At 40.0% G+C, this 57,218-nt stretch overlaps 1 protein-coding gene across 2 annotated transcripts; it reads right to left on the reverse strand.

Annotated features, from left to right (window-relative positions):
• Nucleotides 1-10,332: 10,332 nt before the first annotated feature.
• Nucleotides 10,333-33,587, reverse strand: LOC145405919 (toll-interacting protein B-like). 2 transcript variants are annotated; one of them, XM_080277156.1, is made up of 8 exons: nt 33,475-33,587; nt 29,184-29,327; nt 26,424-26,572; nt 24,894-25,011; nt 21,584-21,670; nt 17,738-17,893; nt 15,835-15,955; nt 10,333-15,180 (listed from the first exon to the last, which is right to left on the reverse strand). In XM_080277156.1, the coding sequence occupies exons 1-7, from the start codon at nt 33,571-33,573 to the stop codon at nt 15,842-15,844; spliced, it is 867 nt and encodes a 288-aa protein (XP_080133282.1). In that variant the 5' UTR covers nt 33,574-33,587; the 3' UTR covers nt 10,333-15,180; nt 15,835-15,841. The 2 variants fall into 2 exon arrangements, with proteins under 2 accessions (XP_080133282.1, XP_080133281.1); XM_080277155.1 differs by lacking the exon at nt 10,333-15,180 and having other exon boundaries at nt 15,725-15,955.
• Between the last annotated feature and the right edge of the window lie 23,631 nt (nt 33,588-57,218).

The following is a 57,218-nucleotide window of genomic DNA, read 5'->3' on the forward strand; positions in this document are numbered from 1 at the left end:
CACTCTTGTGCCACAACAGTATCTCCTTGGGGTTAGGGGGGAATGCACTTGAAGGAAAAGATTATCATCTGCTAACAGGCCTATATTTTTTACTTCACACCAGAATTTTTTTTTCTTCCACTTCACCAACAGTTTTATCATTCAGAGAACGTCATTATTTCTTCCTGCTTTTCGTAAAAATCAAAATCTGTTTCGTGACTCACACACCGGTAATCTCTACGAATGAGATGATATGAAACAACTATGCACCAATAAGAAAAAAATACGCACATTAAAGGTAAGCACAACATGCTTGTCAGTAAGAAGGCACAAAAACTGGTGAAAATGGATACCTTTGTAGCAATGTATAGGTATTTAGCCGGGATACTGTATTCATATCACTAATGTTTCGTACCTTTCAAGGTATGCTTGTATAAGTTCCAGACGTTTATATTTAGCCCAGGGGAGGCTTCGCGTCGTAACGCGCTACATCTACACGATTTTATCTAGCTGCAGGGAAGGGATAAATAAAGTTTATTTTTAATCTCATCAGATCGGAAGGTCTCTCCGAAGCTGACTACAGCTGCCAGAAAACCGCAAGAACAGAAGGAAATGCGTCCTAGGACTGAAGGGTTAATTCAGATTTGAACTGACGTATGTGCTCAAAGATTAAAGCAACCTCTGTTAAGCTCTTCACTGAGCTTATGTCAGCTTCAAAATTTAAGTGTAATAACAACCTCCTCTTGATGGGGTAAAAATACGAATATGGCTTAAGATAACAGTAGTTCACCAAGGCACCAAGAGAGCACCTAACATTACCGGGGAAAAAAAAAATCATATGCAGAAACTATTCTTTTTACGGCGGAGCGTTAAAGCAAAATATGAAGCAACAGTGCCAAGTTTTAACGAAGTCAAATAAAGAGTTGTAACAGTCGAGTTGTAAACTGTAACCTTTCAGAGTTCCACTTCACATAGGTTATTTCACTACCTCACCTTTCACTCATAATTTACGAAGTGGCACATCCACGCGCTGATTTTTGTCTATGCTCTCAGACACTTCTAATTTTTTTATTATTTAAAAAGTGGATCAATGTATGTTTCTTTTATTATTCGCAAAGACTCCCAGAATATTCGTAAAAACAGAAGGCATGAGCAAACTGTCTTTTCCTTATTCTTTCTGCCAAACCCAAACTTAGTTTCGAACAGGGAATTTATTATGCACGGTAGGTTTATTTTTTCGGGAAGAAAAAAAGATGTGGAAACATTACACACATCCTTTCCTTCTCTTACCTGCAAAACTAAATCTCACTTACAACAGGGGGACTGGTAGTAAGTTTGTTTGTGTATCCGCGTACAAGTATTTACTGTTAAACAGACCGGTTTGGATGCAGTGGTAAGTATCACTATTGGTTATCAAAAAAATAAATAAATAAATAAATACAAGATGCTATGCACGTATAATACCTTTCTCTGGCGTCAAGTACTACCAGTACTATCAGGATCAGTACGTCGTGTGTATTGCAGTTACGAACACAAAATACTGAAACTTCATTACGAAATCACGGTACTGTAATCTCCGGAGCCTAAAAAACCTTTCATAATTTTACGCAGGTTTCATAATTACCCTTAAGTGGCGATCTTTGTCTTTTATCTGTAAATCTATCTCATTCACAAGCAAGAGTGTTTGGCAGGTTATACACAATACCAGTGAGGTATCCATACTATTACATAACGAATCTCATTACATACTATCCATCGATAAAATATTTTCCATGGGTTATGGGAATAATACTTTAAGTTTCATTTTATTTGTAAAATGTGTGCCGAAGATATTACTATCCAGCAATTTTTAAAAGATATCCGGTACTTTCTTGCGGTCGACCTTAAAATTACCTGCAGTTTTGTAAAGTGTATTTTTCACATAACTTCTACAACTGCTAAACAATATAAAAGTTCGCTCTCATAATACATTTACCTTACAACCAAAGTCCCTGTGGTTAGCACGGTGAAACACCTCACATTGTTTATAGTATACCTTGTTTAATAGGCAATTAATATCTGTGATGGTTTAGTACAGTCCCTTATTGAGTATGCAATTTACAATACTTAATGAATTTTGAGAGCATATTCTCCTCAACCTAAAAGACTTTCCAGGACCTTTTCCTCGGCGGTTTAGTTAACATAATCAAAACTAGAAAATGCATAGATAACTTAATATTATACTTTGCGCCAACACGGGCGCAGGTCTTCCAAATTTCCTATTCACATGGGTCTTTCACAAGTTGGTTAGAATAGGTTAGGTTTGAAATTTTGGTCTAATAGGAACTAGGGGCTTCCAAAGTTAGGCTTAGTGGCAATCCTATGTGATTAAAATCACAGGGGGTTAGAAGGCTGTCCCCAGTTAGGTTAAGTTAGATTGGGTTCGCGAAATGTCAGTATGCAAGCAGCAGCGACCGTCCACGTAGCTTCCTTAAAATCCTAAAATAGGTAAAGTTTTATATACGTATTGTAGTATAAAATCAACAAGCATTTATCCGTGTTGCACACTGTATTAAATTACTTTCTTTGAGAATGGAAGAAGAAATATGGAATTGCCGCGCCCGTGTGGTAATGTTTTACCATTTTATATACTGACACCGCATTGATAACATTATAATAAACGTTAAATATTAACATCATTATGCAAAAACTGACTAGTAAGGAGGTACTGGGGAGCCTCCTAAACTGTCGAGGATACGGGTCGAACCGTTTTAATAACATTGCCTCTACAGACCGTATGAAATGCAGCGTGCAGTGAGTGAGGATGAGCTGTGTTGCAGGTGGTGTGACAGTTGAGTGCACCGGGTGCTGGTGGTACGTCTAATCACTAGGCTGTCTTACTACACACTGCCTCTCTCATCTCTCAGCTTCCCTCCTCAACGACCTCCCCACGCCGCCATGATTATAATAACTGCCATGATTCGAGGGAACTCTGAGGTTTTTCTACACTGTCAAATACGACGCTAGTGTCAACAATGAAGCCTGACCATCACTTCAACAGATACCCGACAGTAACTAGAGACTGGACAACATTCGCCAATATGGTGAGGCGGTCACCCAACACACCATTGCAGTTAGTGTATAGTCGTCTACTGTGGCATATACCGTTGTGATTTGAATGGCTGGTTGATCCCAAGTATCTGCCTTTTATAGTCCACCATCCTCCCGGCAAAATATAGGAAAGGAGTTGCTAATTTATAAATACAAGAGCATTAAAGACACGAAGCCACCGAGGTAATGTAAATACTTGTGATCTGCATAGCTGGCTATTACATTCAGCCATAAGGCTTTAAAAACACAAGCTAAGTAGGCTAGGCTATTTACAATGGACTCAGCGACTTAATTGTCAATTCTATCGAATCCCCCCCCCTTTTTTTTTACTTATATTCAAACCAAATTCATTATCTTTTAACCTGCTTCGTAATACGCCAGGTACCCAATATGAGAAAGGCTTGTGGCTATAAACTATTTTGCTTGGAGAAAACAGAAAAACAATCTCCACACCCATACCGGCGAACCAACAATATACAGTACGCCCTTCGCGTTTTGCGGCTTAATCTGCCTTGCCCTGACACTGTTCACCAGCATCCTCGTCTGTCCGGTCTACGCCTCTATACACCAACCCAACTTTTCTGTGAGAAGTGTGTGAACTTCCCACCGCCAACGTCTCTCATGGATGACCTTAGCCACAGCGGCTCGACATGAAACTACGAATTCTTGGCAATGTAATTAGGGAACATGAAAAAAAACAACTTGCTATGGGCTTCCTCGAACGGTTCGTTCCATCCTGCACCATCACCCACCACCATTATTTTTAACCCATCCAATCCACTCAGTGCACACCCATCCGCTTTTTTTGTTCTCCACTCTTGATTTTCTGCTTAACTAGCCTTTTTTATTTAGCAAAGGTCAGACGCCATAATCCCGTAAGAGGTGGCCTTTTGTCTTGAGTTAGTTGTTTTACGGGGAGCGGCACTAACCCTCCGCCAACCCACTTCATACGTATGGGTTGGTTATATGGTTATTGGTTACCATCTAGCGCTGTAAATGGTTTCCTTGCTTACAGAAAACTATTAGCTTGTCACTCAATTTAATGTACGTAAAGCAACCTGAAAAGGAAAAAAGAGTAAACAAAAAGTGACAGAAAGATGGGAGATATAGGAAGAGAGGAGGGTAGACAGAAAAAGAATGATGAAGTTGAATGAATTAGGCAGCACTACATCAAGTGAAGCCTTTTTCTTTGGGTATGATTTACCCAGTATGCCCCATCATCCACCGCTACTCCAGTCTATCCCACCCACTCTCCACTCATCCACTATAAAAATGGTTTACGCACTGATGAGGTGAATACCAATATTGCTTGCCAGAAATGGCAGGTCAGCCTACATTAAATTTATATTCACAGGGGTTTGAAATATTGTACCATATTTTTCCCGCCGTAACACATCACCCACACCACAAAATGAATTTGAAAACCTTTAGCACAAAAAGTGCTGATTTTTGGCACGTGTCAGGAGTATGATCAGAAGCGTACAACTAGAATGGACCTGAAAGGACCTGCTAAAAGACCTTTTATATATATATATATATATATATATATATATATATATATATATAATGCAGTATAGTGCCACGGAGGGCGACCTAACACCCCCAGAAGGAGCCCACCGTGGAGCACCTACAGCGCGCCGGGATTCAGGGCGACAACGATATAAGTCCGCTCAGGCCGTGCGCCCCAATGACCCGGAGCTTGCCCGCCGCCACCATAGCAGGAATAGAAGACTACCTTCCTGGTGAGCCGACCACAACCAACCACAGGGTGGAGCTGTTACTCCAGCTCCAGTCAGCACCCGAGAGACGGCCGGTAGCTGCTCAACCCTCCTACGGGAGACGGCCTGCAGCCGCTCTGGAGGAAAACAGGAGACGGCTTGTAGCCGCTCTGAAGGTGCCCCAACTGAGACAGCCTGTAGCCGCTCGACCCTCCTACAGAAGACGGCCTGCAGCTGCTCTGGAGGAAAACAGGAGACGGCCTGTAGCTGCTCCCGCCTCAGGAGATGGCCTGTAGCCGCTCTGAAGGTGCCCCTAGCGAGATGGTCTGTAGCTGCTTGACCCTCCTACAGGAGACGGCCTCTAGCCGCTCTGAAGGTGCCCATTGAGAGACGGCCTATAGCTGCTCTGAAAGTGCCCCTCGAGAGACGGCCTGTAGCTGCTCAACCCTCCTGCAGGAGACGGCCTGTAGCCGCTCCAGAGGGAATCAGGAGACTGTCTGTAGCCGCTCCTGCCTTTGTCAGGAGACGGCCTTCAGTTGCTCTGAACTGTTCATAAGTTCATTATAAAGCTGCTTAGATCCCTTGGCTTAATCCTTTCAGTTCACTTGATGCCCAAATCTAGCAGGTTCAACTTTACTAACAAAGGTGACTTATGCTTTCCTTATAACCAGCTCATTGAATTTCAAGCAACCTCAGCTTAATACCCATGATGTGAGAATAGCCCAGTTCCTCCATGTGAAAATTAACAAACTATAGTGATTATGAAACATACAGTATCTACGTGTTCATTACGAGGCTTAGTGCTTTGGAATTTGTATAATGCTCTAGGGGAATAGTTAAACAGTAGCATAAACAGTTTGTTTCTTGGTGACCCTCAGGTACTCAACAGGCAAGGCAAGGCTCTGATATTTTAGAGGACATGACCCAAAGGAGTCCACGTGTATGATCTACCCCTCATGCAGTTGGAAGTACAAGGCTGCTTGCAACTGTAATTGTGCAGGAATAAACCTATGATATACATCTCTTTCAGTTTAGGTTTAAATGCTTTTCAGTTGTCCTCCTGTATTATTTCTGTTAGCTGTTTCAGTTTCACATCTGCATACAGGGAAACCTTTCCACATTTTGTATTGGTTTATCCAGTTTAAACCCTTTTCTCCAGTGATGTCCTTTTATACTCTTCTATATATACATAAAAATGATGCCATGCTTCTTCTTACTGCATCCCCATACTGGACTGGCCATGGCACAGCTAATGTTTTCTATGGACTGGAAGCTAAACCAAGTTCCAAAACCAGCTAATTACTTCTTAAAAGTTGCTACAAGCTGTTGAGAAAAATGAGATCAGGGATGTGTAATAAACTCTGTAACTACGTGAGTTTCAGCTAGACTCTATGTACAGTAACTCAGAAAAGGGATCACTATGTAAGTGTACTTGTGGTTGAATGCTCCTGCCAAGCTTGTAGTCACATATCACTTCCACAGTAGTACTAGCCAGGGTCGATGGTGGCCACCCACCTACGACCTAAAATACTCTTACTCTTGATAGCCTACTACTAAACAATTATATACAGATACAAGGGCACTCTGCCAATTAGTAGGTTAATTAAGTTTGAAAAATCTTTTCTGTGCTATGTAAAGTTGTCTGAAGATAGCATCAATTACATGTCGCTGGAATGATTCCATAACTTAAACATAATGACAATCTCAAGTTCATTAAGTATCTGGGAAGTGTTAAGCCATTCACTATGATGTGGTTTAGTTTAGTACAGTATATTCTTGCTACTTCCAGAGGATTGTATTCAGCTTAAAAAGGAGTTAACTAAACTTATATCACCCCCCCCCCACAAAAGAAAAAAAAAATCCTCCATCCATCATCCAATCCAATATTGCTCCATCAGAAGCATGGAGGCCCAGGACTAGGCTGCTCAATTCAAACATTTAATAGTGAAAGTAACTAGTTGCTTGCCTTGTAGCGGTACCACATAAGCAAGAAACACTAACAACCATCTCTAGGAAAGAGGGCCTTATTAACAACATCTGGTTGGAGAACCATTAATTCACTAGACCTCCAGGATATACAGAATAAAATCATCTGGAGGTAACAAGCACATACAGTACTGTACTTGACTAATACATCATTGTTGTGAATGGGCTAATGCTAAAGTATTTCAGTCTGGATGATACTTCTAATAGTTTTAAATATATATTTGCATGCACACTTTCTTAATGCAGTCCTCTTTCTGGAGGGGAGGCGAGGCACATTTTGTTTTGCATTATACTGTTGGAATGTATTTATCATGGCAATGGTACTGGAAAGAGATGCCTTTCTGCAGTGGCACCTACAGTTATATAGTCCCTCAACTCACTCACTATCTCACGGAAGAGGAACGGTGGACTGCCAGAGGACAAGCAGCCTGCAGTCCACCAGGGTTATATTTCTGATGAACCTGGGACAACACACTAGTGCTACAATGAAGCACTGTATCATAAGTTCCTACTTGCAAACAGATCTTCAATATACTGTATTGCTCATGAAGATACTAGTTCCACATATCTGTGATGATTCAACATCATACCAGATGCTTGGTGAGTTAGTGGTTCATGCCAACAGTCTGAGTACTAACACCACCTTACATACAGGGCTCTGAAACTGCAAGAAGTGGCTGAGGGCTTTCACACATGTAATACCACCAGGGTGCATGCCACTAGTACCCATCCACCCTTCAAGTGTTTTTGCTGGAGATATGTGACTGACTGTTACAGTGTTATTTTAACTTCAGTCTTACTATAAATATCCTCCATGAATGTAACTATCAATCATGAAAGATTAATAGTTACATTCACGGAGCAGCTCCAGCAAAGGCACAAGGAAACTTGAACTGCAGATGCCAGAAGCATTATTTATCTGCATTTATATACAAGTTTTACGTATCCTTATTTTCCAATAAATTAACAGTGTATGCATGTGTCAGATCAGTGTAAATACTAATCTGTAAACATCAGGTGTCTTCCACCGACACATGGAATGTATGGAAAGAGGGACTGACAAGTTGTTATGATTGAGAAGTTTGACCATGGCAATGTACATGTTATTGTTTCAAGCCAGCTTCTTTACTAAAGAGGAAAGGAAAGGGGAGGGGGAACTTCATGGGGTTAGATATATGGCTCAGATCTGGTTTAAGGTTAAATGTACATCTACTCTGCTAGGTAATTCTGCCCATATGGCTAATTTGGTAAATGCATACAGAAAACTACCACTTTCAGGTTATCACTAGAAACAGGAATACAAGTACAACAAAATTTCTACAGTGCCAATATTCTCATTCCAAATTTATTGAGGAAGAAGCAAATTGTAGAAGAAAGTGAAAGGAGAAAATGCAGTTTATCTTGTGATCACACAAAGTAGACATCCATTATATGATTATTAAACAACAGTCAGGAACTGTCATCCTCTGTTTGCAATACTGGAAGACGCAGTCATGCTTATTATATTTACCTTGATTTCTGTTACATATTGAGCAGTTGTTACTATAAGAGGTAAGGGCAGATACAGGAACAACGCCGCTCAATAAGACAGACTGGTCAGTCATGACTGAACCTGTATCTGCAGTATGCTGAGTTATCATCAAATATAACCCAATAAACCAATCACATATAAAAAACATCTGATCCATCCATCCATCCATCATCCAAACCTACATTGCCCCATGAGGAGCTTAGGAGCCCAGGGCTATGCTGCTGGTCCCAACACCTAAGATGAGAGTGACCAGCCTCACTCATCCCCCAGTGGCATTACATGAGCAATCAACCCCAACCATCCCTTGGATATAAACCTTCACCGGCTCAATCCAACTGGAGCGCAATAATTACCCACTAAAACACCAGGCACCAAAATTTGGTTATATGGTTACCACCCAGTGTAGTAAATGGTTTCCTGGTGTACAGGAAACCATATGGCTTGTCATTCAGTGCAGAGTCACCCACAGGCATACGGAAAAGGAAAGAAAGAAGGAAAGAAAGGCAGAAGAGGGAGTGTAAAGTTACCCGTAGGCAGAAGGACAAGGAAAGAATGAAGGGAAGAAAGACAGAGGAGGATGGAAGGAAAGAAGGATGGTGGAGAGGAAAGGGCAGTCACACGACAGCAGCACTACATCGAGTGAGTGGATGGTGAGCGCTCCCACCTACCACAGAAATAAAGACAAAATTCAAATACCATCAATATTTCAGCTGCATGCATAAATTTGAACCTAGTTATGTCCAAGACAGCAAATCAAAGAAAACTTCCTGATATAAATTAAAAACATGGATGAGTCTGGCATATTCATGTAGAGTATGTTTGGGAACCGATGAGTTGCAAGCTAATAAGACCCCTTTGTTACCAGGTGCTCTACAGTTAAAACTATGGGCCATATTTGAGCTGGCATATGAGGCTTCACAACACCTCTTTCCCAGTGATTTATTCTGCTTACAACATTTAATATAATTTTGTATGTAATTTATACTGTACCGCTTTTATACTGACACAGTTTGTACTGGTGGCACACAAGAGGAGAGTGCAATAGACAGAATAAATTGCAAAGAAGGAGGTACTACAAAATATTCCTAGTCCTCATGGGCTTAGTGGCTCTCAGCCACCTCCTTACCAATCTGTTTCTACACACAGTAAGTTAAAACTTCTGGGCTCTTGCAATACCTGGGTATCACAAGAAATGTATTAATGAGCAGTGGTCAGCAACTTGATGTCAAATGGCTAATATACTAGGGTAACTAAAGTATTGTAATGTCCTGGTGAGCATCCTCATTTTTTGATATTCTTCCCTAGGATAGCACAGCATCACTGGATGCTTTTTTATTTGTCAGAGCACACAGTTTCTTTTAGTCATGTACTAAGCCCAAGAACTTTAGGTCTATCCCCAAATAATTTTCTTCAGCAGCATCACAAGTACTTGTCTATCATTCTTTTCAATTTTATGGTGATTCCTCACACTTTTTTATTTACTTACTACAAATTCTTATTGCATACTGAAAAGTTCTGATTAACAGCAATGTACAATTTTTGTTCCCATGGAGCATTTTCTCTAAAATCAGTACAGACTACAATTTTGCATACTCTGGCTTGAATTTAACTGCTTTAATTCTGCTAGGGGACTGGCTGCTGTAATTTGTTATGTAATATCTACTGTGTTTTACAAGAAATTTTGCTAAGACCAAACACATGCATAATGAATGTTTTCTCCCTGTCTATTAGTTTCTTTTGATGTCTAATAAATAATCATTCTCACATTATCTCTGATTAACCCACCCTGCCCCAACCGATTTTCCACCACTGACTTCCCCAATCCCGACCAATTTTGGAAAAAAAACTTTTCTGGCTCAAACCTCCGCATTTGGTGAGAAACATCAAAAATTCATAGAGAAATCGCTCACCTGAGGTTTAAAATACTCGATACAGGTAGAAGTACCCCTTATCTTACTGGGTTTGCTATCAGGCTGGCTCCAAAGAAAACGAGTTCTATGGGAGGGTAACTATTCCACACCACTCATAAACGGTATTTATTTATTTGGTACGAATTCATATGTAGTATGAGAGTATATTGGTTTTCACACAGTAATATAGGCAATATGAGCATTGTTTTACTCACTAACACATCAACATACCTGACCTTTTTTGGCGACATTACCTGATCATTTCTGACTGTTTCTTCCTCTAATGCTAGGTAAACTTTGTCCTCCACATTGTCATCGATTGGGGAATCACTCTAGCCCTGAATGTCTTTATTGGCCAGGTCAGTGATAACAGGTGAATTGCCGAGACAATGGCGTGCGGGGGAGGGGGAGGTCATGTGAGGTAAGGCATTGTCCCTGCCTGGCATCTTGTAGAGGAAGGTGTCCCGTGTATACGTACCAAAAATCACGCGTGGAAATTGAAAATTGTGCAAATTATGAACCTTGCAATTGCACGACGTACTGCTACGTCAATGGAATTAGCTGTGACAATACGTTGCGACGTACCCATACGTCGACGGGATGCCTCGGGTTAAACATTTGTATTCCTATGATTTCTTTTATATGGATTAAATATCAAGGCCAACAATAAATTATCCTCATTAAAATAATAATTTACAACATACTTCTCAGAAGTAACTCACAATGTGTGTGCTTTTTTTAAATTATTAAACATGGTTCCTAAGCCCATTTAATGTTAAAAGTTACCCCATGTGTAACTGTGTGATGTTGTTCTGTCTGTGAAATGGTCCATAACCTTAAATTTCTTCATGTAAAGTGTGATGAACTGATCACAGATGGGGCAATAATTAGTGTTTACATGCTGTACATTATTTGAGCAAATTGTGTCAATGTTAGAATCTCAGTTGGTGTAAAATAATTCTTGAAGGACGAAATCCCAGAGTCTCCTGAGCTCATGACACTGGCCCTTAGCAAAACAGGTGGATTAAGGGATCTACTGGGTAAGCAGATAATTACTCAAGCATATATTTCTGTTATTACTGGCTAACACCTTCAACATGGTGATGTTTTTAGTACTGTATATTCTTGCTCACCAGATGATTTTACTCAGCTCTAGAGGGACATCTTGTAATGAAGTGCTTACTGTAGAAGCAATCTCCATAGGCCTCTTTGGTATGGAAGGCCTTCCTAAAGCTGAATAAAATCACTTGGTTATATATATTTTTAAAAAATAATAATAATAACAATAATAATAATAATGTTAAGGTTAACTAATTCACTACAATGATGCAGTTTATATTTTATTGGTACCACAAAACAGTTTTATTCGGCTTTCGGGACAGTTTTTGAACTGCATGAGTTCGATATAGCTTATATTAAGCCATTAACTACTGGAGGTTGTCTCAAGCTGAAGAAAATTCATCTGAATTACAAGAATAAAATACAAAAATACATCACTTGACTAAAACGATTAACTGTGCAGCAACAACTTTTCTACTGATGCTCAGTACTGGAGTTACAATGATGCTTGAGTAATCAATCAAATATATCTGGGGGATCAATGCAATATACCTACATTTAAAAATGCATATAAAATAACAAACAGACAAATATATGTTAAAGAAAACACTTGCCTCAATAACTGCTGACAATTCTTGAGGCACATATTTTGGATTAAGGATGTAAGATAAATCAAGCAGACTTTTAGCCTGCTGCACAAAAGTAAATACTGTACTACACACAAGAATGAAAACAGGTTTTCAACTTAGCTCTGTATTGAATAAACAGTAATAAATATACATAACTATATTTGAAACAATAACTTCATATTAAACACTGCCATCATTATTGGGAAGCAAAAATGCTGGAATGACTAGTGAGATGCCACAGCCAAGTCCTATGACTGATTAACCAGAATGAGCTTTGCTCTACTGTATTTATTACAGAATACCTGTATTATAGAGGCTGTTTCCTTTGAGAATCATATTAACAGATGAAGCTCTATTTAGCTTTCACAAATACTTCTTAACTGTTCCACTCAGCTTAGTTGTGTTCATCTGTTAATACTGCATGATACACTTAATATCACAATACCGAAGCATTAATATACCTCATGATAAACTTGTATACATTAACATAAAGTCAGGGAAAAAAATTATATTACTCCCCTGTTGATGAATCATGATCTTTGCCAACAAAGTAAGTTAAGCTAAACTGAGTGACAACACAAAAGAGCTCTACTGTCACTCCACATGAAAATCTATGAAAATGTAACCAATAACATACAAGTAATGAGTGTACTGTACTCAGACAGGTTACAGTACTTACAGCTTACAAAAACTGCATGCTCATTATCAGTATCAATGACAACAAGAAGTCCACTAAAATATCTGCCTTCCACTACCACAGTACACTCTCTATTATAGTAAAGTTGCAATTCAACAGACACTGAGTTATGAACCAGTACAGAACTGTCAGAAGCCATGTCATGTTGTTGGCTATTACAAAATATATCACCAGTCCATTACATTCAGGGAACTACAGTACAGTATGTAAATTAATTGAGAAATACAAATATCATCAGTACAGTACCATATATATATATATATATATATATATATATATATATATATATATATATATATATATCTTTCAAGCCTCTCAGGCTGAATAACACTTTGGCCCACAATCTAATCTAATCAGCTTATTAGGCTTTCTTGCACCTCTTCCTTAACATTTTATTTCAGAGTATGGCAACTTAATTATTCCTTGAATGTCATTTATGAAGTTTTCCCCAACACACCTGCTACAGCAATAAAGATGTACTATTATGGTAGGGGTGCTATTAAAAAAAATAAAAAATAAAAAAAACTAAACCCTTTCAAACCAGTGACATATATCCTATTTTATGCTTGCTTTTCCTAGATGATAGTCAATTCAAAAGCCTTGAGAGAGAGAGAGAGAGAGAGAGAGAATCCAGGACTGAAGAACTTATGGTATACAAATATGAAAAATAAATCACTAAAGAAGAGGTGCTACTATGCCTCCAAAGCTCATAAGATTAAGGCCCTTTGATATTAGCTACTTCATTTTATTCCACTTAGAGTGACCATTTAGCCTTAAAGGGTTAATCTAAACAATAAAGTCAATACACTGTCATAACTCACACAATATGCACATTACCAATCAATTACCCTGTCTATCACATCATCTGGATTTAAGAAAGGGTAGTGCATGAGGCTGGGAAAAAGATGTATGAAACAGGAGGCACAATGAGGAAAGGGCTACATTCTTGTTAGTTGAGTAAACTCCCTAACATCTTTTTCATACAAGTATATTTCTGTATCTGATAAAAACAACTGCCCAATCCTATCTTACCCCCTTGAGGAGCAGGGGCCCAAGTCTAGGCTACTGTTAGTTCAAAATACTTAAGGGTAGGAGACTGACCTATGCCCCTGGTAGCATTTATATATATATATATATATATATATATATATCAGGCCACCTCTTGGATTCAAACCATGATGTGTAGGCCAAAGCACACTCCAACCCAAGCACTCTACCAATTACACCATCAGACATATCTGGTATGTGATATATATCTGCATGCTATTCGTGCAATGACTTGATATCAATCCCTTGGCACAGGCTGTTCCTGATTGATGACACTGACCTCCCTGGTACCACGCTGCTAAGGAAAAGAAGACATAACGCTCGCCTCCCTGTCTGGGTGTAAGGGAGGGAAACGAAAGGGAAGATGAGAGTAAGGATGTGGTGGTCATGTTTTGGCAGATGTGAGTAGGGATGTGGTGGTTATGTTTTGGCAGATGTGAGTATGGATGTGGTGGTCATGTTTTGGCAGATGTGAGTAGGGATGTGGTGGTCATGTTTTGGCAGATGTGAGTAGGGATGTGGTGGTCATGTTTTGGCAGAGGTGAGTATGGATGTGGTGGTCATGTTTTGGCAGATGTGAGTACGGATGTGGTGGTCACGTTTTGGCAGAGGTTATGGTCTGGGTCTGCTGTCAAACCATACAAAAACTAATTTCATTCTACTCACTCAAGCTTTTCCCTTACAGAACTCAACTCAATGGTATGTTGTAGCAGGTTACTGCTTTCTGCTCGTATCAATCATATAAACTTAGCATGAACAGGTTATGTTAAAAAGGGGAGTCGGTGAGCTCTGTCACCAAACTATGAAAAAAGTGACCTTCATTCTATTCACCATAGCTTCTCCTACAAGCAACACAGTGGTCTCAAATCTAATGGCATCTTGTAGTAAAAATAAAGTGCTTTCTGTTGGTATCAAATGTATTAAAATTGCATGAATACGTTACAAGATTCAGAAGTCAAAGTCAGAGCAAGGGGATGAAAGGAACTACAAATGACTAGCCTATGCTACCCTGCCTATGAAACACCAAAGAGTTACCTTTATTCAACTCATTCTAGCTCCCCTCAAAAATGACACAGTGGTCAACTCAATGGTATCTTGGGGCATAATGTTAGTGCTTTTATTGCTACAATATACAGTATGTTAATTAATGACTGCATGAATAAGTTACAATGTATGATTTTAAATATCAAGCAAAAATGACATAATATGCCAAAGTGTCAGGTTGCCAAGTCATGACCCCAGCCAATGAAGAGGGATTAAAGAGTTCTGTAAGATACAAGAGAAAAATAAGGTTTAACAGACATAAATTCAAAGGAAAAGGTGCCAGAAAGCTTCTTAGCTGATGAGAATATGACCATTGGAAGGGATCAACAGATGAACAAGAGTGATGGCTGAGAGAAGGTTGGGTGTGAACAATGCTAGTATGTAAGACTGACAGCCAAACAGGCCAATGTCATAAAATCCAATTTTTCAGGCAGAGGTAGTGATGAACCTAGCAATCAGCTCCTTTATGAGCTCCAAAGGCCACTGTCATCTAAGAAAAAGAAGGAAAGAAGAAAATCTAAAGAAAGCTAATGTCCAACTTGAGCTTGAATTTGGTAATGGATTTTCACATCTTAATCTTGCAAACTAAAGATGGCACAGGAACACAAGAGGGACTTTGCCAACTAGAAGGGTTCGATACAGGCTTCATTTACTCCTTCAGCACAAGTGATGTCTCCAAAACTGAATAAAAATGTTTACAGCCTGCAAGAATAAGCTGGAAAACCCATCAGCAGACTGAAGGGGTCAAAATGAAAATAAATTAACTCTTGCTAAAAAGATTCCTCTACTCTGACCCCATCAGTTAAAAAATAAATAAATAAATAAATATTAAAAAAAAAAAAAAATGAAGTGTGGTAAATCAGTTTTGACTGCCAGTGCAAAAGTGGGACATGTGGTTCGTCTGCTATGAGTTCTTCCAGATAAAAAAAAAAAAAAAAAAAAAAAAAAAAAAAAAAAAAAAAAGGGGGGGGGGGGGGATGAAGAAAATCATATATTGGCATTTTACTCTATCAAATGAATTATTGATTGCTAACTAAGGATGGATAAGAGTTAAATATACAGAACCTGAAAACATTTGCTCACTGGCTGTTCAAGCTCTCAGCACATGAAACAAAGAAATGGAGGGAGAAGAAGAAATATATACCACATTTTTATGAGTCCTGCATCTGTAGTAAGGAGTTGATGGCCGCTTCCTTGTTACCACGTGAGGCTTCCAGCACAGACCGCACCACCTCACTCTCCACACTCGGGAACATGTCACACAGCTGAACACACCGATGTCAAATTAACATCATATTCCTGTATGCACTACTGATAAATACTATACACATAGGATAAACATGTATACAGGCACTGTAAGTTTTCACTGTAAGCCACCTTTACTGACATTCTTTTTTGCTAATAAGTACAAAGCAAACTGCAGAAAATCTAGGTGAAAAAGTTCCACTGCAAACTATGAAGCTGATTTAGTTTTCCTCAATTTACAGTACTATACCAATTTCATGGAAAGGAACAAGTTGTGATATTTATGAACACATCATCTATGGTGAGAGGACTGACTGTATATGAACAAATTTCAGATCAGACTCTGGCATCCATATCCAACAATTATGCTGAAACAATATTCTGCCTGGTACAGAGTAAGCACAGTGGTCCTCACTGAGTTACAGGCATATACCAAAATATATAAACTTTTTCTAACCAACTAGCACTATATACTGGGCAAACCTGGCAAACTGACTTTACAGGAAGCAATGGAATATGAATATGCAACTTTTTCTTGTATTGTAACTTACTATTCATTCATCCATACATCATCCATCACCCAATCCTATGTCATCCCATGAGGAGCATAGGAACCCAGGGCTAAGCAAAATGGTCCTGACATTTAAGGTGAGAGTGACCAGCCTCATTCATCCCTGAGTGGCATTACGTGAGCAATAAACCCCAACCACCCCTTGGATATAAACCTACACAGGCTCAATCTGACTGGAGCACCTTGATTACCCACTAAACCACCAGGTGCCATAATTTATATGGTTACCACCCAGTGTACTAAATGGTTTCCTGGTGTACATGAAACCATTTGGCTTGTCACTCTGTGTAGAGTTATCCATATGCAGAAGGAAAAGGAAAGATTAAAGGAAAGAAAGACAAAAAAGGAAGTGTGCAGTCACCCATAGGCAGAAGAAAGAGGAAAGAGTGAAGGAAAGAAGGACAGAAGAGGAAGGATGGAAGAGAGGAATGGGGAGACACCCAAAGCAGCACTACATCGAGTGAGTGGACTTACTATTCATTCGACTGCAAAAATGAATGTCAAAAGAGATGATAAATCACGAGAACTTACTGAAACATGCATTAAGAACCAAAGCTAATAAATCACTTTCTCCCAACCATTCCTTGAATGGGTACCACACACCAGCACATGTCAATTCACAGGGTGCACTCAATTCATCTCACTATGACCACTGTTTTAACTCCTGTTTATTGTAAAGTGACTGGCAAATCACTCCACATAAGTCACTGAATAATTTATGATCTGTAGTACTGGCTGTATTTGATGGTAGGTGGTGGTGACCACCACCCACTTACTTGATGCAGTGTTGCCTACTTCTTCCTTGACATTCATTTTATTTTTATGTTTGCCCTTCTCTCCTCCTACTTCTCAATTCCGAGCCTCGGTGAGCATTTTAATGGTGAAATTTGTTGTTTCCACATCAAAATCTATCATTTTAGCCTCCAAAAAAAAAAAAGGTCAAAAAATGGCAGGCACTGGGGTGACCCATAGGGCTAAAAATAGCCGGCACATGGCGGGTTAAGCTGCTTCAGCAGGATGTGGCACAAATGGGTTACAATCCAAACAACAGTTTAGGGTTTACTGCTCACACAATACTACTTGGGGCTAAGTGAATGGCCATCCTTGTCTAAAATATTAGGAATGAACAGCCTGAGTTCCCATGCTCCTAATTTTAGGGATGGTGAAGGACTGGAGACTGATAAATGGATGGATGTGAAGCCATACATTGACATGCATCTAGTATACATACTTGTTTTAAGTCCTCTTCCTTGATCGGTTGAATGGGTCTAGGCATGGGAGGCTGCTGGGGTGGGGGAAGGGTGTAGACTGGGACCTGGGTGGTGCCAGGGTAGATGTATGCACCAGGCTGCACCACCATCACTGGCCGAGGTATTGCTGGAGTGTTCTGCAGATACAGTACACCACTTTCACATCACATCAATATCCAACATTCCAAATATAATCCTCCTCCTCACTCAATTTCATCATCACAATCATCCTAACCGTATTTCATTATCATCATCATCCTACTCCTGGGGGTAGGGGGGTATTTCAAGAATACTCCCCCAGTATCCCTGCTTGTCGTAAAAGGCAACTAAAAGGGTTGGCGGAGGGTTAGTGCCCCTCCCCGGAAAACAACTAACTAAAAAAACAAACAATAAGCCTCGGACAAGGACTGACCAAACGATGACGACCAAGGACCGGACAAAGGACATGGTTATTGGAACATGGAATGTAAGGGGAGCGAATGATGAGGTGAAAGAGAGAGAGATGGTCCAGGTGCTTGAGGGTGCGAAAGTGGATGTATGTGGAATAACTGAAACAAAATGGAGAGGAGAAAGTGTGAGAGAATGGGAGTATGGATGGGGTATATGTGCAGGAGTAGGTGAGAATGAGAGGGCAAAGGAAGGAGTATGTATAGTTGTGAGTAAAAGATGGAAGAAGAGCATAAGACAGTATGGATCAGTTGGGTCAAGGATTGTGTGGGGAAAGTTGGAATACAAATGTGGGCGATTGTGTCTGTGTATGCACCAATGCAAGATCGTGCTAGAAGAGTGAGAGAAGAGTTCTGGACAAATGTAGAAGTGTGCATGGAAAAGTTTGGAAGGAATGAGAGAATGTTTTTGATTGGTGATATGAATGGTAAAGTTGGGAATGTGAAGGTGGATGGAATAGTTGGTGAGTGGGGTGTGCCTGCTGAGATAGATGAGAATGGGAGTGCGTTAGTGGACATTTGTGCTGGGAGGGGGTTGGTGATAGCCAATACCCTCTTCAGGCATAAAATGATCCACAGGTACACATGGTGAGTGATGAGAAGGGTGGGTAGTGAACTGAATGAAAGGAAGGCAATGATTGATTATGTGTGTGTGGATGAAAGGATGCGAAGATGTGTAATGGATGCAAGAGCTTATAGAGGTTGAGGGAGTGGACTTTCTGACCACTACTTGGTGGTGGCCAGAATTAGGATTCAAGTAAGATGGAGGAATAGAAGAAGGGAAAGATGAGAGCAAGGAGTAGTTGCAAGGAGAGTGGAAAGATTACAAGAGGATGAGAAAAAGGCAGAGTATAAGAGAGAAGTGGAGGAACGATTGGGCAAATATAAATTGGAGCAGGTGGGAGATGTGGAAGGTGTGTGTAGGATATTTATGGAAGAGGTATGTGCAGCATGTGATGTGATGTGTGGAAGGAAGAGAAGACAGAGGGGGGTGCAAGGAACAGCATGGTGGACTGAAGAGGTGAGACAGGCTGTGGCACAAAAGAAGAAAGCATACAATGAATGGATTAGAAATAGGGGCGTGGAAGAAGTTGAGAGGCGGAAGAGAGAGTTATATGTAGAAAGAAAGAGAGAGGTGAAAGGATTAGTAAGAGAGTAAGAAGAGAGTGGATGAGGAATTTGGAAGGAATTTGAGTGTAAAGTGGAGAGACTGTAAGAAAATGTTCTGGAAAGAGGTGAAAAGAGTAAGACAAGGTGGAAGTGAAGTTAGCAGGGGAGTGAAAGATAAAAATGGTAGATTACTAGTGGAGAAGGAAGAAAAAGTGAGCAGATGGAGAGAACACTTTAAGGAATTGTTGAACATAGAGGATGGAAGTAATGCGAGTATAAGTGGCTGGGGAATGGCTGGGAGAAGGAGGGAGGTGAGAAGACAGGAAGAAATCAGTAGGATAGAAGTTGTGGAAGCAATGAAGAAAGTTAAATCGGGGAAAGCCCCAGGAATTGATGGAGTGTGTGGTGAAATGCTGAAGCATGGGGGAGAGATAGTAGTAGAATGGATGTGGAAGATGTGCAGATTGGCCTGGGAGGAAGGTAGAGTCCCAGAGGATTGGAAGTTAGGTATAATTATTCCCTTGTACAAAGGAAAAGGGGAAAAAGAAGTGTGTGGTAATCATAGGGGCATTTGTGTGTTGCAGCTGCACGAGGCTTACATGAAGGAGTGTTAGTGCCAACTTTAACATATGGATGTGAGACTATGATGTGGCATGAAAATGAAAAGTCAAGAGTATGAGCAGTGGAGATGGGACTGCTGAGGAATGTATGTGGAGTACAGAGGGTGGATAGGATACGAAATAATGTGATTCGTGAAAGATGCGGAGTGAGGAAGTCGGTGGACACCAGAATTGAGGAGAGTGTACTGAGATGGTATGGTCATGTGGAGAGAATGGATAACAATAGAATGGTGAAGAAGGTATATCTGAGTGAATTCGAAGGAGGGAGGAGGCAAGGTAGGCCAAGGAGAAGGTGGAGAGATACAGAGGATGAATGTGTGAGGAAGAGAGGTTTGGAAGTCAGTGAGGCTAAGGAACTGACAGGAGATTGAGTTGCTGGATGAATTTTGTGAGGAGAAGTGCATGATCAGGGATTTTTGGCACCCCTTTTAACGTGGCAGCGTCTGGATTGACTCTGTCTGATACGATTATGTGAAGCTACAGAACGTGGTGAATGTTTTTGGCGTATCCGATAGAGCCAGGATTCCGGGGGCTTGAATGATGAGTGAATGGGGGCGTGGCCCATTGGACTGGGCAATTTTGGACTCTCTGGACATTGCTACTCCTCACCCTGCCCTTGGGTGGGAAAGGAGGTCCGGATGATGATGATGATGATTTTTAATGCATCAAAGACTCAGTTCTTACACCTATCAACCCGACAAAATCTTCCACAGGAGTACCCACTAATGTTTAACAATATTCAGCTTAATCCTGCATCATCCTTGAACATGCTTGGGGTTTCATTTACTCGAGACTTGTCTTGGAAAGATCATATTACATCTCTTGTAAAATCTGCTTCCAAGAGATTAGGTGTGCTAAGCCGACTCTGTTCCTTCTTTACCCCTGCACAATTGTTGACTCTATACATGGGTTTTATCCGCCCCTGTGTGGAGTACGACTCTCATGTGTGGGGAGGTTCCCCACATACAGCTCTTCTCAATAGGGTGGAGTCAAAGGCTTTTCGTCTCATTAACTCTCCTCCTCTTACTGACTCCCTTCAACCTCTGTCCCTTCACCGCACTGTTGCCTCTTTATCTCTAGTCTATCGCTTCTTTAATGGTCACTGCTCCTCTGAACTGTCTGCATGCATTCCTGCACCTCTATGACGGGAACGTAGCACCTGTCTAGCAGCAAACTCTCATCCCTTTTCTGTCCAACTCTCTAATGCAAGAGTTAACCGTTACTCCCAGTCCTCCATTTATGCAACAGGTCAACTCTGGAACTGTCTCCCTTTGTCTGTATTTCCTGCTTCCTATGATCTCCAGTCTTTCAAACGCAGTGTGTCCAGGCACCTCGAAATGATCGGATCTTGAATTTGGCTCTCTCTTGTATTTTGTCTTTCTCTTGGAAGGAACAGTTATTGCGGGCTCATGCCCTTTGGTTCCTACTTTCTCGCATTATTAAAAAAAAAAAAAAAAAAAATGTAATTATAATGTAGGTAGTATGTTTTACTACCATATCTGCTACTGCACCCAGAACCTTTATACTGTATGTATAACATATGATTAAATAATTTAACTGACCGTGAATAACAACTTCATCCTAGAAGCTTGTTTTATGCAATACAAAAATTTAAAGGTTAAAAGAGTAGTGAGGTATTTAGTAATCTCACCGAATATGACATAATGACATTGACGGTGCCTTCCTGTCCATCTCCCAGCTTCCCAGACAGGTTATACCACTCATCAACAGTCTCACCCTGGAAAAGAATAAGTATAAAAGACATTACTTACCAACAAGTTCACTACAACACTAACTGTTACATAATGCAGTACCCACAGTTATAAAATACTTACCATTTTGTAAATGTAAATGAAACAATTAATAATAAGGGTAGCAATGGTGCTGTGGAATTCATAACTATATGAGGCCCCGCGTGCAAGAGTATACCCATGCGCCATTCTTTAAAAGTGGCAGAAATCGCGTTTAAAGTTTTTACAACTTTGAAGAACGATATCGCAAAAACTATTATACCTAGGATAATAGGGTTTACATCATATTAAAGCTGACTGTCTCTACTTTATCCAAAAACTTTTCAGTAAAGGTACTATTGTTTTTACCTGAAAAAAAAAAAAAAAAAAAAAAAAAAAAAAAAAAAATCAACATATTAACATACAATGCTGCTACTTTTATGCATAAACTAGTACTGCAGGACAATAGCTAGTGAGTTCCTTTATGTTGTAAGATGAAGTTGAATGTCTGTAGAATGGTTGGTTATGAATATGCCTGGTTATTGTCATAAAAATTAAGTGTTATAAATTTTTCAAAAAAATTATCAATACACAGCATTTTCTTTTTCACCTGGTCCATGTTGTTCTGTGCTTTTATGTGAACAATAGACACTTTACATCTATTAAATGCAATGACAAACAAAATAACACCAATTACACTAGGAATAATGATGATTTACATAAATAATCTTATTAATGAATACAGTGGCTGCTGCAGTAAAAAATACAATGGTTCAATAAAAAAAAAACTAACCTCACTGAAAGAGTTAATGAACACAAAGCCATGGGAAGTTATGAAAGGTTATTATGCTTTTTACTGAAAAAACAAAGTCAAAACTCACACTGTGTCCTGCTGTGGTGTTGTAACCACTGAAATTACGTAGGTTATGACGCACACAACAGAGTGTGCACACCGCTTGGTCAGCTAGAAAAAGCTTGGGACGACAGCATTAGTATTATTACAGCACAGCAAAAAGGCTTGGGATGAGACTATCCTCATCGCCTTGGTAACTGTTAACACTACTGCACGCATAAAATGGCTTGCTGAGAAGCCATTCTCCGTAAGGATGGCGCATGGATATACTCTTGCTCCAACATAGTGACAAAGGGCGTTTGATAAAGGTTGGTGATGTAAACCCAATGTTATTTTTATGGGTTTTTGCCCTTATGTCTTGGGTCATACATCACATCCACCAAGTCCACATGAAAGTACATACTTTGAGGGACTGTGGGATAACATTATACCAATTTTCGACACAATGGCGCATGGGTATCTCTTGCATGCGGGGCCTCATAATATACCTACAAAGAATACAACCAATGTTTTTTGTTTTTCACAATCAACACAAATACAGTACAGTATCATCATATATTAAGAATATACAGAGTGGATGGGAAATTGTTGAATGCTGTGAAGAGTATGTACAAAGGAGCTAGGGCTACAGTGCGAGTGGATGGTGAGCTGAGTGAATTTTTTTATCTCAACATGGGACTGAAAAAGGGTTGTGTGATGTCTCCATGGCTGTTTACTATATACATGGATGGGGTTGTAAGGAGGTGCAGGGTAAGGCAGTGGATGTGGGGGTGGCTCTAATGAATGAGGGTGAGATTTGGAAGATTCCGGTGTTGCTGTTTGCTGATGATACAGTATTGTTGAGTGAAGATGAATGGGAGTTGCAAGGTTTGGAGAATTAATTTGGGACAGTGTGTACGAGGAGGAGGCTGAAAGTTAATGTAAACAAAAGTAAAATTATGATGTTTGAGAGGAATGTCACAGAATGTACAGTGAGCTTGGATGGTGAGGATATGAAGAATGTGAGTGCATTCAAGTACTTGGGTAGTGTGATGAGTAAGGATGGAACTTTTGGGGATGAAGTGCATGAAAGGGTACAGCAGGGAAAGAAGGTTGTTGGTTCACTGAAAGCAGTGATGAGAAATAGGGAGGTGAGTATGGAAGTTAAGAAGTCATTGCATGACAGTACTGTGATCCCTGAGAGCAGTGGAAATGAGTTACTTGAGAGGAGCATGTGGAGTGACAGGGAGGGACAGGTTGACGAATGAAGAAGTGAAGGAACGTTGTGGGGTGGATGTGGATGTGGTTGAGAAGATTAGGAGAAATGCACTGAGGTGGTTTGGACATGTGGAGAGAATGGAGAATGAAACACTGACTAAGAGGGTGTATGTAGGTGAGGTGGAGGGAGGGAGAGGGAGGGGTAGACCGAGGATGAGGTGGAGGGATGGAGTTGAGAGGTATATGGGGGGAGGGTAGTCAAATGGTGGGTGACAGAGCGACTTGGAGGTGTTTTGTCTGTGGCCACCCTTTGCGGGATTAGGTCGTCGGGCTATAGATAGATAGATAGATCATCATATGCCATACTCTGCTACAGGTACTCTAAATTTAGGAGACGATATGTGCCTGAGGGGTGGAGCTGAGACAAGATCAATCCCAGGAAGGAAATAATTTAGGGACATGAATTTCCTTTTGATTCTTAACTGATCATCCATTGGACCCAATAAAAAGCCTATGAAACACCTCCATCATTATCACCACAACACACCTGAATGCAACAAACTCAGCAGGTTTTCAGTATGAAGAGTGGGTATCAGTGGCCAAGTCATGACATGTAAGCATGAGCGGCATCATATGGCGAACAAAGGAAAACTGCTGGGGTTCAGAGAATAGAATGCATAGTCTAGACTGAGTCTGATACAGCAGAATGAAGAAATTGGTAACTGAAAATAAGATAGGAATACACTCTGATAAAGCAAAAGAACTGATAGACAAAACCTGATGGACAGTCTATGCATGGAGATGCACATGACTGCAACAGCAAGGTTTACATCATTTTTAAAAACTGACTTCCAACACAATTGTTCAAACTCACCAGTGGTGCAAGAGTGACATAAAGCCTGCCTTGTGAGCATGGTTTCATTTATGGGATGGAACTGGGAATTATGAAACCCTGAATGATGAATGAATAGATGTACTGCCTATGTATTTTCCTTTTCCCTTTACAGACATCACACACCATCATTATAAACTTCATCCTGATCTTTTTATACTTAAGAATGGGGTGAAATACGATCCAAACAAGGGGTCGGATGACCCCTCATACATAAGAGGTGTGCTACACAGCTGTGCTGTATACAGTAATAAGAAATACAGGTAGTTTACTACAATATAATACTTGCCTGGTATATCACCTCTGGTATGGTCAGGGTCACCCAGGCTATTAATTCATCTTCTGTCAATGTTCGTTCATCAAAGATTTGTAGCTGGATGGTATGCACACCCTTTGGCATCTGATATCTGAACAAGAAACAAAATTCATGTGTCAGTGCTGATACAATATGATCTCCAACAAATTCTAAAATCATTCCACCAATCGTTCAATACATTCAGGTACCAAGCACAAAATTATGCTCTCATTATAGCAAGGATATCCTTTTCATCCATCCATCCATCATCCAATCCTATGTTGCCCCATGAGGAGCATAGGAGCCCAGGGCTAGGAAAGTTGGTCCTGACATTATAGATGACAATGACCAGCCTCACTCATCCTTGAGTGGCATTATGTGAGCAATAAGCCCCAACCACCCCTTGGATGTAAACCTGCACTGGCTCAATCCAACTGGAGTGCCTTAATTACCAACTAACCATCAGGTGCCATAATTTGGTTATATGGTTACCATCCACTGTGGTAAATGGTTTCCTGGTTTACAGGAAACCATTTGGCTTGTCAATCAGTGTAGTCACCCGTAGACAGAAGGAAGAGGAAAGAATGAAGAAAAGAATGGCAGAAAAGGGAGTGTAAAGTCACCCATAGGCAGAAGGAAGAGGAAAGAATGAAGGAAAGAAAGACAGAAGAGGAAGGAAGGAAGAGAGGAAAGGGTAGACACCCAAATCAGCATAACACTGAGTGAGTGGATGGTGAGTGCCCCCACCTACCATACATATCTTACACACTTAATATTTCCCTGTTCTCAAATGCCTTTCAGTAATTTTCTCACTACTTAACATAACAGTCACCACTGTATATTGTAATGATAAAGTTATAGTATTGCCCTTTCCTAAAATGTATCTTTGACACAACAATATATCCAAAGACCCTTTCAGTGCTGTACAGACATGTTTTTCAACATCGGGTAAACAGATAATCAGTCTACTACCTGGTAATTTTATTTTCAACTCCGGTAAAGACACGATTGAAACTTACATCACATTTAAACCCTCTGTTTAAAAAGTGTATCTCAAGCTTAAAAAAAGGAAAAGTATACAATATATATGATATCCTCTGACTGAACAGGTTAGTGTAAAAGCAGAAAAAGAAAACTTATAGTGAGGACCTACTGTATCCCCACCAACAGCCATACCTTTCTAGTTAACTGATAACTCTTTACTAACTCATATCACTGTGTACCTACTGCAGTAAAAATATTAACTAAATCCTAGTCAGATGATGCATTTTACTATTCTATTCATCTCCACACATTTTTTTTTTGTTTTCTTCTGATCATGAAAGAGTTTTTGGAATTACAGTATTCAGAGGTAGTATGAATATATTAAAGACATCAACAGACTGAAAGGGCTAAGTGAATGAACTACATACTGCAGTAAATAGAGGCACAAAAACTATACATGGCATAAGTGAATCAGTCCACAGCTTTATGATCATTATTACAGCACACTCGTGACCTATGATGTCACAATATTGGACTTACATATTAAAAGTCTTATTCCATCGAGGATTTTTGGCACCATTGACATCCGTGTGAGTTTCGTTTACGTAATAACCAAACCTCACTCGCACGTATGGGTCCATTCTCGTCATTCCATAATTCTTTTTCATTACTGCAGAAACCACTGTCAACTGAAAAGAAAATACAGAAATCATGATTTTGTCCTAGTACTGTACAGTATAACCATTTAAGAGATGCCTGGTGGTCCAGCAGGTCAAGGTGCTTCTGGCTCATAAAGGTTTCCAAGGGATGGCTAGGGTAAACTGCTCACATAGTGCCAGGAGGGGGAAACAATGACTGATCATTCTTGCCTTAAATGTCTGCAATAAATAGCCTCGCAACCTTACTTTAAGGGAACATTTGACACTGATGATACATCATGGTCTGGCCAATCCAGTCTGCCATGACTTAGCCAATAAGCCACTGCACCAAAGGGGTTGAGAGCTTATTTGTACCATTTATAAAGGCTCCAACATGATTGAATGCATCGGCACTAGTCACCAAATGACGGCGCTCGACGTGGTTCAATCTCTGGTAGCCTCCTCATTCAGTCCCACATCCCTGAAGTACCTTGTCCCAGGTCCTTTTTGGTTTGCCTCTAGTGAACCTACCCCTAATATTCACACTTCTCACCCTCCGTACCCAAGTGTCATCCTCCATCCTCTCAACATGTTCAAACCATCTCAATCTATCTTTCCTCATCACAACACCAGTACATTCAAGTCCCATCCTTAATAACTTATTACTGTACAATTAAACTTATAAAGGACCTCTAGAATCAAAACTGATAATGGATATTACAGTAAAACTTCTTTAAGTTGGAATAATAGGGGCTGTGGCCATTCCGACTTCACTGAAATTCTGACTAACCAGAAAAAAATCATTTACCATGTTTGCTGAGGCTGTCACCCAAGAATAGGGAGGGCCTTTTGGTAGGATATAGCGGTGTTAGGGGGGCACATGACTCATTCTGTTGACCATTTTCTAACTATCATCACAAGTGCACTACCTTACACTTTATATGTGCTTTATATACAGGCCTTAAGAACACTATTACACTTTATATACAGGCTTAATCACTACTGTAAAGCACTATTTTATGCAATATCAATCACTATCAGAGCCACTGCAGAAAATTTGTGCAGGCAACTCTGAAGACACACTGCTTAGGAGACTGCATGATGGTGGTGGCAGATGCTACACTGAGGCAGGAAGTGGACAATGGGCCCTCACAGGCTAAAATTTGATGAACCTAGTGCGCCATGCCGAGACTGGGTTTCCATTAGATGACATTTTACAATTTAGGGGAATTTTTTCCAGGATTTCTACGAAAATTTTTAAAAAAATTTAAATTACCAGGTATTTTCATCAGCAAATATCATATGCCATGCCGACTCAAGTGTAATCCCGACTAAAAGGGTTCCAATTTATGGAGCTTTTACTGTATTTCTAATCCACTCACTACAGTCTCTCTCTCTTAAGATTAAATAATCTTTTATTGGTACCAAGACTAATAAGTGGTAGATGGGGGCGCTCACCATCCACTCACTCGATGTAGTGCTACTCTCGGGTATCTGCCCTTTCCTCTCCTCCATCCTTCTTTCCTTCCATCCTCTTCTGTCTTTCTTTCCTTCATTCTTTCCTTGTCCTTCTGCCTATGGGTGACTACACTCCCTTTTCTGTCTTTCCTTCATTCTTTCCTCATCCTTCTGCCTGTGGGTGACTCTACACTGAGTGACAAGCCAAATGGTTTCCTGGTGTTAATATGCTGAGTGGTAACCATATAACCAAATTTTAGCGCCTGGTGGTTTAGTGGGTAATTAAAATGCTCCAATCAGATTGAGGCGGTGAAGGTTTATATCCAATGGGTGGTTGGGGTTTATTGCTCACGTCATGCCGACACATGCAAGCATGTTGGAGCCTTTAAAAACGAAACGAAACGAATGCCACTCAAGGATGAGTGAGGTTGGTAACTCTCATCTTAAATGTCAGGACCAAATTGCCTAGCCCCGGGCTCCTGTGCTTCTCATGGGGCAACGTAGGATTGGATGATGAATAAATGAATGAATGAAGACTATATATAATACTGTACAGGTTACATCACTGTACTGAAAAGGTAAAAGGTTCTTGGTCCATACCATATACCCATACACAGGTATATATAAGGCAGGGGAGGGGAGGGGAGGGAAATGTCATACTTCACCTAATGGATGAAATACACAGAAATATGTGGTAGCTAGGGGCAAGCCTAGTAAACTCTAACATAAGCTGGGACTAGACTGGATCACCAGAATGAAATCTGTTGGAATCTGCTTCCCAAACCATAACTAGACAGGAACTGTACTGCAGGTTATTAAATAGTTGGATTTTTTGGTAAATTCATTATTATCAATATCTGTCTCCCCTTTCCCCCTTTTAATACTGGATCATGACAAAACTTTATCAGAATAAACTTTTGGGATTGGATTACTAATAACACATTTATCCATAATTAGCCCAAATGATCAATAAAACCCATACCAAACTGCCCTAGACATATGGAAAAATACAAACTAGACCACCAGAATTTGACAGAAACTGATTTCTAGTCCTAGATTCCACTCTTACCTCATGCACTGGACCCATCACTAGGCTGAAATAAGCAAAACTGCACTAAGATCAACGAAAAATTTCCTTAGCTACTAAAAATACTATGAATTACAAAGAGGTCAGGTACTGTTATAATGCTTCAGACTAACATACCTGCATCCAACCAACATTTTGTTGTGCTTGTGCCATCATCTGGTGCTGTAAGTGCATGGCTGTGGCATGGTCAGCTGCCTCCTGTGATGTGGGGTCCGACCCAGACACTCGTAAGAAGTCATTAGGAAGATTACCCAGCATAACCTGTAACAATCAATGCTTGTCAAGGTTGGCAGCATTTCTCACATATTCAGTACTAAATACTTAACACTTATAGGTTCCATAAATTACTTGCAGCTGAATAACGTATTCTGGCATTACCTGGAATACAGCTCATTAACTGGAACAAATGAAGTCAATACCATATGAGTCACAGGGCACAAGCAATAACAATATGGCTCCAATGATGCACTCTTACCTGAATAAATTAATTTTCAAATGAAATAAGTGATTACAATTCAGTACTGGTATCAAGCAAATCCATACCACAAGTATTAAGAGTAACAGTATTGACAATTGGACTCCAATGGCTCACTCTTCCCTGAATAATTTCCAAAGGAAGTAAGTGATATACACTACATGTACACTCTCACCATAAAGTTCTCGAAACCTATAGGCAACGTATTCTGAGAAATAGGAACAAAGAGTTTAGACACAGCCCTCAATGTGTGTAGCAGGGGGCAGCCCTGATTAACCATTCTCTAAGTCAATGTAAGAGTTGCCAGTGGCTCATATCCCATGCCTGTCGTGTAACTCTAACACCATGTCACTTCTGTTGCTCAATAGTCACAATTCATGGCCATTATAATGAAGTGTTGAAGTGTCACAGTAATAAATACTGTACACAGATTATTCCACTAGAGAATAATCAGTTAATTGTATTTGACGGGAATATGTCTCAAAACGTTCTTTCCCTATGGAGGGATAAAATAGTCTGGCGTTATCTGAAGCGATGTTACTCATGTTTCGCGATGATTAAATTATACAAGGATTAAATTATGTTAGAATGTCAGCTTATGGGAATGGCTAATGATATAGGTGTGGTGTGTGGTCCCTTTAGCAGCTCATCTACTCAGATGCAATGCACAATATTGTCTCGAAACGTGTATCATATAAGGCAGTTGCTTCATGGAGGCCCGATATCCACATGTGGCACCTCACGTCTCTGTGGTTGCTCACTCATTTCTAACACCTTTCATATTCACAGATTACTAGGAGTATCAGTGGTAAACTATGCCACAGAAATACATCTTCCAGTTTCAGGAGTATATAGCAACACAATTTACTTCATCAGACGTGATTAATACACTGATATGCATCAGACGTGGGGTCTGTTACTGGGTTTCTATTATTATTAATTTCAATTGCACTCTATTATATTACTATTATAATTACTTCAGTGGTCATCTATTACTATTACTTGGTCATCTATTAGTATTACTATTACTATTAATATATTATTTACAAAAATGGTATTAATTGAACTGAAAATGGTTTTTATTTTCATTATCATTGGGAGGCTGTTCCACGGAATGCACAAGTATGTCTAGATAATCTGATGGCCGGTTGACCACTCGCCATTCTGCACAGTCTCCTGTGGTGTACCTGCAGCTTGGAGAGCAGCCAACAGGTAACCAAGCTGAGAAGGCTGTTTTTATTGATTGTGGTAAACAGTATTAAAGAAGTGTGTAATGGGAATGTACTATACAGTTATCTATTACTCTGCCTTCTATTACAATTACAATTACTATTACAGCCAGGAACTTGTGATCTATTATCATTACTATTACTATTACTTTGAAAACCCTGTAACAGTCTATTACTATTCCATCTATCCATACATCATCCAATCCTACATTGCTCCATGAGGAGCACAGCAGCCCGGGGCTAGGCAGTTGGTCCCGACATTTAAGATGAGTGTGACCAGCCTCACTCATCCCTGAGTGGCATTACATGTGCAATCAACTCCAACCACCCCTTGGATATAAACCTTCACCAGCTCAATCCGACTGGAGCGCAATAATTACCCATTAAACCACCAGGTGCCAAAATTTGGTTATATGATTACCACCCAGCGTAGTAAATAGTTTCATGGTGTACAGGAAACCATTTGGCTTGTCACTCAGTATAGAGTCACCCACAGGCAGAAGGAAGAGGAAAGAATGAAGGAAAGAAAAACAGAAGAGGGAGTGTAAAGTTACCCATAGGCAGAAGGACAAGGAAAGAATGAAAGAAAGGAAGACAGAAGAGGATGGAAGGCAAGAAGGATGGAGGAGAGGAAAGGGCAGACACCTGACAGCAGCACTACATCGAGTGAGTGGATGTGAGTGCCCCCACCTATTACTATTACTATTACATATTACTATTACCCCATGTCTGATATGCACTAGACATCACTGTAATGGCTTGGAAGTGCGTCATCAAAATCGGGCATATCATCCATTCCAAGATGGATGGCTATGTTCCACTCATTTTCAGATCCATCATGGCCTGAGCTTCGAGAGCTTTTTGGTGGGAGTGTACAGTACTGTACTACAGTTTTGACGTAACACAACATGCTTGGAGTATCCTAAGAAATGAGATACTGCACTGAATTGTAATTTTAAAACGTTACAGGCACATTTGCACTCAATGATGCCATAACTGTACTCCACACTTGCAAGTCACAGTTACAAACACAACTTGCCCAGTCTAACATTTGTTTTGTCTATTGTTTTCCTCATAAAGGCTCCAACATGCTTGAATGCATCATCCTCAGTCACTCATTGCCCGCTCTTGATGCTGCTCATGCTCTGGCAACCTCCCTATTCAGTACCTTATCTCTGAGATAATACTTTATGACCTTGTTCCAGGTCTTTTCAGTCTACCTCTTGCAACCCAACCCTCACTGTTCACACCTATCACCCTCTGCACCAAGCTGTCATTCCCCATCCTCTCCACTGTCCAAACCATCTCAATCTACCCCCTTCACCTACCAGATTTTCAATCCTAACCCGTCCAGGCCTGTCATTCATGGACACATTATACATCCATCTAATCACTCTGATCTCAGTGCATTTGGGCCTACAAATATCTTGTTCCTTTACTGCTCAGGTCTCACAACCATACAGCATTACACTCCTAACTCATGATGTATACAAGGACCCCCTGGCACGGAAGGCGAGCTCTCTCAGTATCAGGAGAGGCAACAGCTCTGTGAACTTCTTCCAAAAACTCTTTACCCTAACCACAGAGCTAGCTTCAGCCTCATCTCCAGTGCATAACATGTTGCCTAAATAACTAAAATCCTCCATACATTCAAGATCCTTTCCTACCTCTTAGTCTCTGCAAGCTCCCCCTATACATAGCACACACAAAATTAACATCATGTCACATCCTACCTCTACTACCACATTTCCTTTCCAACCATATTTCACAAACACTGCACAAGATGGAGTTCCTTCCCACACTCTTGTGGCAAACTGCATTTGGCTAAACTCCCTCAGCTTTAACAGTACTGCCACCAGCCACAGATCATCACATTTGTTTTATCCACGTTTACTCTCAAACCCATTTACCCTATTCCATTTCTCCACTTCCTAAATCTTTCCTCTACCTCCCTCTCATTCTTTGTCATCATTAGCATACAACACCTCCCATGGGAGTCTAGTTCTAAAGTCAAAGTCATGAAGAAAGTTTTAAGCACCATGATAAACAATAAGGTATAAATGACCCCTGGTGGATGTCAACATTCATGGAAAACACATCCTTCAAACCTCCGTTCACTCTCCCTCAGGTCAAAGCACCCTCATACATTGCCATAACCACTCTAACCAGTCACTCTTTGATTCCATGCTTTCTTATTTCCCATTTCACCTCCTAGGAACTCTATCAAAGACCTCCTCCAAATCAACAAAAACAAAGTACAGCTCTCTCTCTTTTTTCTTATGTATTTTTCCTTAAGTTGTCAGATGATGATTATTGCATCACTGGTCTCTTTGCCTGGTATAAACCCAAACTGCACCTTATCAACATTCACTCTTTCCCTTATCATACCTCTCATGACTCTCTCCAATACCTTCATTATATGATCCAAAAGTTTATGCCTGTATAATTTCCTCTTTCCAGGGCATCATCCTTCCCCTTATACACATTTACAATCATGCTCTTCAGTCAGTCATCTGACACAATCATATATAATATACCAGTACAGTATATATGATAGTGAATACTGAGAAAAAAATGACTAATGGTAGCTCAATTAGAAATAAGTTCAAAAATTTACTATTCCTTACAAAAGAACAACTTATAGTGTATAATAATGGTACTAGATTGTATTAGCTATACATTTCCAGACCTGCACAATACTTACCACACTTGTTTCAGGCATTGTGGGACGTTGTATGTAATATCTTCTTCCACGATACACATCACAGGGGAAAGGGATGGGTATGAAGAGAGGGAAAAACATTGTCTTTACCTGTATTTACTGCAAAAAAAACTCTTTAGATCACACTCCAATATTGTGCTGGCATAAAACACATATCGTTTATATACAGGATGGTCAATATGTAGTACAGTATTACCAAGAATAAAGTACCGTACGGTAGATATACTGACCATAGGGGGCCAAAACAGTGAATCACAACCAAATGTGAAATGCTTGGGTGTTCATCTCTACGACAATACCAAAAATGAACACAGCATCATGACAACCACCCAGCAGTGGAAGGGTTGATAGGAATGGTCTGGGCAATATTCGATCAGACTGGCCCACAGGTTGGCTTGGTGATTTTGACAATGACACCTGGCATCAATTCGTTCACCTGGATTTGTTGCTGTCCATTTGTTATCTTGATGTAGCTCACCCAATATGTGTTGTTTTATCAAGTTTCTTATCCTGACTGATTTCTTCAACTTGAAATTAATATGGCTTTTTGACATTCTATTACCTGCGGCCATGTAGTAAAAAAGTTACTACATGACAGTATTGTGATACCAACTCTAACGTATGGAAGTGAAGCTTGGACGTTGTTAGAAGGACACAAGTCAAGAGTGAGAGCAGTGGAAATGAGTTATTTAAGAGGAGCCTGTGGAGTCACATGCAGAGACAGGCTGACCAATGACGATATAAAGGAGCGTTGTGGTGTGGATGTGGATGTGATAGGAAGCATTATGAGGTACACACCGAGGTGGTTTGGCCATGTGGAGAGGATGGAGGGTGAAAGACTGATGAAGAGAGTGTATGTGAGTGAGGTGGAGGGGGGAAGAGGGAGGAGGAGGCCGAGGATGAGATGGAGGGGCAGGGTGGAGAGGTATATGAGAGAGGGGGGTGTGAGTTGGGAGCAGGGCAGTGAAATGGCGGGGGACAGGGTGACGTGGAGGTGATTTGTTTGTGGCCACCCCAAATGGGATTGAGGCATCTGGCAATAGATAGATAGATAGATATTACCTGCGGCCACTTACGAATAACCTCTTTTCTTGTTATGTATCATTACAACAATACAATTCCATTCATTGTCTCTCCGCACATTCCTACCCCCACTCATGCATCTCATTTTATTTTTATTTTTATCTTTTTACTGCAGTGGAAAAATGAAGCCCAACACTGAGTGACAAAAAAGACTGCCTTGCAATGTTCACTGGCTGGAACAAAGTTATTCTACGGGAATAGGAAAAACAAGTGCAAGTAAACATGAACCGGATACCAGCCTTCTGGAATATCAGCCCAACAGGCATTGCACAAAAGCCTGAATGGCCAGTTCACCACAGCAACTGTCAACATAGGAATGGGAATGATGGGGTGAGTTCTATACACATTTAACCTGAAAGACCAAGAGAATATACTGACTCTTAGGACAGCCCTAGTCCAGCCAGCTTTGGACTACTGCAGTCGATGTGATCACCACATAACAGGGAAGCCATTCAGGATTACAAGTCTGGGTATGGTTGACTTTACACTCCCTCTTCTTTCTTTCCTTCATTCTTTCCTCTTCCTTCTGCCTGTGGGTGACTCTACATTGTGCGAGAAGCCAAATGGTTTCCTGTACACCAGGAAACCATTTACTACACTGGGTGGTAACCATATAACCAAATTTTGGTACCTGGTGGTTTAATGGGTAATTACGGTGCTCCAATCAGACTGAGCCATTTATATCCAAGAGATGGTTGGGGTTTATTGCTCACGTAATGCCACTCACGGATGGGTGAGGCTGGTCACGCTTATCTTAAATGTCAGGACCAACTTGCCTAGCCCCATGATCCTATGCTCCTCATGGAGGAACATAGGACTAGATGATGAATGAATGCAAAGGGTCTTCATAAAAAACATGAGGCATGACTGACCTTAATTACTGGGAATACCTCTACAAATTAAGACTGTACTCACAGCAAAGGAGGAGGGACAGGTACTGTGTCATTTCTTTTACATGTGGATGACACTGAACCAGTTGCTATCATACCCTGCATCTACAGAATTCACTGCCAGGTAAAACAACCATACAGAGTGCAAATGTGAGAGAAGGGTTCTGCCTCCTAAGGCACCAAAGTGCATATGATCCTTTCTCATCAAACCTAGGACATTATGGTCCATATATCTTCAACTCACTCCCAGGAAACACTCGAACAATAACATGTTGCATGGTAGAGAGTTCAAAAGGGATCTAAACGAGTCCTTAAAAACCCTTCCTGATGTAAAGGGTACACTACCAACTGCTCAGGTGTTTCAATACCAGACCATGCAGAACTCCTAAGAGGTGATGCAAGGGATGGGAGCAGTAGATTACCATGGTTATGAAGATTTCTAAACTACATCAAGTAATATCAATTAAGTATCTACGACTCTGTAACTCTACAGTGATTTTGTTGCAAATGAAAATCTATCTATCTATTGCCAGACGTCTTAATCCCGTATGGGGTGGTCACAAACAAATCGCCTCCATGCCGCCCTGTCCCCCGCCATTTCACTGCCCTGCTCTCAACTCACACCCCCCTCTCTCATAAACCTCTCCACTCCATCCCTTCATCTCATCCTTGGCCTCCCCCTCCCTTTCACTCACATACTCTCTCCTCGTCAGTCTCTCACCCTACATCAACGAGGTTATAATTACCGTTAATAATAATAATGAGAAAATTTAGTACCATCATGGCTGTCCCATGCAGTGCTGTGAAATTAAAAAGGCATGCATTTTTTCTGTTGGGCCTTCACTGTCAACTTCGTTTGTTCGTTTTTGAAGGCTCCAACATGCTTGCATGCGTCGGCCTTGGTCACCTAATGGCAGCTCTCCATGCTGCACAATCTATTGCAGCCTCCCTGTTCAGTCCTTAACCCTGAGGTCACACTTAATGACCTCGTCCCACGTCTTTCTTGGTCCACCCCTTGCAACCCCACCCCCAATATAAACACTTCTCACCCGCTGCACCCAATTATCATCCCTCATCCTCTCCACATCCCCAAACCATCACAATCTACCTCTCCTCATCACAACACCAATACACTCCAGTCCCATCCTACCTCTCAACTATTCCATCGTAAACCCAGCCCCCCCAGGCCTTGCATGCAAGGACGCACTGCACATCCACCTAATCATAGTTATTTCTGTATGTTTGAGCCTGTAAATATCCTCTTCCTTTACTGCCCAGGTCTCACTACCATACAGCATCACACTCCTAACACATGCTGCATACAAAAACTCCTTAGCACATAGGAAGAGTCCTCTAAACGTCAGGAGAGGCAACAGCTCCCTGAACTTCTTCCAAACACTTCTCACCCTAGTCACAGAGTGAGCTCCAGCCCCACCTCCAGCACATAACATGTTTCCCAAGTAACAAAACTCTTCCACACACTCAAGAGATTCACCAGCAAGTTCAATCCTTTCAGGCCTGACAATCTCTACATGCTCTCCCCAACACACCGCACACATAAAATAAGCAGTATCTTGCAGTCTACCTCTGATACCAATACATCTCTTGTGCACCCATTTATCACAAACACTGCACATGATGGAATTACTTCCCACGCCCTTGTGGCAAACTGCACATGGCCACTCTCCCATATCTTTGACAGTACCACCACCAACCCTAGATATCATCACTTTTGTTTTATCTGCATTTACCCATAAGCCCTTGTGCTCCATACCATCTCTCCACTTCCTAAATCCTTCCTCCGCCTACCTTTCATTCTCTGCAATCAACACCAAATCGTCAGCATACAACATCTCCCACAGGAGTCCATTTCTGGGATTCAAAACTGACCCCTGATGCACACCAACATTCACAGAACACTCATCCCTCAAATCTCCATTCACTCTTACCTGGGTATGAGCACCCACATACATGGCCAAAACCACCCTAACCAGCCACTCCTCCAAGCCAAACTTTCTCGTTGCCCACTTCACCACCTCTCTAGGGACTCTGTCAAAGGCCTTTTCCAAATCAACAAAAACAAAATACACACACACGGTCAGAGCCCTGTGGTGCTAAGAAACTGGCATGCCCAAGTAGGGTCTCGCTAGTATCTACCGTACAGTACTTGCCTACCACAATAAGCAATATTTGACAAGCATTTAGTTTCCAATATTCCTCAATGTATACAAAATATTTTAGCAATCGCTTGCAATACACAAACAGTCTGAACTACTGGGTAAGATGACACGGCTGCAACACTGGCCAGAAAACACCTGACTCTGACTCATCCTATGACGTTCTTCAACACTTTCTCACCTACCATTTTATCAAGGTATGTGCTCGCCTTCCGCCCACTAAATCTAACTACAACAACGTGAGTAAATAATGGGACTCTGAAGACAAGACAGTGTTGTTTTCCAACACAATTCTTACATGGCATATACCTAATCTCACCTGTTTTCTGCGCTCATCGCACCTACTCCCACTCTCCGACGATGCCATTTTGATAGTAAACAGATGGAATTGGACTGTGATGAAATGTCAAAACTATTTTCACTATTACATTTTCCCCTATAAAATTAGCCATTAAAATCTATAATCTATAAACAATATACTTATAATCTCTAAACGTACAACTGGAGATTTCAAAATTAGTGGAAGAACGAATTCGGCCACAAGTGTTAATACCGCCATTTATTTAAAGCCACGATAAGCGTATCAAGATAAGAATTTCTTGTAAATAAAAATCTTGAACCCAAATGATAACAAAGTGAGCGAATGTGAGTAAAGGAGTGAGATGAATGAATTGGAAGTATGTGTGTGTATGAGTTGGGAGTGCATACCCTCACCCTGTACAAGCCTGTATGTAGATTAATGAGAGCGTGGGGAGCGAGAGAAGTGCATGTGTAAGGGGAAAGTGACTGAATGAGTGAGTACTTGTACTGTGAGAAGCAAGAGTGTGTGTCAGTGGAGAATATGTGTGAGTGGCAGTGTGTGTAAGAGTGATGATATAAATGGGGAAGGAAGAAACATCTGAGTGTGTGACGTTAGGATGGAGAGTGAAAAGGGTGAAAGAGGAGGAAGTGGACGTACAGAGTGGTGGGGGAAGGGTTGGGGTGGGTGGAGTGATGTGGAGAGTCTGAATGGGGAAGAATGAGTGAGAAGGGAAGGAAAGAGAGAGAAGTGAGAGCAAAGGGAAGGAAAGAGAGAGAAGTGAGAGCAAAGGGAAGGAGAGAGAAGTGAGAGCAAAGGGAAGGAAAGAGAGAGACGTGAGATCAAAGGGAAGGAGTTGAGTGGGTTAAAGTTGTAAGGGGAGGGAAGGAAATGAAAAGCAAATGAGAGAAAAAGTGTGTGGGAAGGGAGGCAGTGGGAGGTAAATTGGAGCCTAACTTTCTTGGAAGGCTTTGAGGGAAAATAGACATAATTACAGGAAAGAGGACAATGGGAAGGGTGGTGGTAGCATGGGCTTCGGATTGGCAAGAAGTGGGAGGAAAGTTGGGGATAAGGGAGTAAGAAGATCGAGGAAGAAGGTGAGGGGAGAGAAGTAGGAGGTAATGGCAATGTAAAAGAGATGGAGAAGTGAGAGATGAGAAACTGGTATGGTATATGAGTGAGAAAGAGATGAATGAGGATAAAGGGGAAGTGTTGAGAAAAGGTGTGGGAATGGGACTGAGGGATTGGGCAGTAATGGAGAGTTGAGTAGTATCAAAATGATGTAGGGCATAAGAGAGAGAGACAGGAGGTAGGAGTGGAGCAGATAATGGGAAATGACGTGAGGGATGGGGGAAGAGGGAGACAGAAGACAGGGAGGGGAGAAAGTTCATGAGGAAAGAATGTAGTGGGGGAGAGATGTGGAGTTATAGATGAATACTCACCTGCTTTACCCTACTCTGTGAAAACATGAGGTAAGGAGCAGCTGTTCCCCAGCACAGTTGTTGACTGACTTTATACAAGGGTTTTATTCTCCCATGTGTAGAGTACAACTGTCACGCGTGGGGAGGCTCCCCACATACAGCTCTTCTCAAAAGGGTGGAATCAAAGCCTTTTCGTCTCATTAACTCTCCTCCTCTTACTGGCTCCCTTCAAACTCCATCATTATGCCGCAATGTTGCATCTTTATCGCTTTTCTATAGCTACTTTAATAGTCACTGCTCCTCTGAACTGTCTACTTGCATCCCTCCACCTCTATGACTGGCACGTAAATTTAACCATTACTCTCAGTCCTTCATTTATGCAAGAGGTCAACTCTGGAACTCTCTCTCTCTCTGTCTGTATTTCCTACTTCCTATGATCGCCAGTCTTTCAAAAGCAGTGTGTCCAGGCATCTCGAAATGAATGATTCTTGAATTTGGCCCTCTTTTGTATTATTATTATTATTTTTTCTTGGAGAGAACAGTTTCCAGGCTCCTGGCCTTTGGTTCCTTCTTTCTTGCATTAAAAAAAAAAAAAAAAGTGGCCCACCAGGCTATGCTGGGGTTTTCCTTGCAGGATTCAGGGTAGGACAAGGAAGTTTGGCCTCAGGTAGCAGTTACATCCATTTCTCTTCACCCAGGGTAAAAGCACCACTGAGTGAAGGCTGTTCTGTTTCTTTTGATACTCCATCTTTGTGGCCAGCTATGAATCATATATCATCCTGCTGTGTATCATGATGTTTCATCTCCACTCACTCTGTCTCTACTCCCTTCAACTGGTGTGGGATATAGTTGAGTTTGCAGTGAAGGGGAAAATTTTTTATCTCAGCTATATTAAAAAGCAAAAATTTGACTGCATATCAACCCCCAAAGTTCACTACACTTGTTTCAAGGCTGGTGCCAAATTTTTCTGTGGTATAATTATGGAAACATGTATGCAGGTACACACCACTGGGTACTGACTCACTGGGCATTGCTTAAATGCCCGTATGAACAGCCAACCACTGGCAAGGTCTCCAAAGGTTTAAATGAGCTGGACTTCAGTAGTCTAGCCTCAGATAATAAGGGAGTGGCTGCCTGTTATCTATTTATTTTTTGTTACTGATGGTAATATTCAATGAAACAAAAAGACTCCTCAGAATGATGAGGTTAAAAGGAAGTGTCTAGGGAGTGTGTGTTTCTTGAGCTGTATAAAATCACGTGGTGGCAGCAAGAATAAAGTAAAAATAATGACCTCATGTTGAAGGAGTTAAAGATGTGGGTGTTATTACAGGCAGCCAAGCAAAAAGGGCTTTACAAACATTTTATAAACTTACAACTTAATGATATGCAGGCTTTTTTTTTTATTTTTTTTCTTTTTTTTTTTTTAGTACAATACCTCAGTCATCATCTTTACCATCTTCGTCCTTCACAGTGGCTCTTTGTAGTTTTGCCTCTCTGATCTTCTACTGGGTGCACTGCAAGGAGCTGGTTTGCTGCACCAGGCCTCCCTCCTACCACTGGGGGACAATTACATTCTGCATGCCATTCTAGGGTGCCACCCCATGGCTGAGAAGCCAATGTCCTTAACTCCTGTACAGCAGTATTCTTTTGTGATATTTGTGTACCATGCGATGAAATGTCCGTGGCATGCCATAGGAATTGAGCATAGTAAATGCATACCATGCTATTCAACTGACGTGTTGGAGGTGACTCAGAGTGTGATATTGCATCTATATAATACCCTCATGTTGACATCAAGTCCAACGCCACTAAAGAATACAGACATCATGATATGCTGGGGTAAAGAATGGGTTAAGTGTCAATACTGATGTATAGTACTGCATGGAAGTTGAGAAGCTGACAAAGTATTAAGTTGGTTGAATGCCATGTGCATAGTGGGGCACATGTTGGCTCTGATACCCCTTGTTCAACTTGACAGTCAACAGCATGACCCTCTGGAGGGGTAGTGTGTATGAAATGCACCTAAATGAAAAATCCATCATCCATCTATGCCTCAGTCCACTACTGCCCCATCAGGAATGTATGGTCCCAGGGCTCAGCTACTCAGTCCAGACACTGAAGGCAAAAGTGATCAGTTACTTTCCTCTCAGTAGCACTATGTGAGCAATAAGCCCCAACAATCCCTTATATGGGCCACAATTAGTTGAAATGCAGATGGTTAGGTTTGTGGGATGAAGTTTAAATTCTAAGGAGGTTGAGAAATATGTAGATGACTGTATGGCCATTTTATTGGGCATGGTGTTGATGACTGTCCTGCATTTGTGTTGTACTTTCCACTTCCTGAATTCTGTCTTATCCCCATCTTTAGATGGGAAACAGGGTCAGGATGGTGTAAAGTTGTACCGGTACTGAAGCAGTGATTGGTGGTGGCACACTGCAGTCTGGCTAAACTGACTGTGTCTCTGATGAGAGCAGTTTATGTGGAATGATAAATTTTAAAAGAAAGTGGAGTGGATGGTGTCTCCTGGAAGAAAAGTGGATAGCAAAATTATGGCCATGACATAAAACTGAGGACTGAGAACACAGACTGTAGGTAGGTGTTGTAAGTGTACAAAGCAAAGTACAGTATGACTCTGGAACTTATATATAGCATGAGTTTGAAAAGCCAATTGAAAAAAGTGGAAATGGGGCTGTTTTGGAATACACAGAGGTTTATAAATTTGTCAAAGATGTGGAGTAATGATTTCCACTGACTGGAGGGAAGTGTGTGCTTAGGTAGTATGGTCACTGAGAGAATGGACATGAACAGGATGGTGAGAAGGGTGAGAGCGTAAAAGATGTAGTTTGTGGGTTGGCAGAGGTGTCGACATTGACGAAGATGATGTCTGACTGTGGCAGATGAATACGAACTAGTAAGGTGCCAGTGTGGAAGAAGAAGAAGCAAGACTTGATAAAAGATAAAACTGGATTGACAAAGTATGTTGCAAGATGAAAAGGACAAGTCTTGCACCCCTTTTACCTTGATAGCTATGAAATGGGTTTATTATTCCACAGGTGTTTGTGAAGGGGGGGGGGGTGAGGAGTGGATCCTTTTTTTGCCTGTGAGGTGGAACTAAGAATTCTGAAAGCTACTTGAGTGATGAATAGACTGATGTAGGCCTATTTCACTGGGCACTCTGTTCCTTGTTCTCCTACTTCCATATCTTGCTCTTTATAGTTTAGAATTCTTCCTTCCCCATTTTTAAGGGAGACTGATGATGATGATGATGATAATAATGCCATCATCATCATCATGGTCTGCTGATATTATAATGACAGATATCTTCAGCACATGAGTTACAATCTAGGCATGAAAATATTTTAAAATAAATGATGGGAAAAACAGATACATCTTACAAAAGTACACAGTCTATTTACATAATATACAAAGTACAAGGAAACTGTAACACACAAAAGTTCATAAAAACCTGACGTCATAAATAAAACAGCATATGAAAATAAGGAAACAACATGTGAGACATGCACTTTGTACCACTGGCAAGCTTGATAAAAATAAACATTAATCTATAGTACAAGACAGGGCACACATCTACCATAGCCCACATCTTCTGCTGTTGTAGTATCATGTAGTCTGGCTTACATGTCAACATATTTTTAGACTTTATACATATGTGACTTTTCACAGTTTACTAAAATGGTCTAAATCATATAAATATTGTACAATAATTTCTTAATTATATTTGTTAAATAGAACATGTCAGTTGTTTTCCTCTTTAGCCACAGGGAAGGGCCAATACAGCACAAGTCTGTCTTACGGTGACACTGAGACATGCTTTACACCTACAGCAAGCACAGGTACACTCAAAAGCTAAAATTACTTCTCACCCTCTACCCCCGTCCCTGGCTGAGAGGAAATTGAAGTCTGGGTTTCACAATGAATGTGAGTTATTGGTAATAAAGAGCTTTTCTACAACTGCATGAGATACAAAAATCATTGTGAACTGTTTCTTACGCAGTTCAAGAAGGGTACAACCTACCACCTAAACTACGAAAAACAAATCATTCTGTGTGAACTCCTGATTTTCCACCAGTCAAATGTAGGACGAGTAGGTGAACGGAAACTAAGGCTCCTGAGTGTACAACACTTTACCCTCTTACAAGCCAAGTCAAATATCTACTGATCATAAAACACATGTACTGTACTTATTTCTGTCTTCTCTAGTCCCCACTTACTGGAATATGCAGCGGCTATTTAGAATGTGCAAAGAAGACAATCACATTTGTAGCCAATGCATTTAGCAATCAATCTTCACTGTGAAGAAATATTATAATACAGAACTACGCTGGTTCATGGCATTACTTTCATAGCCAACTCTGGCTGCACAAATACCAAAGTTGAGATATGTTGAAACTGTATATACAAATAGATACAGAAAACATCAGGGTTAATTTTCAATACCTAGTACTGATACTTATGTCAATATACACTAAAGAATAATTACATCTGGTAATATACCCATCCAAAATTCTCTTATCAATACAAATGTCAAACAATTTTACTCAAAATAGTTTTCTGCTTTACATGCAGTGTCAAATTACTATTTTCACTACATTACCTAAAAAATCTTTTCCTGTCAAAGTGAACAATCTTACACCATATACACTGTAGTTAATACTAAGTTTATCCTGCATGATGTGAAATTTAAAGTAATATCTGACTGCATACATACACATTAGAGAAAACTAGCCAATTCTCCTAATACTGTACCTTAATCTCATATACGTACTTTGACAAGCCATAAATGCCCACTGAATACCAATAAGTTAATTACAATAAAAATTTGCTGCAGCTCCTATTACTCAAAAGCTAAAGAGAGAAATCAGGGGCACACCAGCTACTTTCACTTACTTATAACAATTAAAGAACTCTGCTGTTCATAAAATACACAAACTCTGAACACAGTAAAGGCTTCATATTTTTCCACATAATTATCAGTATATTTTGCTTCTTATATGTGGTAATTACTGAAAGTGATATACTCCTCATAAAGAACAATATGCTGTAAATGAAATTAATAGCACGGAGCAGCATACAAACGATAAATTTCCATCTGTGCTACAAACTGTATTATATCAATATGTGCATAAAAGTAACTCTTTTGAGATATCTGTCTTATGCAAGTGATGACCTTTTAATGGATCACTCATAAATGAGGTGCAGACTTGACTATTCCTTCAATGAACTGCTACTGCCACACTCAATACACTGGTTCTGCAATGTACAGTTTAAACAACTGCACCACACATGTTCTTCTCAAACAATAGTTTAGCGCAGTATTATATTGGAACTACTGTATGTACTGTAGTACAGAAGGCCCATGTACCTGCACACCTGAGGCCATGAAGTTCACTTTTACACACTTTAGACAGCTTTCCAATTTCAGTGACAGTAGAAGTTCTGTAACTATATACAAATCCCATTTGTTTAAAAATAATCTCCATTAAGATCTTAACTGCCACATCCATGAATTCAGTACTCAAGCTGATTTCTGCTTATGGTACCCTCTTGAATACAAAGTGCCTCCTACTGTATATATGGCTGTCGTCTCACGATAACTGTTTTTGACACATGACTGAATGTTCGTGTAAACCAAGTACTGTACTGTATAAACATGATGACTAATACTGTAATAAAAGACTGGCAATACATTACTCAATACGGACAAAATAATGATGTGACCTGGTACCACAGTCTTCTAACCCTTCAATCCAATGATGTATAGTATTTCACTATTTTATCTTGCCATCTCCAGATGATATTATTCTGCCTAAGCTAGACATTTCCAATTGGAGTGGTCAGAACCCCTTCAATCTATGGACTTCTTTTACAGTTCATTCCTGTTGCTATCAAACAATTTAACTCAGCTTATAAGATACTTTTGAAGCAGGAAGGGTTAGAGATATACTTAATTAACCTCTTTGCTAACAGGTGCTCTCCTAACCTGAAACACTGTCTGGAAACAGCTAGGATAAAACAGAAAAAGATGTCACTGGACTAAATGGGTTGATCAATTCCTTCTTTACTAAGGAGCTCGCCCAAACTAACTACAGTTATCAGGTAGCAACAAGCAAAAAAGGATTAAATCAGCAATATTAGTTCTATAGCTAAGGAAGAGCCATGAACTGCTGCTTAAAATAATAGTTTACTCTGGATTTGCATTTTTTTCTAAACATGTCTTAAAAAACAAACCAAGATGATGCAAAGATGTGAATTATAACAAACAAGCTGTAACTAAACTTCTGGATGCTTCACAGCCCACTGTTTTGGATGAATTTGTTTTCATTTGTTCTGAATTATCAACATTAATATAATATATATATATATATATAACAACTGTCAGATTTTTATATACATGCAATTAAATATGTCATGTTAATACGTTCAGTTTTTGCCAGTTCAAGGTTATATTAACTTTGGAGAATGAAATGTAAAGACAGGGCTAGAAAAAGTCTAAATGAACTGCTCAAACTTGCTTACTTCCCCTAAACTACCTACCAGCATCTGATGGTAGCAAGAACAACATGAGGAATGTCACAGGAGTGAAAGGGTTCATAATGAAAATGGTTAGAATGACTTGCACAATCATATGAGACTATCAAGTGCCATTTCCTCATTTATCAGAACTCTTTTAAACTCTTCATTCTCATGTTGCTTTTTTCTTTGTTAAATCCTTGTTACCATTAGATGATTTACACGCCCAGGGAGATAACTTTTGTTGTGAAAGGGCAAGTGATGGTTACATCTAACCTCTCCATCTTGAAATTCTGTCCATCATCATAATCATCATCATCATCCACACCTCTTTTCCCACCTAAGGATGGGATGAGGCAGAGTCCAAAGAACAAGGAAAGAAATGGGAAAATTCTATATACTGTATGCTGAATATCCAATGGTATCATCAATACCAAAATAAAAAATGATGCCCTGGAAGTAAAGGGTACAGATGCTCATATTGATGAAATACCTCGAGAAACTGATATATGCATACAGCATTAGGTACCAGTATTCAAGAGTAAACTATTACTCACTTAGACACAAACCTGTGACTACTGCAACTGATGTAATGTAGTACTGACACTGAAACTTTGGTAATTTGTAATGCTTTCCATTATGTTTTATGCCAGGACAGTCACAAGGAGGACACAATGAACCATGTCATTTTTGGTTTAGAAGGCTCCCTCGCATCTCTTCCTCAAGCTGCTTACCGCCACATACGGCATATCAAACCAGACTCATACCTGTTTGTTAGTAACATATTCTGTTATTATTAAACATGCATTACATACAAAAGAACATCAAAGTGCAACATGCAAAATGAATAAGTTAGGAAGAAGTGCAATGGAGACTCCTACACCCCCCAAACATGGTTCATTATCTTTACCACTTTACTATAAAAAGGATGCTGGAGAGTCGAGGTGTAATCAATGTGGAGTTGACATACGTACTGTTGTCCAATCGTTTATGGCCCCTTACGGGGCACAGGGGTCAAAGGCTAGAATAGTTAGTCCAGAAACTTAGGACAACAGTGGCCTGTTGCTTGTCACCTAGTGGTATGCAAGCAACACACTTTAAATTAATTCCTTGGATATATATTCTTATGGACCACATCCTGTTGGAACATTTGAATTTTTATGACCACCCAGCATCCATCTGGTTATAAAATTACCACCTAGCATAGTACAGTAAATGATTACCAGAGCTACAAGAAACCACTTAGTTTTTCACTCAATGTTGTCTTAACTGAAGGTGAAGTACATCATGTGAATGGATTCATGTTTTTACTATGAACAACCTGTGTATTATGAATTATCATGAGCTAAACATCATCATCATCCAGACCTCCTTTCAAACTCTCGGGTGAGCCGAGGAGTACCTGCGTCCACACAGCCAAAGTTTGCCAAATTCAATGGACCATGCTTCCATTCACTCATCATTTAAGCCCACGGAATCCTGGCTCCACCTGACAGGCCAAAAGGTTTCCGCCACGTCAATCCGAACATTGTCACATTAATAGTCCCTAGTCATATGCTTCTCCACACAAAATTCATCCAGCCAGTTTGATCTCATTTCGGTCCCTTAACCTCACTAACTTCCATACCTCTCTTCCTCACACACTCATTCATAATATCCCTCTACCTTCTTCTTGGCCTACCTCACCTCCTCCTTCCTTCAAATTCACACCTTTTTGACCACTCTATTATCATCCATTCTCTCCACGTGACCATACCATCTCGGTACACTCTCTTTGATTCTGGTGTCCACAGACTTCCTCAATCCGCATCTTTCACAAATCACAAATTTCCACGTCCAGTCCTCTCTCTGTACGCCATATACATTTCTCAACAGTCCCATCGTAACTGCTCTTACTCTTGACTTCATTTTCATGCCAAACCTCAGTCTCACATCCATATGTTAAAGTTGGCACTAACACTCCTTTCCGTAGGCCTCACACAGCTAAACATACTTTAATTTTTATTTCCTATAGACTGCATTTTACGAGAAAAACGAAGCTTAGCAGTCATTTAAAAAATTATTATTTACTCCTAACTCCTGATTAGGCAGTACAGGATTGATGGATGGGTGAAATTTTTGCATATTCAGTAGAGTATGTCTTTATATTCTTTAATGCCATGTCATATTATTATATCATTTCTTATGCCCCATAATGTACTTATGGTAACTTGTCCAGATCAATACATACCTTCATGTATCCAATGGGCCGAGTGCTTTATGAGTATGGATGAGAAGCTAGAAAATTAACCCCCTGAGCTTGGGAATATCTTTTTAATTTTATTCTTGCCATCTCCTGATTATTCTATTCATCACAGGACAGGTTCTTCATACTGGAAGGGTTATACAAAACCTTGGTAAACTCCTTCATGAAAGCTTTACTAAACTGAGCAAAATAATCTTGTGAGAACAAGAATAAACTAAAAAGAGTGTCACTCAGATTCAAAGGGTTAAAAATGATTTACATCTAACAATGCTTCTTTTATACAGCATGAACTTCTCAGTTATTGTCATGCCTCAACACTATACTGCTACTCTCCTCATGTAGGTTATTACACTTGCCATGCAGCACTTAAAAGGCAATGTTTAAAACATTTTGTAAGTTTTGGCAGTTATTTAAAACAGGGCAAATATTATATGCCAACTGCTGCATACAGTACGGTTTTGGTAAAGGAAAGACATGACACAACATTAACCTTCTGCATATGTAAATGTTCATCAAGAGATAACAGTAAGTCAACTGTAAATATGCTTGGTTAAATCAACATACCCAGTACAAATATGTCAGTCTCTTTTTTCCTCTCCACCAATCTTGTGTTCTCTTTCTCCCTGGCTGATTGGTAATGCCTCCACAAACCTCTGCAAACCCATATATATTCTACATAAATCATACTATATACTCCTGAAACAAAGCCTATTAGGCTAAATCTACTGACAAAAGTAATAATAACAGGTGATGGCTTCTGAGGATCTTAACACCTTTCATGTCAGGAAGCACACAGTGTAACTCAAGATAATCAACTCAATTAGATTTTATTCATTTACAATAAAATCTTACACTAATATAAGACAGCAGATGTGTGAGGTATATTATTACTGAGGTGCACTAATGAAAGATGCATATACATGTATACAAGAAAAAGTGCACTGAGGAACTGATTAAAGAAGATGAAAATTTATGAAGTAGCAATATGAAACATGTGGTAAGACCTGTGGCACAAATCTCACCTGCTTGTTACCAGCTGATACAATCCACACTGGCACTAAAGCTGCCAGCCTGCAATATGAGTTCAACATAATGGCTCATGTTGGGGTGGAGGGCAGAATGTTGAGGTTGTTGGGGAGGGGTGCTCACTATGTAAAAATCAAAAGGGAGTGGGGAGGTGAGGAGGGGGAGTGGGTTGTTCAGCATTCAGCCATGACTGGATGCATGTCGTGTTGAGTTGTATCAAGAGTGCTAATGACAAGACAATTATGGTGACAAAATGTTACTGTTGCCAGTGTAACCTGGGAATGTGAAGATTCATCAAGTATCATAGAAAAGATGGTGAAATACCCGTCTGCTACATAACCAGAGAACTTTGTGAGTTGTTACAGCAACTTTTATGTTAAATTATTTTTTATGAGGAAGAGCAGCAATACAGCTCTGCAGCAAGTGAATACAAATATGCAGAAGTTCAAACCAAAGTTTCAGATAAGATGGGGTGCTGCACTATCAAGAAATCAGTGTTGTAAACCGTGTTTGTCTCAGACATAATTGTACTTAGTTAAAGGATGACCCAGCTAAATAGTATAACAATACAATAACTTACAAACTTATTAATAAAAAAATTGCATTGTAAGGATATACAATCACACAAAACCTTCTGGGTAAATTTATATAGTGTAACATTCAATAAACTGTATGGAGTTTCATGTATGGTATTCATATACTGTAATTCAGCAGAATGAGCTGTGAAATGCAAACATGAAAGAATGCATTAGTTATGACTTATATGATTTTACTGAGTAAGGAGAAATATGAAATAAATCTGAGAAGGTACTCAATCCCATGGGACTGCAGAAGAGGAATATTACTCACATATTCCCTACATGACAATTAAATGGGATGGTAGTGGGAGGTTCCCTACTCACTCCTTGTAAAGTTATGCAACATAGCAACCCTAGTACAAAATTATGCTGCAAGGAAAATGTGCCTCAGATGGCACACAAGAACAGGAGGACTGTACTTGGGGCTTCCCTTCACCTTTGATTCATGTCCCCAGAAGAGAACAAATAGCCTTGCTCTACATCACGATTCACTACACGTGAAAATGAAAAATTAGGTTAGGATGATGATATACATAACTAAGGAGAAAGGGAAATGTACAGGTGCGCTGTGGAACAAATGTGCAAGGATTGAATTGGTGAGACTGTGTAATGATGACTAGTACAATACTGAGATACATTACCTATATGGGACCAAGGACAGTAACTGTTCATTGTTACCATAACTTGCATGGGACACATATTGTCTATAAATGTAGCACTAAATGCAAGTTACTTTTCAGTCATGCACTTCAATCATCTGTCTTTTGGCACTGTATGAGAACATGTTCAATTACATTTTACATACTATACAAATATCATATTACAAAACTGAAATGCAAATTCTAAATCCATGTCATATTCAAGCTTTCACTTCCCTTACTATACAACCTGTACATACAGGAATGAAAGCATTACAGTATCAATGCAGATACATTAATTAACCCACTGTTCAACCATTTAAAAAAAAAAGTCATTCACCCTGACTGAGCTAGCCTACAAGAGTATAAAAGCTGCTGTACAAACTGACTCAATTAGGTAGATGATCAGTGGCAAGTGATCCCTGGCACAGCAGGAATGAGGTAAGGTTTGATCTGTGAGCGTTCGTCCATCTCCTCTCAACACACACTCCTTCAGCCCTCCCACCCAATTCTAAACTATCACTCAAAGTACAGCTGATGCATATTTCTCTATTTTTCTTTAACAGATTTTCTCCTTTTATTCCAACTTTACTTTTTAAAAAATCTTCAGTTATATATCTGCCCATTTTATTTTGCTTTCTATCTTTAAAGCACTTATTTCCTCCACAAATTCTCTCTAACATTTACACTGACAATTTTTTCTTTGTACTCTATTCTAGTACATTTACATCTTCTTACAGGTGCAAGCTGTTTGTCAGTATCAAAACTCAATCATTTACCCACTGAAGACCAAGACACTAATATTTTTCTCTTTAATTATTTGTCTTTCCTCTTTTTTTCTTAATTTCATAACACTAAAAGCAAGCATCCCTCTTTTAAATTGACAATCGTCAGACTATTTGGCTGGAAATGTGAAATGAACATGTCAAGAATTACCTATCTACTGTATTTACATACACCCACCCATCCACACACATTTTACGTGCAAATGGCTAGGCCTGTGAGGTAGACCAATGATTCCAAGGGCTTGAATAGTGCATGAATGAGCGAGTGTGGTCTATTTCTGCAGGCAAGCTGCTGATAGTTCTCTCTCTATTGCAATTTCTTCTTTCATGTTTTCTGGACCTCTGTCACTCCATCCTTTAGTTATTATAAAAAAAAAAAAAAAAAAAAAAAAAAAAAAACAGCTGATATGACGATGATGATCATGATAAACTAAGCAGTACCTACTGTAGTGAAGATATCAGAGGCATCTCCATAACCACTTCCATATGGTAATATATTTCTCACTTCAATCAATGTGCCATCAAACAAATTATTCAACTTTGGAAGGAACACTAGCAGTGAAGGAGTATGCAAATAAAGGTTAAATATGCCTTCCATCTGGTGACACAGTTCTCATTTCAGTCAGGGTACCAAATAGCAACTTTATTCAAATTTGGAATGAACTCTAGCAGTGAAGGGGAATATAAATAATAGTTATATCTGACCCCTCCAATCTGAGGTGTCTTGAAAGGTGAGTATAACTGCCCGGAAAGCATAAATTAAAAAAAAAAAAAAAAAATCACTGGATTGAAAGAATTGACTACATCTCAAGAATTAATTATTTTGTCTATACACACACACACACACACACACACACACACATATATATATATATATCATCATCATCATTAGCCGTTTGAGTATCCACTGCAGGACCGGCCTATCCCAACCGAAGTGGGGACGATACAGCCAATGTATCTCTACCAAGTGGGTTAGGCTGTCTGGTAGAGACTGTACAGTATGTAGAGTGAGAAGTGCTTGTAGGTGTAATTGTTGTGTTGGAGTGGCTTTGGATATGTGTGTAGTCTGTGAACCAAGTGTAATCGGCCCGCGAAAGCTGACTGGGTGCAAGCATACTTTTTATAGTAAGCGACGCTGGTTCAACCACAGCACCCCTTATGTCCGCCAAGCAGTACATGGCCAGGAGAACGCTCCCAAAGTTTTTTACCCTGGCGGGGCGCGAACCCTCACTCTCCAGTGTGCGAAAATGCACACTTTACCATTGTACCACAGAGGCTCATATATATATATATATATATATATATATATATATATACAGTATATCTATATATATATCGTCATCGTCATCAGCCGTTTGAGTATCCACTGCGGGACCGGCCTATCCCAACCGAAGTTGGGACGATACAGCCAATGTATCTCTACCAAGTGGCTTAGGCTGTCTGGTAGAGATTGTACAGTATGTAGAGTGAGAAGTGCTTGTAAGTGTAAATGTAGTGTTGGAGTGGCTTTGGATGTGTGTGTAGTCTGTGAACCAAGTGTAATCGGCCCGCGCAAGCTGACTGGGTGCAAGCATTGAGTGCATATATATATATATATATATATATATAAAGGAATTCATTCTTGAGATGTAGTTAACTCTCTCACCATCCACTCACTCGATGTAGTGTTGCAGGGTGTCTGTCCTTTCCTCTCCTCCATCCTTCTTTCCTTCCATCCTCGTCTGTCTTTCTTTCCAGCATTCTTTCCTCAGCCTTCTGTCTACGGGTGACTTTACACTCCCTCTTCTGTCTCTTTCCTTCATTCTTTCCTCTTCCTTCTGGCCGTGGGTGACTCTACAATGAGTGACAAGCCAAATGGTTTCCTGTACACCAGGAAACCATTTACAACACTGGGTGGTAACCATATAACCAAATTTTGGTGCCTGGTGGTTTGGTAAGTAATTACGGTGCTCCAATCAGATTGAGCCGGTGAAGGTTTATATCCAAGGGGTGGTACCAAGCAGGGATGAGTGAGGCTGGTCACTCATCTTAAATGTCAGGACCAACTTGCCTAACCCCAGGCTCCTACGCTCCTCATGAGGCAATGTAGGATTGGATGATGAATGAATGATATATATATATATATATATATATACAGTATACTGTATACAGTATATACAGTCAAGTCACCTATGGCGCGGACTTCTATGCCGCAGTTTGCTATGACATGGCAAGGTGCCAGAACAAAAAAAAACAAACCACACACATAAAATACCTATGGTGCAGGGGCGCGGCATGGTTTGAAACGCACCTCTTGCCTCGGAACCCCCAACCCTACCCCTTCCACTTTAGCACTATCGTCATCGGAGTTAAGTACGTTCAGTATTTTATGCCCTTAAAGCCCTTTATTATTTATTATTTAGTGTTTAATTTGTGTGTAATACATGCACTGACTGATTGCTTGTGTGCCTGTGTAAAGCAGGCGGAAAATGGGGAAAAGTGGGGTGAAAAGGGTGACTTTGGGCGAACGTCCAGAACCAAATTCCGTTTTTCCCATAGGTTTAGTTATTTGTATGGCACAGTTTTCTATGGCGTGGTCTTGGCCCAGAACCAATTAACCGTGCCTTAGGCAACTTGACTATAGATATATATATATATATATATATATAGTAAAAGTCCATTAATCCAAACACTGATAATCTGAAAATCCCAATAATCCGAATTTTTGACGAAGGCTCCAAAAGTAAAAAAATCAAAATTAAAAAATTCAAACTGGGCGCCAAATGCACTGAAGTGCCGAGTGGTGTGATCATGGAAGTTTCATGGAAGGAAGCTTCAGTATACTTTGATAAACTGGTGCATTTCGTTGAATAAAATAATCATTACAATGGGGCTGAGGTAATCAATTTCCATATCTTGCGAAATGAGTTCTACAAGAAATGTGCATAAGCCGTCAGGCAGGCTGATATCCGTGACTGGCTGAAGTGCATGAGTAACCAGGCAGATAAATCCACTGATGGTTTCAGGACAATTCACCGTCAAGCCAATTCTCCGTCACAACAATAACAAGACAATTCGCCGTTAGGACAATTTGCACCCTGGATGATTCCCCATCATTCTATAAATATATTATAATTGATTAATTGATACTTTAATAACTAATCTCCAGGACTCCAGGGGGATCTATCAAAGTCTATGTTCATTCAATAGTGCAGGCTTTGGATACCATAAGTTGCACTTTTAGACAATAGTTAACTTGTTTCTACCTCGCTGTAACTGACTCTGAATTATATTCTAGCGTCACCCACAGCTGTCATCATTAATTTCCATAGGTACTACAACATCCTGGGTATAATTTAAAACGACTTTGAAGGGTACAACTATTCAAAAACTAGTGTACTGTACTTGCAAAATAAGCTGATATGTAAATAAAAGGCATGGAATCGTCCTGATGGAGAAGTCCATATTGTGATGGTGAATTGTGCTTTTACAATACGTGCATATTATTATTAACCCTGGACTTACTCTAACTGGATTTACCTGCCTACAACTGCTGTTTTCAACACTACACATTACTGGTGAGTTAAACAACCCATAACATCTCTTAACTTACCAATTACAGTTCGTGTCTTCAGTAAGGTGTGTGGCACGACCCACCACCTTCTTTTGTTGTATTAGCACTCTGTACCTTTTACAACAATAAATAATTCAATTCAGTAATACATTATTAAGTAAAAAATTTGTGTAAAATGTAATGTTAATATGTGCCATAATGTATTATGAATGAAAGAAAAGTGATCAATTCAGTAAAATTTTAGTTTAAACATGATATTAAGTGTCTTAGGAGTCCCACCCAAAAATCCGAAAAATCTGATAATCCAAATGATTCTCGGTCCACTGCCATTGGGATTATTGGACTTTTACTATATACATACAGTATATATGTGTATAATATATATATATAAATATATATTTTTTGGTGATATCTGGATTTTTACCTAAATCAATTCTTCATCACGTGGCGCACCTATTGGTATAGCTGCCTTTGCCAGCTCTAGGGTGTGAATTGTCTAAAATGCACCTCAAGTTTCTGCCTAAGTCATTTAAAAATTAAGAAAATGAGACTGGTTTTTCTCGATTTCCCGAAAAGTAGAAAAAATGACAGGCAGTTTCTTTATGAGGGTGACGATATATATATATATATATATATATATATATATATATATATATATACAGTAAACTCACCTGGAACACGTTCTCGCCAAACGCGCTTGCAATTATACACGGTTAGTGCTGGAATATGTATAAGATAACGTAAGATTAAAGAACCATTACGAAAACTATATATTTATGCAAGAGAGGCCTTTGATAGGCCAAATCCTCGAACATCAGCTCAGCACGCACGGTTTGTTTTGATCACGTGATGTGATTCGCTGTACTGCTTTTCCTCAGTGCTGTATTTGTAAGTTAAACATTTACAGTACTGTTCTGGTAGGTTTATGTGCAAGTTAAAGTATTATTAAATAACGTTCAAGCAAGAAATAAAGTCTTATAACCAGTTTTCTGATAGGCATCAGAATATTACCTTTTTTATTTGTTTGTTAAATATTTGCTGTACTGCTTTTCCACAGTACTCTATTTGTAAGTAAAATTTTTACTATTCTGGTATGCACTTGTAAGTTAAAGCACTAAAAGAAAGTTAAAGCATTAAATAAAGCCTTGTAACCAGTTATAGATTACACACGATCGGTGGGTTCCAAGACAATTCGCCATCATGTCAATTCCCTGTCAAAACATAAACGATTCCCCATCAGGACAATTCGCACCCTGTATGATTCCGTCATTCGATAAATATATTAATTAATCAATACTTTTATAAATATACTTATTATTAATTAATCAATACTTTAATAACTATATTTCAGGGGGATCCATCAAAGTCTATGTTGTCTTGTTATTGTTGTGACGGCGAACTGGCTTGACAGCGAATAGTCCAGAAACCATTTTGCTTACAAATACAGTGCTGCACAGCAAAACTTCGACATACAAATATGTAAACACAAGGCAACATTCCGACGCCGACTGGTTTCGGCATCAGAATGTTGCCTTTAGGTATTTGTATGTTGAAGTTTTGCTGTGCAGTACTGTATTTGTAAATTATAACATTAAATAAACCTTCTAACCACTTAAAGTGCTTCATATTGATTACCAATGGCAGATAACAGCAAAAGACCACATTTAGGATATCTAGGGAGCAAAATAAGGAGTAGTTAAAACTTACGCGGTTTAGCGCCGAACGCGCCACGTTAGGAACGAAACCCAAGCGTTGGGGGGCGAGCTTGCTGTATATATATATATGTATATGAAGTGGAGAGGTATATGAGAGAGAGAGGGGGGTGTGAATTGGGAGCAAGGCAGTGAAATGGTGTCGGACAGGGTGACATGGAGGCGATTTGTTTGTGGCCACCCCTCACGGGCTTGAGGTGTTTGGGAATACAGTATATACATATACAGTACCCTCGCGTCCAGTACGTGTTTGTCCAGTACTATTCTTGTCCAGTACGGTCAGAAAAAAAATGAAATAATTTATTACTGTAATATGGATTTGCTGGAGTAATACAGATCGACCGAGCAAAGTGGGCCAAATCCGAGTTCTTCTCTAGTAGTGTATTGACGTGATGCGTCCGGCACTACTATCCGCGCACTCGCGGGAAGATGGCCAACACTGAAGGACGTTTCCCTAGTACTGCCGCACCAGTCCAGTACACCGTCCTCGTGACTCGTAACGTGTGCCAGTCAAATTGCAGTATTGCACTTCCCCTTGATGATGAAGACGACGATGTGTCAGTGTGTGACTATGAGAGAGTTATGAGGGAGGTTGAGGCAGAGAGGCCTCCTCAGGATCCTGAAGGCCCTCCTCTAGGTGGTCAGTAGGACCTCCTACAGCCTCAAAAACCCCTCCTCCTTCCCCCCCAAGGCCATCACCACTCTCCTTAACAGCTGGTAAAATCATAGTTGTGTCAAAATGTAGTTATGCTGAATTTTCGGGAGACTTTTTCATGGCTTGTTTGAAA

The sequence above is a fragment of the Coenobita brevimanus genome, chromosome 8 (assembly GCF_032717465.1).
Source record: "Coenobita brevimanus isolate Jiangsu-jjx chromosome 8, ASM3271746v2, whole genome shotgun sequence".
NCBI lineage: Eukaryota > Metazoa > Arthropoda > Malacostraca > Decapoda > Coenobitidae > Coenobita > Coenobita brevimanus.

Excerpts from the sequence above, each read along its gene's own strand:
- LOC145405919 (XM_080277156.1), bottom strand. The coding sequence starts at position 33,573 with ATGTTTTTCCCTCTCTTCATACCCATCCCTTTCCCCTGTGATGTGTAT. Across the intron at positions 26,573-29,183 it reads AAAATGTTGGTTGGATGCAG|TTGACAGTGGTTTCTGCAGT; the intron begins GTATGTTAGTCT and ends TTTTCTTTTCAG. Across the intron at positions 17,894-21,583 it reads ATGTCATTATGTCATATTCG|AACACTCCAGCAATACCTCG; the intron begins GTGAGATTACTA and ends CTGTATCTGCAG.